Source organism: Xylocopa sonorina, chromosome 17 (genome assembly GCF_050948175.1).
Source record: "Xylocopa sonorina isolate GNS202 chromosome 17, iyXylSono1_principal, whole genome shotgun sequence".
Taxonomy (NCBI): domain Eukaryota; kingdom Metazoa; phylum Arthropoda; class Insecta; order Hymenoptera; family Apidae; genus Xylocopa; species Xylocopa sonorina.
In genome coordinates this window covers 4,559,940-4,632,028 of record NC_135209.1, presented here as the reverse complement: position 1 = coordinate 4,632,028, position 72,089 = coordinate 4,559,940, and the positions used below count along the sequence as shown (strand labels likewise).

The following is a 72,089-nucleotide window of genomic DNA, read 5'->3' as shown; positions in this document are numbered from 1 at the left end:
GGACACTGATCTAACCCAATTTCGAGCATTGGTACATCGATCTCTCGTGTGCCAAATTCCTTCGAAAAATCTGAGAAATACCATCGTATCGCATAGTAACCTCAACAACGGTACAGAACGCTTCTAATTATCGAAAATCAGCAACCACCCGTGGTCAGTAGAGGCAAAAATCCAGAAGTTAGCATTCGAACGTAGGCATTCTTTCAACCATTGGTACATCGATCTCTCGTGCGCCAAATTCCTATAAAAAATCTGAGAAATAACTTCGTATCGCATAGTAACCTTAGCAATGATACAGAACGTTTCTAATTATCGAAAACCAGCAACCACCCGTGGCATCAGAGGCAAAAATCGCCAGCAGAATCCGGAAGTCAGCATTCGAACTTAGCCATTCCTTCAACCATTGGTGCATCGATCTCTCGTGCGTCAAATTCCTTCGAAAAATCCGAGAAACACTATCGTATCGCATCCTAACCCCAGCAACGGTACGGAACGCTTCTAATTATCGAAAAGCAGCAACCACCCGTGGCCAGCAGAGGCGACTGACTCTCCAGCAGAATCCAGAAGTTAGAACCGCGCCTTTAACCCCCGCGGTTCGTTGTACGTGTGGGATTCGAACGGGGGGGCGTCCGGCGTCGGTATGCGTTATACATGTTATAATTCACCTGGAGGAGCCATAACTCACAACACGACTCTCGGCTTCTTCGGTAGACAGTCGAGCATGGGCGGAGTTGGCAATGCCCAGGCTCTTCCTCCTATTTATTGCGTTCGATGCACCGCCGCCTCTTACGTGAGCGGTCTCCTCTTCCTGCCCCGCGAATTTACCCGTGGAATTTACACGAAACGCGCGAATACAGCCACGAGGAGGCCTCGATATTTATTAAACGATACTGGAGAGGGGCTGAGGAGGAGACGCGCCCCATCTGCGATCGTGAATCAACCGGTAAGCGTTCCCGCGGGATCGCGAGCCGACCCGTGGACCGGATGCTTCTTCGTCTCGCTCTTCCGTCAGCCGCGGCTGGTGCCTCGATTAATTTCTCGCGAGATTAATTCCTGCCTGCTGCACCGATTGAGACGTAGCTGCGAGTTCGCTGGCTCCTCGTTTTTCTCGTCGAGAGAATAACGAGGAGTCGGATCGTAATTTCATGAATATCCTCTGACTTTTGTTGGACGTCCTCTATCGCAGTCCGTGAGTGGAATATGAATGGAAGTAGTAACGAAATGAGAAGCGTCGAGCAGAGTATCTGCACGGTTACTTAAGCGAGGTTAAGTACATTTATTATATTGCGAAGCATGCAGATTCCACGAAGGTTCGCGTTCAGATAGATCCTCGCATCCGTGCTGCGAGTCGCAGAAAAACACGCCAGGACGCAATTCCCACCGTTTCACATCCAATCAATCGAAATTTATACGACAGACCCGGAGAACGAGTCGAGAAAACCAACAGCGATCGCGATCGTTCAACAATTGCCCTCGATCTTGGCGAACACTCAATCGAGGGACGAGGCACCATTACCGCCATCCTCGAAATCGCCTCGCGTCGATAACGAACAGACCGCTCTCGAGGTCTTATCCGAAGGTTATTGGCTGGACGGATGATCCACGGTGGTTAACCGTCCGCTGGGAACGATAAAAAGCAGGGCAAGAAGCGATTAGCGGCAGCAGAAAAACGGAAACCGGTAGGCGGAGGGAAAAGTGTGGGTCTGAGCGGCGCGATCCTCTTCTTGGCGGTGCAGGCGAAGGGGCGCGCACCAGGGTCGGCTGGAATAGCCGGGCGTATCGATCAATTACGAGCCTCCGCCTTATAAGGCAATTATTAAATCACGCGAACACGTCGTCTTACACACGCGTGTATCGGTAACAAGCGATCTCCGTGTCACTCAGCCGCGGAGATTCGCTGGCTGGATCGCGATACGTCCCGCGCTACGCGACGTCCGGGATGTGTCGAGAAGAGTATCGGGGCCTGGCGATCTGCAGATCGAATTCTCTCGAGCCGCGAACGAGAGTGGGACCGCTTCGCGAGGCACGCCGCGCCGGTTTTGCCAGCCGAGTCGCAACGCGGAGGGACCGTCGCGTGTAACTGGTCCGACGGAAAGAAAGGAGGCACGTGGTCGGGCGGTAATGGAGGCTTTCAAGCTTGCAGATTAGGCGGAAGTTGGAAGAGCAGTCCTGTATCAGCGTCCAGCCACGATGGATTATATGGTAATTATTTGCGTGGTTCTTTTTTTTCGTTGCAGCGTGCTTGCACTGTCGATAGCATTGTCTGGCGATTTATCGCGTGGCTGCGGAAAAATGGAGCGGAACAATGTTGCGAAGTTGCCTCGCTTCAGGCTCGAGAGATTATTTGCCGTGGCGATGCCAACTCGCGTTGCTCTCGTGTCGTTACTTTCAAGTAGCGTAATTATTACTAGGATTTCGAGAGAAACAATGGCCAATCGTGGATTTATCGAGGTTCGTTAAAATGTGACGAAGGTGGCTCCCGAGCCGAATAAGCGAGTCACAAATAATGAGAATCCTGTTAAGCCAGTAGACTGGAAGGAAATATAATTGAAAAGTCTTCAGCGTTAATTTAAACCATCTCTGAGAGAGATAACAAAGGGGATACGCTCGTGCTCGCATTACTTTGGCTACCGTAAACGGTAGAAACGCGGTCCGCGGGACGTTAAACGGCACGATTTAGCGTCCACGGTCTGAAAACGGTAGCCGTTATCCCGATAAAGGATTAAAAGGCCTGGTTTCCTGAATTGATGCGGCCGGTTAATAAATAAAGTTCGCGAGCGCGGTGGTTCGAGCACGTGGTCGGCTGTAATGAATGCGTGATTCGCCGCAGATTAGCTAGATTAGCCATTATGCGGAGAAATACGACGGATTATATGGTAATTATCCGATTTTTGCCCGTGGATCGCTTAATCCCCCGCGCGAGTACCATTGTCGCTTCTGGGGGCTCGATAAATGCCATTGGGACCAGCGGCGAGAAGGGATCGATTGTACTTTCCGCGATATATATTGGAAAACGTAGCGTGCTGCCTCGAGAAACCAACTGCGGCTCGTAACGTAGCTACGAGACCAGAAACGCAGCCGATCGCAGTGGAAGGATCTGTTTTGCATAGATTCGAGGAGTCTCCGCGCGGGATATTCAGTAACCGGTCGCGGAGGATTTAAGGGGTGATTCTCAGAGCGAAGAATCGATGTTCGTCTCGTTTCACGATGGCGCGTAACGATCGAGGAAGCGGGAAAATATAAATTTCGACTTTGACGAGGAACGATCGACGATGTTGAACGAATTGGCTTCGAGTCGAGCGAGTTTCGTTAACCAAACGCGCGTGCACGATCATTTCACGGGGGTGGGTATGCGCCAAGGGGGTTACTCGTTCGAAATGCCAGTAAATTAAATTCTCTAACATATCACCGGGAACATGACGTGCGGCTACGGGCAGAGAAAGTGTATTACTTTGTTGGCACTTATCAGCGGCAACATTTCATAACGCGGCCTGGCTGTAATTAATCATTTCCATGTTAGTGTCAACTGTAAGGAAACCTGTTATATCTAAATGCATCGTTCTTCCGGCGTAATGGAGCTGTTTTAAAAAAAATCACGCCGCACCGGGCACGTCAATGTGCGGCGATGCGCAAAAACCTGTCGCGGAATCGAAAATGCGCCGCCCGGCCGTCTAATTAGCTGATGGATATCTGTGTAACGGTGGTTAAAAATCGACGGTGTTTAATGTGTGTAAATTTTCACTCAGCGTTTCGCTGACATATTACATTAGTGTATAAATGTATTTCGCGGTGGTGCTTATCTGATTGGAATAGATCGTTCTATAATTATTTAACCAATACAGAGGTGTAATTTATCGTTAACCCTTATGCGAGGCTATCCAACGGTACGTTCCAATTTCCGTAGCTACATTCTCATCTCACTCGCTGATATCTCTCTACGATTCGAAAAACCAAATACCTCGATGACCATTTCGAAATCGTTCAGACTCGAACGCAACCACTCGCGTTACACCCCGTAGACACATCCAAACCTCTCTGAACTCGTAACTAAAATTTCGATACATAGCAAGAGGCTATATTCGTCGACTCTGAGCCAGCAAGAGAAACGAGGCCTGAATAAAAACGAACGCTACATTCTCATCTCACTCGCTGATATCTCTCTACGATTCGAAAAACCAAATACCTCGATGACCATTTCGAAATCGTTCAGACTCGAACGCAACCACTTGCGTTACACCCCGTAGACATATCCAAACCTCTCTGAACTTGCAATTAAAATTTCGATACATAGCAAGAGGCATTATTCGTCGACTATGAGCGAGCAAGAGAAACGAGGCCGGAATGAGAGCGAACGCCGCGCATCAGAAGGTACTGGTTACATCCGGTGTCGCAAATAGGACTCGCAGCGACTTCTCCGTGGCAGATATACCTTACCAGGAACAGATATGCACAGGCTGCGCCGCATAATGCACAAGTGTACCGTTCCGTGCACCCACACGAGCGGTGGGCGCGCGCTCGCAAACACGCGGGGCCACGTTCGGATTTCACGCCATTAGCAACGGGGAACGCTGGCGTTGTCTCTCTTTCATGTCTATGGAGCAGCTTCTATTTGAAATTACAATTCCACCGGTGGCCTGGCCTCCTCCAGCGAGGATCGCCGCGATCGTTATGACCGTTGTGCGTGCCAGCGATCCTCCTACGGGTTTGCCATCGACGCTCTCGTCGGGGATGTTGGCCAATTATAACACGTCCTAAACTGGAGGATGAAAAATTCTGGAACATCCAGTGCGTACGAGGATCGATGCAGATCCTTCGAGTGTAATGTTTTGCGATCTTGAGTGGTGTAAGTTAAATGGAATCGAAGAATAAGCGATCGAGGATGCAGGATTGCGCACTGGTGGATGAAATATTTTTCATTCTTGCTGTTCGAAGATCACATCCTCTCGAACGCGAATGAAATGCAAGAGGTTCTTGAGAAATTGTCGAATTCTGCAGGGTAGCGGAGATTGTACAAGTGCTCGCGTATTTACGTGGCTAAATGAGCGATACAAATTTTCAAAAATGAAATACTATGTACGCAGACTCGTAAATTCAGCCAGTTTATGCTGCCACGTAGGAAACTGGCCGTAAATTCCGCGCGGTTTATGCCCGATCAAAATGTCCGACCATAAAGGTTTATTCCACTGATCCGTGGATTTATCTACTTTGCGCCTCGAGCGCTGTCCTTATTCGATCTTGTGCCTCTTTCCACGCGAGCGCAGAATTCTATGAACGCGAATCGAGGCACTCGATCAATCATAAATCGCGAGCGTAGCTCGCGAGAAATGTCTGACCGTGCAGGTTTATTCCACTTAATCCACTGATCCAGCCGTTGTGCGGCTGCATCCGCGTTGATCCTGCTCGAATCGTCGAAAGGAAGCGTTCGAGGAATTTGTTTAACCGTCGCGTTGTTTGGCAACGAACGTTCGCGCAAGGCGATCCAAAGAATGGAGCAGCGATTATGTTCTTAACGTCTCGAGGCGGTCTTGGGACAAATTCATCGGCTTCTGCGGTCGATCCAGCGATCTTTAATTCATCGACCCTCGCGATCGCCTCACGATCGGCATGCCCATCCCCGCCAACGATCTACGATCATCCAGGACGAAGATCTACATACGCTGGGAACTAGCAAACGATCAGAGCACCGTGTTAATCCGATCGTTGGATCCTGTACGCGACGTCGATCGATATTCGTCAATCGAGAGTCCACGCGTAACGTTAATCGATACGATAAAATTCTTCTTCGTGCAGACTAGCAGGGGAGAAGTAATTTTTAACGATAAACGCGATTCGTCTTGAAAGATGCATATTTCAATAGCGTTATCGTGGAAGGATAGAGAAATTCCAAAGTGATACGTCAAGGCAATGTTCTCTGGTTTTTGTTCCATCGACAAGTGCCGGAGAGTTCTCTAGAATTCGCGTTGGAAATGTATGGATCGAGGTCGAAGCTATATTGTGACTGCGCAGGCCGACAAGATTTTCTCATTACACATTTCAAAGAGTTTCGTAGCGCTTTGCCATCTTAACTGAAAATCTAGTACCACATCATTTTATGTTAATTTAATTAGTTTCCTTTCTCAACGATAATGCTAATGCGATCGCGTCCCAGTGCTGTTTCCATTAGCGAGAGAGGAAAAAGGGGAAAAATGCTGTATGCCTACTCGGAGAGGCAAGCAGAAGTATGCAAAGAGATATGAACGGCGGTTAATTGCACGCCTTTTTCAGACAGTCGCCAGTTAAGCAATTTCTAATTAATGGTACTTGGACGATCGGCCACTCAGCGTGCACGCAGAGTTGAGAATTGCCAAACGGGGCGGAATCTCGCGACAAAATGCCGCTACGAATCGATTCTCTCAACGACTGGTTTCATCATTTTCACCTCGACACCTGGACGCGTCTCGAACCGTAAGCTTTACGTACGACTTCCTATTCGCGTAAAGCTTGTGCACGCCTCTGCTCGCGAGGCGTATAATTAAGAAGCAAAGAGACACAAAGGATCCAAGGTACCTCCAGGGATTACTGACGCACGAAACTCGTGATTTCCGTTCGATAGTCCTTGATTGCGCGATTCTCTTCTAATTTAACCAACCAGCAGCGGCTGTCGGCGTCCAGAAAATAACCAGCCTGCGAATGAATGGATGTGAGAAAGTCCCGGCTGTGTCAAGCCTAATCGGACTGGAATCAATCTAAAAACTCGTTTCTCAGTTCGCCTGGCGCCAATTACGCCGTATTTTGCATAATCCCTGCCGGTCGTGACAAATAATTTTCTCCCCGCCTACTGGAGGAGAAAAAAACACGCGCGATCCCCACCGTGGACGTAGCCAGCACGTTAATTAGTCCGATCGGTTTTCACCATCGAGACACATCGGTATTCTCGACATTCCATTTGCAACGTTTTCTTCTCGCAACTTCTTCTCTCGCGATAATTTCAATTAGAGTACACCGAGTACTTCTCAAACTTCGTCTTCGTACGAGAGACGTGTGCTTCAGCAATTTTCCATGGAGAAGTAGAAAACATTGAATTTGAACACTTGAAATATTCGAAGTGAAGGGTTATTTGAGTACTCTGAAGCACTCTGAACGATTCTACACGCTCGTATGGGAATGACACAGCGTATAATATCTGAATCCTCAGCAAGGATCGACACGCGACCATCTCGAATCTCATTTGTCCATAGTCAGAGAACTGTTGGCTAACGATGGCGTCAGCGATTCGTAACGGGGGATAAATCGACGGATAATGACACCGAAACGTGCTGTCGCGCGAACTCTTGCGTCGCTCGAGGACACCCGTGCGCCTGGGTGAAGAATAAAAAATCTGACGAGACACTGCGTAGGCCATTGTGGGCCGGGGACAAGAATTCCAGCGGGCGATTCCCGCGCGTAAAAGTGCCGTTTCAATGGCAACGAAAGCGATAAGCTATTGGCGATCACACCTCCGGGAAGTGCTTTTCAGATTGTTCCCCGTCTTTCGTCGGCTGGTATGATAATCACGGTGTCGCTACGAGACGTTACTTAACGAGTTACGTCGAGGATTCCTTTATTTAACGCTGGCTCTCTATCGTTTGAATTAATCGAGGGAATCGTTCACAATGCACGCTCGCGTGTAAGTTATTTAAACGCGTCTGTACTCGAATATCCATTCTTCTGCGCCTTCGATCCATTGGCGAACCGTTGGCGATTAAGTGTTGCAACACCTTAACCGAATTCAATTCAATCTCCATCGTTCTCCACCACCGTGACACATCGTTCACTCTGTCCGAGTTTCTGTTATCGAACGTCCTGGCTCGAGTCAGACTCATTTGGAGCACGTTACAATTTCGATAATCAACGATCAGCGCTGATAACTATGTTCAAGTGGAACGATGCGGCGGACAATGCCCCGATAACATCTCTGACTCGAAGCAGAGGCAGGGCCGCGAGAGTTCAATATCGAAAGGAGCCGACTGAAACGTAAGCAAAGAACGAACGAGAGAACGTATTCCCTGATGGGAACAATACCGACGAGATAGAAGCAGCCTGTGCAACCTGGTTTATTGCGTGGACGACGCGGCCAGGGTGGATTTTAAATCGCCGCGAAATTTAAAATAGAGTGAAGCACGCGAACAATGGGTCCGCTGAGGAATTCTATAATTCCAATGGTTAAGTACTGCACAGCACACGCTTCAAAGAGAACCACAAGCAACTATAACCAGCCAAAGATCTCAAACATAAGAGTTTACCTCCATAAACGCTCTCAAAGTGAAGATAACGATCGATGAATCTAAAACCTCGCGAAACTTGCAAGCTTGCAAAGTGATTGACTGAGAAAAGGTCTCTCTGAAGCAATGATTCGACCCAAAATGGCAGCTACTAACGCATACCCTCTCCATTCACCGCTTAAATGAGATAGAATCGCCAAGTTCGTCCTTCGCGCGGACACTCGAAAATCGTGATCGACTTGCGAAAAATCTCAGCGAAGACGTGACAGGGTGGGGTGGAAACAATGCGGCCAAGAGATAGGGGCCAGGCTAGGGCAGCCTGGTTTATTGCGAGTATTTGTATTCAATATTAGCATCCACGTGGGCAGAGACACAATAGCCGTGCTCTTATCCGTTCGTGGTCCCATAGCGTGTTTCCCTTCCGCGGTCCTCGCGGCTCGCACCGCCTGTCCCAGATCGTTCGAGGCCCAGCAGCAAAGGGGTAGGAGAGCCTTGGAATGGTATCAGACGGAATTACGCACTGCACCGGCGCGTAAAGCTGACCCGCGGCTCCTTATCTATCGTTGGAACGTTCGAACGTGGGCGTTGGGCCTCCTCGAGGAGGGCGAGGACGAAGAGGACGCCGCTGGAGGGTCCAACAGGAATGCTACCGTCTTCTTCGCGATCTTCGCGCGCGTATACTGATTTGAAGGATACTTCTGTTGGCTTTTGAATGGTTCACTGCAGTTTGTTTAGCGAGGAACTGCACGATTAAAAATTAAAGCGGAACTCTGGTTGAAATTATTGTTATTTAAAAGTATATGCCACTGTTCTTAGGTTGAATACGTACTCGAAGGTAGCAGCGATTTTTATCGCCCGACTTTTTTGTGCCACGGCAGTAACAATTTACATACCCGGTTTTATGACCTGGCTCGAGAGGCCAGAAAATTTAGATCTCGAATAAAACAACGTGGATAACCGCGGTGTGACAAGCGGCAAGAATTTTGTATCGTAAAGGATCAGCCATCAACGGGGGAATTAACCGATAAAACGGAGAATTCGAAGTACATCATAACCACCGTGCGAGCGGGGTAATTGCTCGTTATCGCGTTTACGTGGGAAATCATGCGCGAACGACAAGTGTCGTTTCCTGCTGGATCGAATAATATAGCGCAGTAAAGAGCGTCTCTACATGATTACCAGCTTCCTTACGGATCGCGTTATCGCTCCCTTTATTAATTACATAAACCAGTAGCACGACGAAAGAAAGGAATCGTGATCGAGGCTAAATTATGAAATCACGTAACTCTATAAGGTGCTTGTTATCAGAGGGATACGAAAGATATCGCGATTCAACGCGAGTCAGACATACCCGTCCAAATTTAGGTTCTTCTGGTTCTTGCGTACTCGAAATTTCTTGTAGAAACATGAGGTGATCCAACTTTGGATCGTTTCTGTTCTCGTCGAGGAATACGTCAGCTGACGGGGGGTGGTCTTTTCAGAAATTAGTCAAAGCTAGCACGAAGGGATTAAGAAGCTGTTCGAGGGAAGAAAAAGCGCCACGTACGAGTAGCAGGTGGGCAAGCAGACTCAGACAAGAGCATACCATTTCTAGAACCCTAGAAAAAGTCCAGGACATGGTACATACTTTACTTAGAAAGATCTGAAGCGCTCGCGATATGAAATGCTTCGAGGTATCCTTAAATATGACAGACTGTCAGACGAGACAGTCTGAGAAGGGTAGCAACGTGCCACTGTATGCAACCACATTCCATTTAAACGGATAAGGACAAACTCTTGGAGCGTCTCCTCTTGGATCGATCTCCATTCGTTAGTGAAACTGTCCCCCAGCTAAACGTGGACTAAACAAAAAGAAAAACGCTCTTGTCACGACCAGCCATTCGATTAACGTCGCGACGCGATCTGCTAACTTGTCGAACTTAATTATCGAGGACTGCGATGGATCCAAGTCAGAAGTCGCGCTTAAGTCTCCATTAAGGGTGTAGAAGAAAGGCGGCAAGAAGACGGGAAAACGATGAGATCGGTATTGGCGTCTAATACAGAGATAACCAGCTGGTATTCGAGGCATTTCTTGCGATCCTCGTTGGCCTATCACGTAACGAGGTGCACGATATCCGCGGCCTGTAATCAAATACCGGGTGGGCTCTTAAGAAAGGGTTAACCGCACGTCGGATCGTTGAAATGTCGTGCAGCGTCTGATCGACCGCAGAAAGAAGGAGGGGGACCCGGTGAATCGCATGCCTCGCTCACGTTTCTCTCTTTCGCTCCTCGCCGTGCTCCTCCTCTCCCGTCTCTCTATTTCGCCCGACGTGACCCAGTTCGGCTTACAGGTTGCAAGCCTGACAGGTGACAAGCTCCTGCGGTCGTCGTCTTCGGTTCCAAATCGATCGGACACCCCCTCTCTCGCGAGACTTTCCAACATTGTCGCGCGTTCGCGACCAACTCGAGAGACCCTCTCGATTATTTTCACGGCGTCGAAGGTTAATAAAATACGAAAACCAGTCCGTGAAACGACTCTGCGTACGCGTACTGCCTCGACGCGAGACGAGAGTCCGCACTTTTTCCCAGAGGCGATCCCAAGAAGATCCCAGGCGGACGAAACGTAGCAGCTTTTCAAGCTCTCGCGGCAGAGTCGAACGACTTGACGTGTAATTTACTGGAAATCATGGTGGTACGGCTCGGTAGCGACCACGCAGAAACGTTCGTGACAGCCGTGAGCCGTGTCGCGGATGCATCTAACCGCGTAACACGCTTTGCCAGCTGATAATTAAAAATGGTAGCGGACGACCTTACGAAGACCGCGTACGCGAGCGCCATCTTCTTCTCTCGCGCTGTGGATCCGCCGCGGAGGAGGATTAATCCCCGCGCCATCGCGGGTTATTACATTTTACGATGTAACGCGGTTTATTTAGACGTTCGATCAGCAGATTTACCGCGCCGCGGCGCGTAGCGTACGGTTACGGCCGTGTAACAAGCTGCTATTAACGCGGACAACATCGGGGACCGTAAAACCGAGAGTTACCCGGCCACGGTGGAAGAATTCTGGTACGTGTCACGCTCGAATCGCATCAAGTCGCGATTGCTGGTTACGCGATACGCGTAGAAACATTCGCGGACCAGTGAACTTGTAATTAGAAACGTTCAGAAGTAGCTACTAATCTTCTTCTTCCTCTTTTCTCTTCTGGAGCTGGTTGAGATGTGCGATAGAAACTGGAGGGTGTGCTTTGCTTCTTTTTTGGAGCACTGAGTGTTTATAAATTACGTTTAACGCGTTACTATGTATGAGACATGTGATTAAGAATGTTTAAGAATTGAAAGTGTAAGGTTTAGCGGAGGACGAATTTTTCTAAGATCGTGAGAGCGCTCCAGGAAGCAACTTTGGTAATTGGAGCAGAAAAGTCTCATACTTTCGACGGTTTTCCCCTCCAATATTGACTTTTATGTATTTACGGTCAACGTGCAATAAATCATTCGCGGGAATATCGCGCGGCTCGATCTAGAAACGGCTCCGGTATACTGCGATCTATAAAACAAGCGAAAACAATTTGAAACGTCGTGAATCGACGCTTGACGCGACCTACAAACGTTATTATTACAGGAACTTTACTGTCACAATGAATCAACAACGAGGAAAACCGTCGAATCGCCGTTCGCTGCACCCCTGCAGCCTCGAAAACCTATTAAAAACTATCCCCGATGTTATCGATGGTAAGACAGCCATTTGTCACGTAAAACTGCGCCTAGATCTCTACAGACAGATCAATTATTCATCTTTGACAATCGAGAAAGCTCTTCGAATCAGATTTCATCGCACGCCATCGCGAATAAGGTTCGCAAGCTCTTTGCAGCGGTTTTTGCCTTATCTGACCTGATGGCCTCTGATCGAACCAAAACCAAAAGACACCACTTCACGTCCATCAATGTTCATTAATTATCATCGCGAGAAGAATGTTTCTTCGCGAATCTTTCGATCGACTCGCATCGAATTCGCCTTCTCAGTCGCGGAAGTGAATCGGATTCGTTAGCTCTCGTACCCGCGTTTCTTCTCACGCAGGCTAACACCGGTCGAACAACAGCTTCGCGTGTGTCGCATACTTTCGCGCGGCGAACAATGCTGCAGTAACTTCTAATTTAACGTGTCATCGTTCGTTACGCGCCAAGTGGTGCCCCAACAGTTTGCTCGCTCGCGTTATTTACTCGTAAACACGTGTTGCGGAATCAGCCGCTTTAAACAGCTCCAAATGGGTCTAAACAGGTAATTAAAGAGGGACAATTCCCGCGAAACTTTCTCGAGTTAAGCTTCGAATCGACCAAGAGAAGAGACGAACATTTTTATCGCGATTATTGTTCGTTTTTTTTTTTTTTTAGAGGAACTTTCATGGCTGGTTTCTTTCTTGGCTTTGATCTTGTGATCGCTCGCGCGAGAAGCAGTGGCGTTCGCAGCGAGCAATTATTTCTGCCAAGCTGGTTCGTCGGTGCTTTTAAAACTGACGTCGAAGATGCACGGCTACTTATGTCACGGTTTAAAGCGCGTGTGGTTAATGATTAAAGCGAGGCCTGTTGGGACTCGGCTGATATTCTTTTCTCGTTCGAGACTCGTATAACGATCGCGGGTCACCAAAGGAAGTCGTGGCGAAAAAGGCTGGTCGGTTTCACACTGTCGGCGGAACCCTTTCATGGGTTCCCTTGAAAAATAACTTTACTCCCAGGGGTTTGGGAAAAAAGACGTGCAAAGTGTATCGCGTGCAGTGGATACGATCCGCGCTACTTCTTTCCTTGAAATTCACCGTGTTCCGCTGGGACAACGACAGCTGGAAACGCGTTTACACTTCTGTTTTATAAACGCGACTCGTTTATTACTGTTCCCGCGAAGGTTGCTGCTTTTTCCGACGGGAAAACCACGTCGAACAAGCGTCGAGGCGCGTTTCGAGAACGAGATCTGCTCGTACGAGTCTTCGAATTTACTTGAGAAAGAAAAAATCTCTTCGTCGAATAAATATTGTAGTAGCAATCTCTAACTGAAATAAGAAAGGAAACGAACCGTTCTGAATCACTCTCGAAGGAGTATTCCATCAAATAAAGAGCCACAACACTGTTACAATCGATCTCTAAACTACCAGTCATCATCTCGAATCAAGATCGAACATCCACTCCAACAAACGCGTTTATTCGAACGCTGTTATCGAACAGCCACAAACTCTCACAAAGTCAAGAACATAGAATGCAGAAACGCACGATAAAAGCAATCAACATCATCCTCAAAGTATGCATTAACAAACGATCGCTTAATAAAATAATCGAAGACGAGCGAGGATCGTTTCGCGAGCTCGACGAGCAAACTTAAACCTCCTGATCCGATTGAAAGTGGAGTCACTCTTCGAGCGGCGGAAAAATCGGTAATGCAAGCTGGCGGTACCGTGGCAAAGGCAGCCTCGCAATCAGACTGCTGTCCTTATTAGACGGCGTACATTCATATCGGCTGCTAACACGCTCGTAACTCCATACTTCGCATGGGGCATGCAGATAGGCTTGCTTATCTGGCTTTCAACCGCTCGCATCTGCCTCGTTTCTTTCTCCAACAGGTAGCCTCAATCGAACTTAGCAACCAGCGTAATTTCGCTACGCCAATGTGCATCCACTTAGCCATCCTCCAATTATCCCTAAATTTCCAACTTACTTAAAACAAAAACAAAACAATCGACGTTGCTTCATTTTTCTAACCTCAGATTTTCTTTCAAGTGTCTCCAACTCATTCCTTCGAGTGCAAGAATAATTTTCGTCGAAGACGACCAAGGAACTTTTTGTCCAGCGCGCCTCGTTTCCAACGAAACGGCCGATCAAGAGCCAGGCAAGTAGTTGAGCAGTATAATTGCGTGGCCAGGTCGGAAATGAGAAACCCTGTGGCCGACCACTTACGTCGAGGCGCACGGCTCAACAACGGCGACAAGAAAAGTTCATTGAAAACGTCCCGAGCAACCCTATTTAAATCGTATACGGTTGATCGTTTTGCCTGGGAGTTCAATCAGCGCGGCGCGGCGAGCCCCGGGTATCGCTGTCCCGCATAATCGGAACACGGCCACGGCGCTTTCTGAATATTAATACCAAAACCGTGTACGCCTCGTCAAAATTATCGCGCGGCGATATGCATGCACGGGCAGGGCTTGTATCAGCCGAGTCGAGAGGGGCACGAAAATCTTCCTCGCGAGCGGAGCGTGTGTTGCAGGAAGAACCGGAGGTTGGTTACTCGTGGTAGCTGGCAAGGAGGAAAGATAAGGGGTAATGAATGCGATACCCTTGTGGTTCGTCTACCGTGGATGGGAAGACCAGCTTTTTTCTTTTTTCTCCTCCCTTTCTTTTTCTTCTCCCTACGGCTGGTACCGGGAGCAATCTTCTAATGCACGGCTCTTTCATCCCTCCGCGCGTAAATCACGTGTAAATGTGACTTCTGTGTTGCGATTTTACGAGCGCCGCGTCTGGCGACTGCCTTCGTAATTCTGCTCGCTGTTATGCCTCAATAGGATTCAAAGTATCGACTGTATTCGCCTTTCTCGTGTTTATCCGCTCCAGAATCTTTTTATGTATCTACGATTTCGAGATCCAGTGCAAACAGGCAGTATTCAAGAGTTAACCTCAGCATCCCTTTTCTAGCATACGTTCGCGTTCTATTAATCGCGAGATCGTCGACAGATAACGTCGTTCGCGATACGATCAGGTATGGATAGTTGGATGATCGACTCGATGTTCGAGCAGCACGCAGCATCGCGTGTCACGATCCTGCCGCGTTTATGCAGAAACGCTGGGACCACGCGCGAGGCTGCCGCGGATCCGCGAAACGCGCGTGCACGTGGCACGCATCCGCGTGTACCAAGCCACCCGCTGGTTAGATGTGTTCGTAAACATGTCCAGAAGCCGGTCGAAGCCATTGTTACCGGCTTAAGATCCATTAGGGACTTCGGTTATTTATTGCACCGCCTGGCTCAACTATCGTACCCACCAGTCGAGCGGAACCGACGCTTTTATCGGATTCTGCGAATGTTCGATATCGCTGGGACTTCCAGGGAAGCGGGAAGTTGCGCTCGACGAGAGAGCCCTCCTTCTTCGAGTCTACTTAAATTAGCGTTCTCGTTCCACGGTTCGTTACCATTGAAAAATTGAGAATCCTAATCGTGGATACAATCTCAAACTCTTCTCTGTTATTGCTCCACAACTCGAAGAATTATCACACTTTTTTGGTTTAATTTCCACGAATTTTGGTATTTAAAGTCGCACGTAAAGGATTCTAGTTCGCGAGGCTGGCAATCTCAAACGCGACTCGTGTCTCGACAATTTTTCGCGCGAGCGAGATCTACCGCGCGAGTGGTACACCCATGCTCTTCGAGTGCAACACGCTCGCGACTCCTCGAGCGAGCAAGAGGGAAGCGCGTTGCGCAATAGCCGCAATGCAAATGATAAACGCAACGAGGTACCCCGGGCCCGTGGACTTCGACACCAGCTGACTGTCGGATGAACGATCAGGGCCGAGGATCAGCACGCTCGTAAATCCTGCCCCGGACGATGGCCATCGGTATTTTAATTGACCCTCGAGGATGCTCGAGAGTTCGTCGCGATTTCGTCGCGGCCGAGAGTGAAACAACGACGGGAGGATCGGAGAAGGGCGGTGGACGCAGGACGAGGGACGAGAGGGAGGGCAGCAGAGCAGGGGCCCCTGTGGCAGGGAACACGGCTGCGTCTCTCGAGCAGCTGCAGAAACTCCTGAGGAAAATCAATTCGATGGATCACCGTTGGCCGGGGTTAGACTGGCAATTATTAGCGAACATGCGGAAGAGATAATTGGATGCTCGGGGGTTCCCTCTAAAACCTCTGACTTCGCTGGCAATCTGCATATAGCGAGGCGTTTCCGCGCGAGTCACGCTCTCTGGCTCTTGAAAATGGTCGATAGTTTCGAAAACGGACGCTGCTGAGGGATGGGACACATCTTCGAGGGTACGAATTTTAGTCGTCGACATAGGGATTACTTCTGCACTCTATCGACGATAAGACAGCTTGAGAAGTACGTAGAATTATTCAACGTGAACGATCGACGAGAAGCAGAATCTCTTTCAGCGGCTTGCGAGCGTCGACACAGAACGTATGAAAACAGCTGCACGATAAACAGTAAAAGCGATATATCTGCAGGCGGCTGAACGTGGACTTATTGTTAGCAGAATCTCTGGTCTACTTTAGAAACTCGCAATGATCGGTGCACAGGCGGAGGAGATAATTGGACGCTCGAAGGATGCCACGAAACCTCTCGCTCGCAATTTGAATAAAATAAAGAATCGATACGTCGATAGGAGAATCGCGAGCGTTCAAACATATAAACGATGATGAAACGTGTACGTTTTACAATGGTACACGGAGATGTCCAGAGTCTCCATCGAAAGATGCTCGCGTTCGATTCGATCGCAATGTAACGTCTGGATAATAAATAAAAAAAAGAAAGAAATGGAAAGGATACGAAAAATGGTGGAGGCAGCTGCAGAAATACGGCGGCAAATAAACTCTCGAATGGACCACTCGCTAACCAGGCTGGCTGTTATTAGCGAATATGCAGAAGAGATAATTGGACCCTCAGGGAACGCCTCGAGGAATTTTAACTTTCTTAGAAGGCTAGCCTCGACGAAATCTGCGTTTACGCATCAGCGACCACCGATGGCGTGTGCGGCAAACAGAAATGTTAGATAGATAAATCTCCCATATGGTATTACGGGGTCGGTATCCGAAGGAACCGAGTACACTCGGAATAAATGTTCGCTCGGTTGCGTTACTCTAAGTGGAGGATCGAGGGCCCTGAAAGAGGGTCGATAGAGCAACATTGCTCTCGAGTTTCTCGATACGTACAACTGGTCTTTAACTCGAATCATATAATTAATAAATAGTCTAATCTCGATACTGCGACAAATGTACACAAATTCTATTCACGAACGATACCAAAATGGGCACGAATTCTTACTGTTCTCTAGTAGTACAACTAAACGAATAGTCAGCCTCTAATTAAGCTTCCTCGAATTGCAGTTCTTCGCTAAAGAATCCGTCAGAAGTATTCCGATTCCACGAACGTTCGTGCAGTACTCGGATCACGGAAGCAAAGAACGCGAGTGCGAGAATCTCTCAGCTAATGTTCGACAATTGCATAACGCCTGAGGGGGAGGAGCAAGCGTATCACTGGTTCGTGCTTAATATGATTACTCGAGTCGTTACCGGTTTATCAAACAGCCTGGAAATGGGATCGCGGTGTATCGGTTCTTAAGACACGAGGCGAAACGCGCGACGAGCACACCGCGAGGATTCATTTCCCACAGTTTAGAGCCGATACCGCGCTAACGAGCGATGCGCTTCTCGTGTTTGACGATCCTCTGGCGAGAGAATCGAACGACGTACCCGCGGCTTAGCCGCTTTCACTGTTCCACGACGTTGAAATATCGCGGCGATTGAGTGACATCCGAGCAGATCGAACGAAACCGGCGCTCGGATCATCGGACGGTTTCGTAATAGGCAATATTTGTTTAAGCCGCCGGGTACGGGGGATCGTGTATGAGTATTTACGATAGCGGCGGGTGAATCGAGAAATTTATTTCGCAACGCGCCAAACGATTCCTTCCTTAAATGGTCCGCCAACTCCTTTACAGGCTTCGATGCTTCTGTCGTTTATTCCGTCCATCTAGCCTCCATACCCAATTCCTGCGTTCTAGTTTCGTTTTTATGTATTATCCAGCTAGTTTATGGCAGTCCGCGACTGCGACTCTGATACACTATAACTTGATCCTTGAAATTGGGAATAGAAAGCGGATGGAAATTAGCAGCTGTGAGATTGAGGAGTAAGATCGTACGAACGTGAGAGAATACTTTCGAGAATCAAGTGTCGAAGAAATGTGTCAGAGAGTAACAGCTGTCTTAAGATGATCAGCGTTCCTCTTCGAGAACCACCCCAATTTACCCCAACTTCATCTCACCAAGCTGAGATCGTTCCGTTTTGCTCTACCATTCGACTTCCATCTTTCGATTTACGATCTCGAACCGTGGAATCGCGAGACGACCTTGCCGCTCGCGCGATCGCGAGCCGCTGGGTATCGCGGCCAAGCGGAGCGGAAACGTTTCGAGCCGCAACAACCCCGGCGGGTGGCGCGTACGCGCGATAAACAATGTAAGGCGGTTTCTAGCGGTAAACGGCGAATCCTGGAAAGTGTATTACGGACTTTTGCAGGTGCCCACGGCCGGCAGGTGCGAGGGGCCTGACCTAGCCCAGCGGGAAGCCCCGCGAGAGAACACGGAGAGAAACGGCGGAATGGAAGGAACGAGAGAGCCTGGCCGGAGGACAGCCATTCGCGGTAAGCGATCGCATGCTTCGACATCGGGAGCTTTCACCCCCCGGCGGAGGCGAGCCCAAGACCTTCGCGCGAACCGATTCCAACACGCCGCTTTTTGCGCGACCCGTGTCCCTCTTCTGCGAATTAGGACTAATTTACAGTGAACATCGATCGCGGATAGATGCGTTGCCTCGTGGCTCCTTGGTGAGCGCTCTGAATAGTTAATTCCTTCGATTATCGAGCAGAGACGGTACACAGAGGATGAGAAAATGGAGAAGAACGAAGGGAGAATGGTATAAATTGCAGAGGATTTTTTCGTTTCTCGTTCGCCTCGAAATTTAAGTAGTATAAGAAGGTATCTAGTCGGACGTATTCCATGCGAAAGGAGAAATGAAAAGAATTCCAGGCGATGTTGGTCGTAAGGGCGTATTACATATAACAGAACAGTATAACAAGGTAGTTTTTCTAGTCGATGGTAAATTTTCCAAACGACAAAGAATGCGATTCGAGAGAGCCACCTTTCGCTCGGCTCGTTAAAATCTCTAACCTTATTTCCAAGTTATTCCCCCGTGACGCTACCGCGGCATAAATCTGTATGAGTCACTGGATATTCCGTACCATTCCTGTACGGAGTATTTCGCCGTTATAGACGTGCCGTACACGTGGTCAACGAGAATGCTGGGATTTCGTGCATCCGTGTATACACAGCCCATTCACCGACCATTAGGAGAGTACTGCGTGACCTTTACTGAACGCTCCAAGGCAAACGATAGTTAAACATTTAATGATCTACAAGGGGATTACTCGTAAATATTCCTTACGCAACGATTCGAATAAAAAGGAGTTTTAAAATCGCTGGGATACGTTACGATATTAATTCATACGATTTTTCGCCATTCTTCCACCGTCGAGGCATGTGAGACATTCGACGTATCGTTGCGAAGTTCGCGGAGGAACAAGAAATCGCCAGGCATAGAATGCCTCCGCGATTAGGCGGACGGATATTAAAAGGAGAGGCGAAGGGATTCAAAACTCGTCTGTGGAGAAGGCTCCCTTCGCGGAACCTCTCGCGGGCCTATTTCAGAGCGGCATTCCGCGACGTCGGCTATTTCTCGCGAACGGTAACAGAGGGCGAGCGGAAATCGGATCGACACGCCGTATTTCTCGCGCGGTGCACCATATTCCGATTATATTCCATTATATGCCCGGCTGTATGAAGAGGCATGTTGCTCGGGTCCTTAACATACCAACTATTTCTCGGCAACGTCACGGCCGTGCCACGGCGACCATTGTTTCGCGGCATAATAGAGCGTCCAGCGTGGCCGACGCGCGTATCCTGCAGGCCCCGGTAATGAGTCCACGCGAGAGTCCACGTCGCTCCCGACACCGACAACCTCGTAGCTCCTACGGGGACTCCTCGAGATCCTTATCGCCGCGTGTCTGACATTTGACATGCGGCGTGTCGCCTTTCCGGCTCACCCTTCTCCACCGCAGAGCCGCGTTTCCTCCGCGTTTTTACGTCGCCAGCTCTCCTCGAGGGATCAGAGTCCGCCTCGAGCGAGAATAACCCCTCTTGGCTCCTCGTGGCACGTCTTAAACTCGGACGTTTCATTGTTTTCTATTATAGCGGAGCTTCGTTTAATGCTGTGAAGTTTTAGAGATCATATCTGGTTATGCGAGGCTTCTGCAGGGCTTCTAGCGTGCTTCGAAGTATCGTAGCGACTCTCGCGAGGCTAATGGATTTATTAAGACAGCGTCGATGGTGGGAAGTCTGCGGATTGAAGTATGAAGTTCGAGATGCTTCCTTCACGCTAGATGAACCGATTTTCTGGGACCTGGGTCCGTGGTTTCGCGAGGCCCGCGGTTCTGCTGGTCGTGTCTTTCCACGCCGCGACCTGCACGGAATGCGAGTGCGGGCCTCAGCGCGTTTAGCGAGCGATTACACGCACTTCAGGCCCGAGGTTAATTTATAGCGGGCTTGTTTTACTATTAAATGCTATTTGCGCGTTTCGCGGTATCGCAGGTTGTTGGATCGGTATGAAAAAATCCGCGAGGAATGATCTATCACTGTCATGTTCCGAGGTAAAGTTCACGCTCATTACGGATAATAGAAACGTACGGGTACAAACGCGCATTCACGCGGACGCGTGAAACGGACAAGATCGGGCGAAATATAGCGGCTAGGAATATCGCAAGTTCAACTATCGGAGATGCATCAAATTTCCAGAGATTCGTATTCGCTGGCCACTGAATGGGATTCTTCGAGCGCTGCGAGATTAATTCAATCTTCTTCTTACCTCCAAGCTCGGAATTGAAACACTTTTTTCACTCTTTTCTCTTACTCCGACGTGAAGCGTGCGTACCTCCATCGCCTGCTGAGAAATCAGAGATTCGATGTCTATGTATTCTTCACCGAACTGATATTTATTTGTTCGCGTAACGACGATCGTAACAAAATGGAGGACGCTCGAGTGTGCCTCGAATCGGCAATCAAGCCTTTGTTGAGCTTGAAACATTTCGGGCACGAGAGATATTAAGCGCAGATGCGCATACCGAAATCTTTTTGTCGGGGCCGATACGTGCCGCATCGCGGTTGACCGGTAGGTCGAGTCAGCCTGGCCAACAATATTGCATTATTATTTATTAATTCGGAGCATACGAGATGTGTATCTCTTACGATGCGGTGCTGCACTACCCAGGATCACGACTTTCTTATCTCCTCGGGGCAGCCAGCGATTCTCAATCCGAGCCAAGTGGTTTCCGTCTCGCGATCGACTATTCGCACTTTGCTCGAACGAGTCGAATCGGTTGCTCGTTAACCATCGACTCTCGTGAAATTCACTGCAATACGAATAGTAGATTTAGCAGCAATTCTTTATATCTTTCTCTCATTCTCACTGAAAAATTTCATAAATGAACGAAGTTAGACCTCTCGCAACTCCTCGACAATTGATATACGACTCGACACGACGCTAGAATAAATTCCCCATTATTATCTTCCACTTGGTAGTCCAAGACGAAGTAACGGCTATGGTGCGCCTTAAATTCCCCTCGAAACTGGCGAAGCCGCTCGAATCCACCGAGCCGTCCGCTGTCACGGAACAACATTTGCTCAAAGCTTCCAGCAAGGCGTCCACAAGCGGTAGTACACGCGTTACTCCATTTCCTATGGTGGTTGCCCGCTCGTCCAGGAATAGAATCGGTACGAGCCCGTTCCGATGTAACAGCGTTACACCACGGGGCTACCACTGCGGGTACCATAGGCAGTGTCCACCTACGAGTACCTCGGGGCCACTGCAATCTAGTGGCATCGGTCTGACCTCTGAGTACCACCGGCTACCGTTCTGTGATTACCATGATAATTCGTTGGCTCGCCCATACTCACTACCCAGTGCCCCCTGGCAGGCCAGATAATATGCAATACCGTCCGATAGAGCAGATTCCGTATTCTTAACGACGACCCACGGGCATATCCGGGCCCATTGTTTCCCAGCCCCGGCCTCGCCGAAAGCGCGTTTATATCGCGTATATCGCCGGCGAAAAACCGCCGACATGTACCGCGGCGAGGGGGCATTTTAGACCCAGGCTGAATACGGTGAAAGTTGGGCCCTTTACAATGCTCGCTCTTCACCCAGGATTACCTTGCTCGTTGATACCGTTCCGAAGCGATCCGTGGCGTTCCATATGCGGCGAGGTGTGGTACACGCGTCGACTGGGAACGTGGGATTGCCGACTTGTCCGGGCGTCTACTCGGTTGCTGCTTGCTTTTCAACGTGGATCAGAGTACGTCTGACGTGGTTCTTCGGTTCTGGCTGATTAGAGCGACAACGTTTCCGCGTCGAGTCGTCGTTTCATTGTTCACACGGCGGCAAATTAATTTATCCCGATCGATCGTGGCCAGTTCGTTTCTTCCCACATCGAGCTGATCGCTCGCGGCGGACACGTCGACGCCAATCTTCTCCCGCGGTCTTTATTAAGTAACAATCCGCCAAACAGCGGAGTAACCGGGCGCGCAGCGATCCGCCCAATTACGACACCGGCGTTTCCAACATAAATAAAAGATCGCATCCAGCCCGTCGCCTTTATCAGGCGAATCAATCCCCTTGGCCTCGCGATAAATCCTGCCGCGTACGCCAGCGTGAGCTCATCTCGAACCGCCGCGCGATGTCGTGTACACTCTCCTTTCCCACCATTTCTTCGCGCTCGCGATCAACGCGCGCGTCTCTCGTTCTCTCGATGGAAATTGCGAAACTCGAGGATCGCGTTGAGAGAGAGAGAGAGAGAGAGAGAGAGAGAGAGAGAGAGGGAGAGTGGCGAAAATTCGGCGGAACAGCGGTAGCTACGAGGCGGACGACGCGACGAGCTAGAGACGGTAGCCCTGACAAGCATCACGATAATAGACGATACATATGTATGCGAGGGGCTGCGAGGATTCATAAGCTAGCAGCCGAGTCGGCGCTAGTCACGGGGCCCCCACGCCAGGGGCCCCCGGTTCACCGCGCTCGTCCTTATGCAGAGCAGGGACGATTTCCTCGTGTCTGAATGGCTTGAATAATATACGTTTGAAGTTAATGGTCTCCATTCAAGGCGCCTGCCACGGCCTCTATATACCTATATATGCACTGTGCCCAGCGACGCGACGGTCCCACGTCCTATACGGTTCTCATGTGTCACTCAGGATCGCCGCGTATGTAACTTAAACTGGGCCCCCGTGCAGCCGCGGTATGCACCCGGGGAATCGCGCCACGCAGCGATTTTAATCCGCCTGTGTTCAGCGACGATTTCCAACGACGACGACGACCACGACGACGACGACGACGACAACGTCCAGAGCAGCGTTTCCACGCCGCTAGCAGAGTCTCCGCTCGCCTTGGCATCGATGCAGCGCGCTTTTTCCTGCCTTTACGTGATCTTGCCAGCGAACGGCGAGCGAAGAAGCGAGATTTTTGCCGGTGTCTTTCGTAATGGAGAGGTTTCAGGTTTTTATCGAGGATCGTCGGGACGTGTTTGGTGGTATATATCGGCATTTATTGGCTCCTTCTTTCGACGGCCTCACTCTCTTCATTCCTCGCTGGCGCGGCTCCGCTCGATCGTCCGGTGAATCGGTGACTGTTATTCAATGACTCGAAAAACGTGTTCAATGGCTTCAGCAAAGCGCAAACGGAGCACGGCACCGGCGTACAACTTGCAGAATTATATGTACCGGCCTTACCCTCAAGGAGAGCCACGTAGAGCGGTTTTTACGCGGTCGCTTTGATTGCTGCGAGCTTTTTCGAGCTTCGAACGTACGACGCCTACCACCCTGGTCGTACGTAGCACCGAAGCGGTACCATTTCGCTGCAGCGTGATACGGATTTATGCTCGCGATTAAAAAAAGAAGAACACGACTCGCCCGCGATATCAAAGAGAGACGGTGAATTAATTTTTCCGTTACGTTCGCCTTCTGTATCCCCTTCTGTACTGGTCGACTAAAAATTGAATCCCAGCGGTACGATGTAAAATTAACAGCGGCGAAGCTACGCTCCACCTAAATTCAGGAACGCGTCCGATCCCACGGCGGCATAAATTGACCGCGTCCGTTCGGCAAACATCATAAACTTAACATCCCCGGCCGTAACGAGACCAAAAGCAAGAGGTACGCGAGGACGCGCCGTTGGCGACTCGCTCCTCGTAATCCCGGCGAACCCGTTCGCCCGCGAGAGCGCAGAGGATAACGCCAAGTTATACCAGCCTGGCGAGGGAGCTCGAACCGTTAATAAAATTCCCTTCGCACCGTCGTGTAGCCACTTTGGACTACACGCCGTGCGAGCCCACGAGGAACGTTCTTATACCGGGCACGCCGTCACAAATAGACCCGTAACTCCGCGCGGAACGCTCCGATCCCGGTGTCCCTCTTTATCCATCAATTGCTCCGCGAGGCCGTAAAAGCGGGGCCCGCGAGCCGGCTCGTTCCGCGGCTCCTCGTCGCGCGTACGACCGCGGAAACCCTTAAGCAGAACGCGCGTTTGCATAATCGTGTGGCCCCGACGCTCGCCACTCCGCGCACTCTTTATCCGGCGATTTATCCCCGGCTGGGGCCCCGCGTCTAATGCCCCGTGTCGCCGCGCGCAGAGCCTCCTCACCGTCGACGGCCACGATTCTAACTTACTTATGCACGCCCGGGGACACTTTCGCGGAGCGCGCGAACCGCCGCTTTCGCGCGTCTAGGCCCCCGCCTAGAGAGGGCCCCGACAGGCAGAGACTCTCCAGGTGCCTACCCCGGCGACTTTTACGCCCGCGACCCGGCCAGACTTCTCTCGCGACCTCGCGATCTCGACCGTGAGAAAGGGCAACGCTGCTCAACGGGAGACACACATCGCGACCTGTTACGCTCTTGTAATCGCAACCGCGAGCGTTTTCGCTGCGTTGTGGAAACTCTACCAGCGTCGACGTACTTCTGCTTTGTTGAGACGCGGATGGATGGTAGAGAGGACTCGAGAGTGTTCGCGCTGAGAGAATGGACGAAGAGTGTTTCTCCAGCTGATGTTTCTCCTCGTTGCGGAAGGGTTCGTGGATTTTTAGTTGCGAATCAGGAGGAAGTAGGAAAAATCGAAACGTCTAACGAAACGAGAGTTAGTTTTTCTAGTTTGTCAAAAAGCGGAGTTTAAATAGCGATCCGCGGTTTCTTGCGTGCGTCAACCTTCCATATATAAATGGATTTAAATGAAGGACGAGATAAAAGAGAAGAATGACTCATGTTTCAATTCATAAAGGGCGACTCCTCATAACTCCATAAAGAAGACTGCCGCGCATCGGGGGCAATAAAATGAGTATCGCTGACATGGGCGAACCATACTCGTTTCCACATCTGTCGGGACGCGCCGTCGTCGGCGGAGGCGCGCAAAAATCGAGCGGAATAAATCGAGCGGCCGCGAGCAACGTAACATTAGTCAAATTGCGGGCGCGGGGCGAAAAAACGTAACAATTCATTTGGCGAGGACGTCCGCGAACGGGTCGGGCGCTGTTGCAAGAAAGGGAAGACGGAATCGTCCGCGAAAGAACGTACGTACCCTCGCATTCCGTAAATTCTGAGGATTCATCCCGGCTCGCATCGCATCGCGTCGCGAACGCAATAATTGAGCCTCGCCCGAGCGTGCCGCGGATGGCGAGCGTAATTTCTGAGGTACCCGCGCCGACAAAGGGATATTGATTTAATAACAACGCGTCATCCGTCAAAGAGGGACTAAAAATGGCAGCGCGCGCGGTCGAACGCCGAACTCCTGCGTCGAATCCGCGGTAAAAACCGCGCGATATATACATAGCATCCGTTTTAACCTGGGAACCGTGTATTAAAGCCGTGGTAACGAGCAACCGGACAGCGAAATTGCTCTTTCCCCGAGTAACGATACGAAATTGCCTTAGTAAAATAGGCTCGCGACCAAGTGCAGGGAGTGTAACCGGGAGCGAGAAGGAGGGCCGAGGTAGGAAGGAGAGCGAAGCGTAAAAAGGTGGTTCCATTGAAGAAAAGCCAGCAGAGATTATGCGAACGGGAGGAGACTAACGGTCGGGCATCGCGGCGCGTTCGAGGCGCGTTAAATCACCGTGGACATCCCGGGGCCTCATCTGCCTCCGCGGATGGCCTACTATTTACCATTTTGCCTCGTGCATGCCGGCACGAAAACGAGGGGACTTTTCTAATTACCCGCTGTCCACGTTTCCGCAGATCACCGGGTAGATAAGTCTCCTCTGGTAGCCGGGACGATCGGTTTCCAGCTGCCGGGGCCTCCTCCTTCGCTCGGACGCAAAGAAGAAACTAAATTGCGCTTCGTTAAACCGCCTACTTACCAATTTTGATCAGGCGGTGCGTTTTTCCCGCGTGTTCCTTTTCTTATCGTCCCATTACATTGAAACATTATGTCGCCGCGGACCTTGGGCTAACCGAGCGCTCAACGTAGAGGCCCCGGGGCCGCAAAAACCGGCTCGAACCATTCGATGCTGAATCATTTCGTCACTAACGGAGCCACCTATCAAAAAGTTGCTTTCGCGACGTTCTCGACGGCGAGCGGAATGGCCGGCGAGAGGGAGCATCCCAGAGACCCGCCAGGGTAACGCTTGTACAGAGGTATGGCCGGCTTGGTGTTACTCGAACGCGCTTCTTGCGACTGCTGGCGATCGATTTTTGCAAAAATTTCGCTGTCTTGAGTAATTGGGAAGGAACGATCCGAGTATCTCAGCCAGAGATCGAAAGAGAGAAGTGAGATTCTACAGAGAGTATCGGTAGGCGTTCTGAACGCAACAAAGTCCTTTTTAACGTTGACAGTACGCTCTCGATGAGAATTGAAAATCGTCCGCATAAAATTATACTTCGCATACGAAGTCGACAATAGCAGGAAACAATGCTACCCTCAAATGCTTCTGATATTTACAATAAAAGTATACATGGTCGTAAGCTATAAATCTTCGACGAAAAAGTTTCGTTTCCCGCGTAGATACACCATGATGCTGCGACATATTGCAAAAGCGTACAATTAAAATTCTGACACGCGAAACGGCCCGGAGCATAAATCATTAAAAGGAGCAGAGGCCGCTGGAACCGATTCTTTGCTCCCCCCCACCGTTCTCACCGGCGAACGAGAACGAAAGCCAGAGAGGGTAACGTCTGATCGTGGCGAACGAACAATTTCGCAGCCGATAAATAGACCAAACGGTCCCCCACGAAGATTCTTCGGCTAATATTTTCCCAAAGCGAACTAAAAAGGGGGTTAAAGAGGATCGTGCGTGACACCTGGACGTTGAACGGCCGGGATCCGGTCGGTCCAGTTTCGAAGCGTGCAAAGATAACACAGCCCTGTGCGTCGACGCGACTCGTGCAGCATAGATTTTCGCCCGTGGAACAAAAATAAAGACACCTTCGTCGATCCTCGATTCGCCTGCCTCCCCTGCCATCCTGGCTGGTAACGTGGCAACGGGAGAAACAGGGGCAGGGAATCAAAGAAGTCCGCCATGATGGAACCCGTGACTCACTCTCGAACCCAAGGGAGGGATTCGAGCGGTGGCGGCGGTGACGACGACGGGGAAGAAAAGAAGAGAAGAGGAAAAAAAAAAGAAAAAAAGAACGGGGGAAAGAAAAAAAACACGGGGTGGAAAAAGGATCAGGGGCGAAGGAAGGAGGAAGGCATGACATCGTCGAAAGAGAAACCACCCTTGCCGGTATTCGCACGGAATCCATGCGAAATTTCGCAACCCCACTCCGTAGGGGGGGAGGGAGGGAGAATAAACTCGGCGAAGGGTGGCTTTTCTGCCCGCCTCTCTTCAAGCTCCGACCCTTCCTCGTTACCCGGGGGTAGGTGAAAGACGATGCTGACTGGCCATCGAGCCAGGGACCCTGAGCACCCATCCACTCCCGGATAGGTGGAAACCGGCCGGGGTATTCGGTAAAGGGTGTGGTCGAAGGTAGCGAAATTTATGCTAATCACCGTGGCCTTTAAAGCCCTCGAAAAGCGCGGTGGTTAAAAAGAAGAAGGGTTCCCGTTGCGTAGCCTCTCCCCTGCCCAGCTCCATCGATTTTTCTCCCTTCTATGAACATCGCCCGCCGCGTATCGGCCCTGATGTGTGAGTTTCCAACGGCGGCGGTGGTGTGGGTCGGCAAACCGAGAGAGGAGCGGAGAGGAGGCCGTCGAGGCGCGGAGAGGAGAGGAGAGGCGACCCCGTGGGTACGTACGCGCCAATACAGACCCGTAAACCCCGAGAGTCCCGTACACACAAGCAAACCGACGGGCACCGTTCGTACACGGGGTGGCGGCGTCCACATAGCCGGCGCGTCGCGTGAAAGCGAGAGGGATGTGCGTGCGGGGCAAAAATATTGCGTGCGTGGTCCGGTAGTGTCGGACTGGCGAAAAACTCGGCCGGGCGGGCGACGAAAAACGCGACGCGGCGGCCGCGCGTCTTCCGCGGGCGGCTCCGACGACTATCCGGGCAGAAACTGGCCCCGCTCGTCGTGTCCTCGCGGTGTTTCTCGCGGTGTGTCTCGACCCTCTGTGCGGCTCGTCCACGCGGTTCGGTGTTGGTGCATTCCGCGGAGGTGGACACCGGTGCACAGGCCACGTCGATGTCGCTCCTCGTCGAACAGAGACGGACAAGGTATCTGGATACGCTGCGCATTCGCACCTGCGTCTTCGCCGCGGCCAACGCGAACGCATGTGTCGATACGCCGGATGCACGTGCTGCACTGACGCTGATGAGGAGTGAGTAACTACGCACGGGCACGAAACTGGTGTTGCTCCGATAATTCTTCGGACGGTTTATCACCCGGATGGCCGATGTTCGACTGTCGCGGACGACATCGTGATTGCATGCGATCTCGAGCCAACGATATACGCCTCGTTCCGCTTTTTGTCGTTCCTGTCTTTGTTTGTTTTTCGTTTGGTTCTTCTCCTACGTTGCCACACGCGGTACTGTGAATCGTTTTATGGATTCTAGAAGGGATTGCCCAGTGGTGATTGCCCAGTGGTGAACGGGTCTCGAGATATTTCCAGAAATGTCTGCCGCGTGGTGCCGCGTTTGCTTCGTTGATTCACGTTGATCAACGTCGCTTTCGTTCCGTTTTATGCGCGTAAATTCGTGAATCGATCGATCCGTTGGTTTTCTGTTCGCTTTTGTCGTTCGAGTGTTCGTTGGGAATATTCGAGACGCTTTGAGGTGCTACTGAGAACACTCGAAATCGTAGTGTACCCTATCGATACTCGTTTCTTTGGAATGCCAAGTAAATTAGTGCAAGTTATGTAGCGAAAGTGTAGATTCTCGCATAATTATCATCGATTATGGTTACTTATATAACCATTTACAAGCGTCAAAGGCAGATCGTTCGTGTTCGCGTCGAGTATCGCACAGATTCGTTACGATTCTAAAAAAAAAAAGAAAATACGCGTACATGCAAAGCGTGCTTCGCCGCGCTCTCATTGATCATCGGAATCGTTCACTTTATTCAAAATGGCGTGCACCCCCACCTATATTCCCGCAGTGACACATTCTACCGTGCACGGTGACACACTTCAAAGGGTAATTTCAATCAAAGCCAAATTAGAAGCGAGCCTTTCTACACGGACGGATATATAAAAGGCCTCTAACACCCCTTCCTCTCGTTCAGCAGCAACAATCGTTGGAACCGCTCGAATAAATTACCATCCCGGTGCCGCGTTACGTGGTGACATAATCAGAAAACCAATTAAGCGCACGGGGCGAAACGTGACAAAGGAGATCGCATAAGAAACCTCGGGACTAGCCGATAAAAACGCGAAACAATACATTGGTCCGGCGTGTCGCGCGGTTCGAGGAGAGAAAAAAGGGGGATGAATTTTCGCCAACGACAATAACGAACCGTAAAATGAACGGGCATCGCGCACGAAGCACGGGACAAGGACTCGCTGGGGAACGATAAAAAGGAGAACGAAGGCGAGGACGAAGAGGAAGAAGCACACGCCCGTGCACCGTCTACGCGTACGCGTAGGCGCATAGCACGCGTGCAAATAGTCGCACGCATAATGCACGCGCGCGGCCTGTGTGGGCCAGCCGACCTGGCGTGCCTCGCATTTACAATTCAATTTATATATCGCCGGCAAGATGGTGGCCTGCGAATAAATCCTCGCGCCAGGCGAAGGATCGCGACGCGTTTTCCCTGGGCATGGCGTCGCGCGACCCGTTCCGGCTTTTCTAAAATGGCAGACGCCGTTGAAAGCGGTGGGTCCCGCTTCGCGCGTAGAAAAAGCTGAGGCTCGCGGGGACACGCGATAGAAAGCTGTGAGTCGGCGTGTTTGCGCGCGGTTGTTGTTTAGACGTTCGTTCTCCATTTTATTTCATTCTAATACGAACCGACCGGAGTTAATGGACGTTAATGGAGCCGAGTGATTCGATAGTAATGAAATTCGTTCCACGAGGCTTCTACCTCCGGTTTCGCAGTTGTGAAATTGGGTTTGGTTGATTATATAGAGAGGCTGGTACGTCCCGCGGATCTCATTTTTCCGCGTCTTAATGCACCTCGCACCGGCGTGTGTAATTATACTATTTCCACGATCTTTTTCCCCGGCCAAAGTATACAGCGCGTTTTCGCATGAAAAAGTTGAAAAAATTTTAATTAATAGTCGTTGCTCGATTTTTTGAACGTGCCGCGCGAAAAAGCGTTCGCAGGATTCTTATTAATGGCCGCGGACTATTTATGCAATCTTGAACGCTGCGTGAGGTTTTCATTATTCCGTGATGTGTTCTATGGAGTTGATTAACGTTTTTTCTTTGTCTTTTCACTAATTTAGCTTTTCACGTAATCGCGATCGCTTTTTGCCGCGAATAATCAAGTTTAACCTGGAGTAAAACGTTATGTGACCAGTGTTGACTAACTTGCAAGCTTGGTATTAGCAAACGTTTAATGCAGGGGTGCGAATTAATACCACGGTAGGAGCAATTAATATATCGGATCGCAAAAACCCGAGTGAAAGGTGCATAATATCGTCGTAAGGTGCTTATTTACACGGAATCGCGGAAAGTGTCTTAAAACGTAGGCGACGTTAACATAAGTTATGGTTACGGCCTTAAAATGGGGCCCATTTCCTTGCTCCACGGCTATGATTTATAATTTTCTAACTATCATTCTCTGTTCTTCAACGATCGCTGTAAATTGCGCCTCCTCGTTACCTGGCCTGCACTTTTTACCCCACCGTGGCTTCAGTTTTAATGTGCAAAACCACGCTCGGATAAGCTACGAATGCGTTCGACTAGAATAACACTGTTCAAAGAAGAATATTACGAATTGAGATATCTGTGAGATCGGCTCGAGAACGAACGAGAATTGAATAATTATATTTGCCAGAAAAATCTGAAATAAAGCATTCTGAGGTCGATCGAGGTTGGACTATGCCGTACAAATACGCTACGATTGCATCTTCCTTGAAATTTTCAACTCTTCCCAAAACTAAAGAATGCATTAAAGAGAGGAAGATCTTACTAACGTAAAACATAGAGCAATAAAAGATCTTAACAGCATTCGAGGACAGTTTTCAGAAATGGAAGCATCATCTGAACTCACCACATAGAGAACAGTAAAGTTGACCATTTGTAATACGACGATAGTCGTTAACGAGTTCTGAAAATCTATTTCCCTCGGAAAAATAGACACGCACCACGAACAAGGAACATTCAACGATCTTTACGGCGATATAAAATCCTCCAACCTCACAGCACCGCGGCGAGTAGCTTAAACAGAAAACCACCAACGTTCTAACTGATATTAATAATCGAAAACTGCGATTACTCCGCAGTAAGTGGCCATTACCATCCGGAGGAAGGGTATACTCGTTAATAATGTATCAGGATTTCTTCGGGAACTCCATTCTCCCGATTCCGCTCGACGGGAACTCATACCACCGCGTAATAAATATTAATCACGCTATTAAAAGTCCGATCGATCGACGGGGGAAAATCGAACCACCGCTCGGGACGATCCGGTGGATCCTCGAGAGGCGATTCGACGAGGAACGATCGCGTCTCACCTTTCGTTTGGCGAGTATATTACTGCGGGGAACGATCAGTCGGATCGTAGAAACGTTCCTCGGATCCGTTTTCTCACGCAGATAAAATCTGGTGGCGCGATCCTCTCGGCGCGAGAAGACGGAGGATGGGCAACGGGGCGCGCACGTACGCGGCGCATTCGCAATTATTGGTTGGAATAAGTCAATTAATAATTGATTCGTAGCCGTGCCCTCGGCTCGCCGGGCACCAATGATCCAAAGTTAATAACAGGCTACCTAGACGAAAGGCGGTAGCAGCGAAACCCACCACGTGGAATTTTAATCGTGCCAATTGCTTCGAGAAAAACGCGCAACACGATCGTTGCGATCTTGGCTTCTATTGCCTCTACTCGTTAGGCTACGCTCGTACCATCATTGTCTGTATACCCACTGACGCGAGTCACGTATCACGACGATACTTTAATGATTTCCAATTTTTCGTTCAATAATTTCAGATAAAATTTTGCTCTTCGTTCCTGTGTGCAACGGTGCGAAAAGAATATTGGTCACCAAGTAAACTCCCACGAGTATTCGATGGAACTTTAACTTCAAATTTTCTCAAGAACAAAGCCTACGATCATGCATAGTCGTTCGATACTTTCGCCTACATTTTTCACGTTAATCCTGAGCAACTGCTTGGTCTGTAATCATCGTTATTTCGCGACGTATGCGAAAAAGAACGACAGTTCGTGAGGAACAGGGAATTTGATAGATACGTGGAGAAAAAAACAAACGAGGGGAATGCAACGAGAGTTGACGCAAGAATTAAAAGCACTTCGATTTTCCACCGCATATTACCGGCGAAAGAATGCGATAATATCGGGGATAATCGACCGTAAGGTTGCGCCCAGTATTTCGGGTACAGTTAAGCGACGTTTAATCTCTTGATTCGCCAATTTAGCCGGACTATTCGCAACATTCGAACGCGCCGAACGCGGTAATAGTCCGGAGGCTGGTCTTTGTAATGCGCGCACCAACGTGAAACGATAATGGCGTCGTATATACGGAATTACAACTCGTTTACCGGGTGGAATGAAGCGTAATATACGATCTCTAACAAACATGTTTTAATATCTAATATACGAAACTCCCGTAGCAACGTAAATTATTTGCCCAGAGTAATTCTTTATCCTGGCCACGGCTATTCCGGCTGGTAAGATAAGAAATTACACGGGGCAACATATTAATTTTCCCGAGACTTTACGAAATCTTCATCGATCCATCGATACTCCGCAGCCGTTCATTTTTTTACCCATTCCGTATTTTAGATTCCCGCTTCGTAGCTGCATTGTCGATGCTCTTTAAGATTAACCTTTCACAATTATTTTCTCTCTCGAAAGATTAGATATTTTACCCTCGACTGTGGAAGCTAATCTTCCTTTTTGCTCTTGGACAACTCGCTGAATTAACGCAGAGATTGGAAAAATCAACTTTCAGCCATCCGACGACTTAACCAACTCCAATCGTTGTCGCAAACGAGAACAGCGAACACCCGACGCGCGAATGCATTGCATACGTCGGTTCACTGAAACTACGATAATTACGCACGTGTTAACGCGCAATGTACGCGTAAATGGCAACGCGAGAGAGGACATTACGTATTGAAAACGCGAGTCGAAGGGCGGTGCGCGAAACGAGCGAAACAAATTTGGAGAACGCACTCGAGGCCACGCTCTCCGTGCACCTGGCACGATAAATTTCCCCGTCTAACTAAATAAATGCACGACACTTGGTATCAACGTGGTGCACGTCCCGAAACGCGAATGCGAAACAATAAAAGCGCGCATGATCAAACACGTCCCACGAAATAATCGCGATGTCTACCGGGGCTGACCGATCGAAGCGAGCGGCTCTTTCTCGCTGTGTCCCCGCTCCCTTTCCCTCTCGAAGGGCCAGTGGTTACCGACATTCAGATCTGTCGGAAGCATTTAACGACTGTCCGTTCAAGTTACTCACTAAGCTCGACGCCAGAAGTGTTTCAACGGTGGTATACCCGTTCATCCGCCACGATTTTATGCGCGCCACGATCTAACGAGTGTGCCGGAAGCCCGCGAGAACCACCAGCCACGCCAGATCCGCCAAGGTGAAACGCCGGTGCACACGTGCACGCGCACGCATAATTATTGCGCGTACCGTGGTATTGGAGGTATCTGGTCGATCGTGATACGATTGATCGGACGATTACGGTATCGACGGTTGCTTCGGCTCAGATAGCGTCACTCGTCTCTGATTCGAATCAAAATCGTGCGATACCTACGCGAGGCATCTCGAAGAGGCATGTCGTGAAGTAGTTAGAAATGCGAGATTGAAATATTCTGAGGAACGATGAATCGATGAGACGCGAAATTTATATATCTTTTGCTTCTCCATTTGGAGAGCAAGCGTTAAGAGTAATAAGAAAAGCAGAAATTCGAGCGATACACGATACGTATCTTCCAGTACCACGGAAACACATGCCTGCAAGCGTGTACGTACAGGATGTCTCCGGGTGAATCGCACAACCGGATCCAGAAGGTGGGTCTTTATTAAAAATCGAAAGTGTAATTGTCGTCTGAAGTTTCAGAAACGAAACGTTACACGACGAAAATAGTCCTCGACGGTTTCGAGTTATGCGTGTGTGCCTCGCGGTACAAGATGACCCGAGACATCCCGTGTACCATCGAGAGAGGACGCTCGAGAGGAAAAGAGGGCGAGATATCGACTGGCGCAGCGTTAATTATAAGAGGATCCAAAAATGATAACTCCCCATTAACGTAATATATTAATTACTGCGCGTATACATTGCAGCGTGCACGGAGCTGCCTCGCATCCCTCGTCCTTCCGCTGAGGACGCTCCTCGAGTTTTTCCCGATGCCATATGGCGTCGTTAACTTTTAGAGGCCGCGTCCACGATATTTAACGCGTAATGATAGTAACCAGCATCGTAATTGTTAATTTCCGGAATGTCTGGGAGAGCGCCGCGGGCTGTCGATAAACCATATCTCCCTCTCTTTCTTCCATTTTCTGTTCCGTTCGTCCGAGGGTTGGCGAGCCGAGTCGAACGAAGCTCGCCAGATAAAACTCGGCTGGGAGGAATAAGCGAGTTCCTCGCGTTGCCTCGAGATTTGATTCTGATAACGGCTGGGTTTATGCGAGAGCTTGAAGGACTGTCGTTCGCGACATTTTTCACGTTCCTCGAAGGCTGTCTCATCTCTTCGTCCTTCCCTTTTGCTTCAATTTGTACTGATTACGTCTTTCGAGGGATGATTTGAAAGAATCGAAACGTATCCAGGAGCAGGATGCGTTTCCGCGATTGCAATCTCTCTCTTTTACGATCGAACGAATATTCGAATAATAAGAAGATCGTAAATAACGGGTATATTACTGGGGAGGATTATAGAATGTTCCGAAGGAGATCTGAGCGGCCTTCGTCTCGCGAAATCTGCGATAATTTTACGTCTTACTCGCGTGCGCGCAACTTCTGGAGGGAAGAGATGCCGGGGTAAAGTTAAGCCAATTCCCGGATGAAAGATCCGAGACAGGGGCAGATGAAACGGCGAAATGAATTTGCCCGGAGGCCTGAGTCGTTTGCCAAAGAGTAATTTCCGGTACATGCGCCGCGGTATGAGCGCCGTACGATTTTTACGATTCGCAATTAGTCTCGTTGCTTCGCAACTAATTACGAATAAGCCGCGGCTCGACACAGTAAATGTGAATCTATTGGTCGACAAACGTGGCATGCCTGGTAGCATTCGCGATCGTACAAAGCATAAAACGTCTAAGCCTGATTCATGGTTCTAGTCCGTGGCGGAGGCCGCATAAGTCTTTTTCTCCGTCCTCTTCTTCGTCTTCTTCTTTTCGATCTGTATCTTCACGCATACACACATATGCGAGCCGTGTACGCGTTTAATTCACGACAGTCACGTTTCGCGATTAAACCAATCACGATCGGAGATCTCGGTGCCGTGAAATTGAACATCGTCCGTGGATTCGATTAAGAGGTTCTTTTAAAAGAAATTGAAAACTGCCTTCCTTCGGCTTTCGAAAAAACTACACTTTTTACACGCTCGCCTCTTCCTCCACGTACGTCAGCGGGATCACGTGTAAACTAGTCGATGAACCATCGCTACGGATTCCAACGCGCCATTAATTTTCAGAAAAATATCACTCGAAGGATGAGAAAAATGGCGAAAAGCGAAATACTTCAAGAAGAATATTTGAAAATTACCATAAAATCAGTTCCACCAGACGAAGAATCGTGAATCAGATCTCGTCTGCGTCGAAGGAGGGTGATTCAGAAGAATCGACCAACGAAAAAGGCCTACCAAACGCCTCAGCTAGCACGGAGGTGTCGAGGTAGTCGTTCCCACATAAGAAACCGAATGGTTTTTTACTAATGTACCGTGTGCACGTCGAAATATTACTATCTACGATTTCAGTTACCCACGCTGTCTCTTCGACCATGTTGCAACAAAGAAAGCAGCGGAGGCTCGCTCAAATATACCAAGGGTTACACACGTTGAGAAACTCGATTAGAATTCAGCTGGTGGTGGGGGCAACTACTTGTTTGAATCTCGTTAATAAGCCAGTCAGGATGTTCCCCCTTCGTGCAAAGGAGCCTGGCTTGCCTCTGTAGATCTCGTTTTCAACTATGGCGTCTGGCACGGCACCTTAGCTCGCACCGTGCTCATTCGCTCTGCGCTTACTGTCCCACCCGATCGTTTAAATCACCCCGTATTCCTGCTCGCCTCTTAGGCCGCGCCGCGTAGGGGAAGGGTGCAAGAAAAGGTAGCCGATCTGAAGGAATGTCTCGGACAACGGACGTGCTTAATGCGATATCTAGCAGCAACCCTTTCTTCTACCTGAATCGATCCTATTCTGCACGGATAATACGAGACTTTCGCGTAAAACCCTATTATTCCTACGACGTATCGAAGTTGCTCCGTGTGTCTGACTCGAACGTTCGCGTCTGCATTTCAATTTGAAATTTAGAACGAAGCAAATCCTCGATCGAGGATAACGCGAGATCCTCTCGAAACATCGAAACGAACGAACGAACGAACGAACGAACGAAGGGGCTGGCGGTATAATGGTTTATGTTTACCGGAATACGAGTACCAGAGTTGGGTGAAACTTTTATTCTCGTTCGAGCGCGATCGATCGATAGAGAGGTGGTAGACCACGATCCATGACGAAAGCCGAGGTAACGAAGCAGCGGCAGCAATGGAATCCAAGCAATCGCGAGAGATCTAATTAACCAGGCCCGATAATAGTCGCGAGATATGCGCGGATGAAGTGCACGGGTGCACAGGCTCGAGACGCTCTTATCGGAGCCACGAGTAACAATAAATAACAGTTACCAGGCGGCGAGATTAAACCGAGCTCTCGGATTAATTGCCCGACGAAGTGGCAATGCACGATCCAGCCAGCCGGTTGCAACAGCCAGAGAGGAGAGTGTCAATGACAGGGCACCGCGTTACTGCCACAGCTCTGAAAACATGCCCGGGAGGCTGGCTTGGCACGGCTGGCTTAACGAAAACGCTCGATTATTAATTCGACGGTCGTCGATCGATCGATCGATCGGCCCGCGTGTCTACGTGCCACGAATCCCGCAAAGTGTTAAATGGTTCGCGGATACCGATTGCGCAAACGATAAACACCACACGTTTCCCAGCGTGACGAAGAAAACGCCCCGTCTAAAATCTACGGCTCGCCTATCTCCCGGGGCGCCGCGTGGAATTGGTTATCCGCCATTAACGAATCAAGGTCTATCGCTGGGTGCCATCCGCGCGATCGATCTAATAACATACCCGCGGATTCGCGACTCGAGTTCCCTTTGGAACGTTCGCGTGCGACGTACACCGGTTTCCGTGCCCACATTCAGGCGAGTTGTCGAATCGTTGCATCCGTAAATCGCCTGGCCAGTGACAGAGGTCTATGAATAACGCTTCGCCGTGTTACGAGGCGGACACGCGGCTGGTCAGTCAGTTATTACTTACAGGGTATAATGTAATAAATAAGCGCGGTGGCAGCTAACTGGTGACATTATAATTACGCGGCGATTCGATGATATATATACATATATGTGTGTGTATATATGTGCGAGGAGCGGCGGAAAGGAGTCGCCCGCGAAATTGCTTCGACGTTGATTTATATCTGTCCGGATCCTAGACTCGCGTTCGTACCTTGGGCGAGAGCCGCAGTGCATCGGGGTTAAATCGGTGGGCTGCATTATCGTGCCTGCTAACGCTGACAATGAGACGGAGACGCTAACGGCGGAGCAACTTCGATCGTTTCGTAAAGATTCGGTCGGCAGACAATCTGCAGAGCGCTTGGAAACGATCGTGGACCGATCCTTTCTCTTTCGACGATGCGCGCCAATGAAATATCAATGAATACTGTCTGCGAATAATCTGGTGCGTCAAGGATCTTAGTCATTAACAGAAATCTCGATCAAAAAAAGTACGTAACCCTCGAAATTCCATAATTTCAATCGAATGTTATTTCAAGTGTTCCAAGAATGGAACGATGCGTAAAAAATGAGAAAATCGTGCAGCACAATCGTTCGAGGGGTCTTAACGCACATCTACGCTCGCGTTGCCACCGATCCAACCCGCCTCGAAGGTATTATTCACCGCTAAACTGCTTAATACTTTTGGTTCCAGTGGCACGCTGACAACTAGACGGAGGGTAACAATACAAATACCAGCAGGGAGGACGACGAGCCCCGAGAGAGAGGCTCCAGTCCAGTTTTGGGCGTTGCGCGGTGCAAACGGACCAGTAAAAAGCTGAGGACGATTTGGGCCTTAGTGGTCCTGTGGTGGCTGCGTACGAATCCTACTGGCCTGCTAAGTCCCAAGTGATCCTCAGCGCGCGCTTCGTTTACACGGGTTGCATATACGGACGCGTGCAGCCTGGAGAGGATGGATCGTCGGCTTATGTTTACCGTGGAGGGCCAACGTGGCGCCATGTCGAACAGGGAGTCGCGGGATCGTTAAACTAATTGCACGCGGACTCGCGCCGCGGGTAACTTTTACAACCATATCGCGAAGAAGAGGACGAAGAAGAACAAGAGGAGGCAGGAGAAAAAAGGGACCAAGTTTCGTGGCCAGCGTGTACTCGTTCGGTTAGTCCTTCTCTCCATTTTTTTTTCTTCATCCGCGCGCTGCTTTGACTCGCATTGGGTTAAACGAGCCAAACTGCAACCGTTTAAGAACGCATCTCATTAAGTTCGGTGATTTACGTCCTCTAAATCGAGCCGTCCGCGTTTTAATGGCTAACCGGGAGAGGAGGACTCGCGGCGGTTCGTGTATCGATTAACGACAGGACTTTCGTCGTCGTTAATGAAAATCGATTCAAGAAAACGGTGACCAGACGAGCAAGCAGAGGATGGTGTGCAACGCCCTTGGTTTATCGCGGCTTCGCTGTCAGGACTGATATAGTATACGATAGAAAAAGGTAATCGATTTAATCGGCGTGATCCAGCGGACGGGATGCCTAACGCGCCTCGTCGATGCGTGCTACAGAAGCTCGCAAGTTTTAAATGGCCCCAGGGGGCGTTACAACGCTACGAACGCCGTGAGTACGTTAATTATAAGTCTGTCATATTCCTCTCGTTCATCGTCCGTCTGATAACATTAATATCGTACCCGCTGCTACGCTGCTGGATTAGTCGAGATCGCTATCAATTTGCGGACATTTGGTCGGTGACGTTCGCTGAAAAAAGGACCGCGATCCAGCGAGAAAAATCGCTGAAATTATTACCGTCTACTAAATACGAAATGAAGACACGTACTACTTATACACAGCGAATTGACAGTGTTTAAAAAGTTTAAATATCAAGAGTTCCGATATAGAAACACCACGAACTGTGTGCGCCTCGCATCGAACCAGCAGCAACGTGTCTATACGTCCGATAAGCGAATTGCCTGTTCGAAAATCGACTTCACGACGGTGTATACGTATACCTGGGCATCGTGTACATACCAGAGGATCGAAGCAAGGATTTTTAACTGCTCTAGTTACCCAACAACCACCCGCTATGCGACCCGTGTTCGAGCATATGCAGCGTCGCTCGAACCACGCTGCCCTCCGCGAACGGTTACCATTCCTGTTCCCGTTCCGAACAATGCTGCGCGAGAGGGTGGTTTTTTAGGTCGCTGTGACGACCGCGAAACAAGCATTGCGCTTTAACGGACGTACAAATTTAATCGTTCGCTCGCAGCATCGGTATTCGAAATCGGGATAGCTCGACTGGACGCGAAACCGAGCGACGGGGTATTCGTGTTCGACAAATTGTTGCTGAAAGCGGCTCGAACGGGATGATCGTGGAAACATTCGCGCAGATATAGCGGAGATTGGAGAGATCGAGTGGAAATGAATGCAAACGAACGTGGGATAGAGCGGCGGCGAAAAGAGGCGTCGGAGCTTGTTTGCATGAAACGAACGAGGAGTGGACGTGGGAAAGAAGGACTGATATCGATGGAAAAAGTGAATTCCTGCGCTGGATGTTTCGAGGACACTTCCATACGCTAATCTCGCGATATACGAAGCTCGTTTTATCGTGGCAATTTTTTTTACCCAGAGATCGTATATCGGTTCACTGTGTTTCTAAAGTTCGCAAATATTTTTAATTTATTCTATGCGAAGGATACCCACGACGAAGTGAATCATGAGAAGGAAGGGAACGCGTTGCATACGTAAACGTTCTTTAAATTGTTGGAAACATTCGACAAATGATGCTGGAAAATAATCCTAGCTTTACCAACTCTCTAATGACGCATTAAGCGCATAACAAAAGACGATTAGCAGACTTAATCATTCGATAAAAATGACACTCGTTCTCCATGGAATTCAAACGATCGTCGTCTGTAATCGTATGCAGAAATGGCAGGATTTTCATTCGCTTACGGAGAGCCGACTAAAATTCCACTTCTGTTTTATTGCGTGTAACACATATCCCGTAGGTATCAGCGACTTATGAAATCGCGCTGTAATAATTGTAATTACCAAGCTGTTCCAACCGTTCGCCACTCCGTTTATAGGAACACATAGTTTAGAATGCTGTGCAATCGTGGCTGCAAACATCGAAAACCAAAAAAAAGATCTCTCCTCGAGCCTTTCCCTGCTTTCGCCCTTCTTATTCTCGAACCGTCCCTTATCGCGCACGTGTGCAAAGTTGCTCTCGGTAGAGCTTCCGAGAAGTACAACTATTAAACAAGACACGAACGCACCTTCGATTTGTAATTGAATAGTCGAACAATCATTCGAGAGGATTGAAATACGATCGAGAATACAGTTTTATTAGGCCCGATGCGAGAGAGGAGGGCTCGCAAAAAGGATCGCGCGTAAGGACGAAACGGCTTCTCTTAAACATCAAAACAGAAGTAAAACGGACGATTTACACGCGCGGAGGTTAACCAAAAAACGGTAATCATCATGCGAGAAACGTGGCTGCGGTATAAGAGACTCGTCAGCGGTTAAACGTGCCATGATACGCCTCTGGGGGATGGTACTAAGCCAACAGATAATTCAAGTACCACTTCATTTCCCTAACGACGAATCGTCAGCCCGCTTACCCCGTTCGCGTACCTACACGTAACGCAATAAAAGTCGACTGTTACCTCTCGCGGCCGGCCCTAAAAAGAAGGTTCGTGTAACATGCCTATTATAGCGAGTACCTTAATGGAAGTCCACCGGTAATTCCATAAAGGTACCGGCCTCGTAAAACTGTTAAAAATCCGGAGCTGTTAATACGGAATCATCGCGGGGTCTGTAATCACGCGTACCAGGATGCGAATTTAAAAAACGAATCGGCAAGAACTTCATCTGTATGCAAGGATGCGCGCGAGGATAGAGACTCGTCCTCCGCTAACCGAGATATACGGCGGAATCATAACGCCTTTTGCAAATTACCCGCGAGACGGTTTCTCGAGTGGTTTCTCCGTGGAAACGGCGGGCAAATGAGAATGCTCCACCGATGTTGCACGGCGGAAGACGCCGTGGAAGATGATGTCATCCGCGATGTACCGAAATATCGCGCGGAGTCCACGCGCGTGTCGCCCAAGAATTATTGGACGCCCCTGTGCTTTTAACTGCTATTATACGTCCTCCGAGATAAGGGCTTAATTCTGCGGGTTGACAATGCGAGAAGGTATCACGATATCGTGCCACTGGCCACGCTATTCTCTACGACGAGGCCCTATTGTTTTGCGGAAGCGTATATCTATCTTGTCACCGGCGAGGCTTCGAAAGAATAACTCTTCCACGGTTCCTGGGATGCAGAAATACGGAAAGGGATGTGCAAATAAATGTCTGGCTGAAGAAATTACTTGATAACTTTTGAATAAACAATGAGAAGCCTGATGGCTTTCGAAAAGTTTCAAGAAGGGAATTGAACCTTCCACTGCAATTGCAAATCTTCAAGCTCCTTTAGCTACTTGTAGTACGTTTCAACGTTTCTGTAATAGTCGAATAAGTCGACTCACCTATCCACCAAGCAATTCGTTACGCGTCAGTCTGATCGACAGAGCATAAAGTGACGAGGCGAAACGTGTCCCACGCCACGCGTGCAATTTCTACCCCCGATTCGAAAGGGAGAAAGGAAAGAGGAACGCTAGTCCTGGATAGAAGCGGGTATTACCAAGGGGAACCAAGTCGTATCATTGTACGGTGCCGTGCTGCCGGGCACTGTAAATCTCGCGGTCCATAGAACCCGAAGAAATCATTACACTAGGACGTAGTATATCGCTGCTAATATAGCGCAGCACGCCCTTCTAAGCTACGTAAGAACGGATATAGGTACATACAGGGTGTGTATCTCGGATTAGTCGATGATCTCGCAGGAAGCTTCGAGCTTCGTGAGTTAAAGTCGAGAGGTTTCTACGCCGCGGGCTACCAGGAACGGAAATGGAGAGTGATTCGATAAAACTGTTGCCTTTGAATTATACATCCCACTTGTCTAACGTATTTTTTATCAAAGCTGAAGTGTAATGATTTCTGCGAGATTTATGTTCGCATTTTGATACCTTGATGTATCATGCAAGAGAAATAGAAAAATAAACGCTTCCTCTCGAATGCTTAAACATACTCTTTGAGCATGTAAATAGATGATTAAATATTCGATGGTAATTCAGTGGCGTTTATTATCACCAGGATTCACCGAATAGCTGCGCTTCGTGTGCAAAGTTATGGACGGCCCAGTCCATTTTCGAAAGTTGGGAACAATCGAAGAAAATGGCGATCGATTCGCGATACACCCAGTACCCAAGGCACAGAGGCAAAGAGACGCGTGAAAGATTCCGAAGTGCAAAGTTTCTCGTATACGCCCGAGGTGTCTACCGGGAGAAAAGCGTAGAATCGCAGTAAATCAACGCTAATGGCGCCAGGGCTGAATCCTGCGGATAACGCGGCGGGTAAAACGCTATAACCGAAGATCATGCGCGTTCTCGATGTATCGATAATATTTAATGCCGGAAGTAGGTGTTGCGCATGATATTGCAGCATGCCTACCGCCTTTTTTCGTCTAACTTTGCGCTTTTAATAGCAGCAAATTCTTTTTCAATTGCATCGTCTAGCTAAGAATACGAATAACGTGTGCGCAATATTCTGCATCAATACTTAATATCTACTTAAGATCTACTTAGATACTAAATTGTCTTATGTTAAATACATATTAATAAATATTGTATAACCATTGTATAACTGTACACACATGAAATAAAAATGTATATAATTTGTTTTCAGGGATAAGAAAGGTAGGAGCTTTATTTCGGGATTCGTTGCGGCAGGGTTGGGGTTTCTATGCGGCATGTGCATTGGTTTCTAGAAATGCAATGCCCTTCGAAATCCTAAAAATGTCCAACGCTTATCAACGCTACCAGAAAACGCTTTTCTAGGCTCGGAGTAATTCGTTTAAATTCTCCTTCAACGTTTAATGCACGATAATTATGCACTGCTATGTTGTGGTGTAGCTCCTTGATGGTTTATTTTACGATGCTTAACGTTTTATTAATTAATTACTTTATACGCTAAACTTTGTACGCAAAAAGATCTCAAATAAAATCGATTTCAAATCTGCTGCGTTTTTATTGAAATAGCAGATTGTTTCCAAATTGCCCCAGTGGTAAATCGAGATAAAACTTAATAAATGTTATCAATAATAGTAGAAAATTGCAATTGTAAGCTATTTTCTTGTTTATTCTAAGCTATTTAATTGTCAATCAAGTACTTCGTGTACTAAATCGCAATTTGAATCTGACGAAAGAAGACAACAACGCCATCCTGCGTGATAAAGGCGAACATACGTATGTCGCTGATGGTTCTATATATCTATGGGTTCACCTTGTCCAAATTCAAATTCAGTCGCAGTAAAACAAAACACAAAACAATGCACAATAAAGAGTATCTCGATCTACACTGAATAACCTTGTTTCTAAATCCCATTTCACCTCCAACAACGTCAGAATCGATATTAAATTAATCTGTTTTAACAGACAGCCATATTCGCTTTGGCAAGACTTTCGATCGATCATCGAGACTATTTTGAACGATATTCAAGCAGAGAATATTTTGCAGTGCTCGATCAAATTGAAGCAAGCAACCGCGAAAAGATGTACTTACCGATTTCGAGATCTTGTCCAGCAAGCGCAATCGGGGACATCGAACAGAGTTCCAGCGTGATGGCGTCGTATCGATGCCTTCGTTGTCTTGATCCTCGTAGTTTCGAGAATTCAACAGAAGTCGTCGCATGCTGGGCAGTTTTTCATCCATGCGCTAGAATCGACGCATACGATGTATTAAAAACAATTGAACACAAAATAACGAGAAATTTACGTGATTACACGTATACGAATACGAACAGAAATAGGGGATGAAATAATATCATTTCGTATTTGATACATATATTTAAGAACAGACTATTAAGGATTATTAATCTATTACGTACAATAATTGTATTTCTATAGTGTATGACGTGTTAATACTTCGATAAACCTCGTATTATTTCATAAAATATCAGAATAACGCTCTGCGACAATCGAATCAACGCAACCGCAGCGAACTGAAGTTGGCTTGCGCGAATACGAAATGTCTTTTGCGTACTTACCCAGTTCATAAGTTTTCAAGCACTTGTTTCACTGTTCGATCACAAATCGATGGTCCAGCGTGGAGCAGAGATGTGATTAAAGAAGTAGATTATTGGAAATTGAACGCGAAACGTTTTCAAATCGATAATTCGGTCGAAATTAAGACGCGACGCGCCGCGTGCCGAGCCACTCGAAGGACCACGTCCGACTGAAGATATGACGAACGTCAGAGCGCGCGAGGTCGCGCTATTATTTGAAACGTCAACAATGCTCGCGGTTCGCTCTAGTGGAAATAACTGTTCCTGGAATTTTGTATTCCCGGAATTCTGTTTACAGTTCGACTGGTATTATTGAGAACAGTCGACGACGAAGTCGCGTGTACCTTCCAGGTGTGTTTCAAATCCTTTTCAGTATAAAAACATTCGTCAACGAAACTTCGAATGTTCTCCATGATTTTGTTTACGTTTTAAACGGTGTTATTCTATTTTCTCTTCTACAAACTACAAAATGTTTAGACTCTGTATGAATTGGGTATAAATCTTAAGGTTTATGAAACATAAACTTCTAATTTTTTTTATGAGATGTAAAAGCGTTGGCATATCTCGATAAATCTGCGCCTCGAAAGTATTTATTCGGTACAGTTGAGTTTTCAGTTCAGAAAGAGTTATCTATAAAAGTTACATTACAACACGGTGGTGTCTCAATAAATTATGAATAATATTTCCAAAAAAAAGAGTTACTGGACAGAAACTAATCGCCAGCGTTTCTTGCTAACAAGCATTTGGAAGCAGTACATAAAATTGTTATTATACTTATAGGAGGAAATGCGTTTTATGTACTGGTCAGAGTGTTGGTCGTTGAATCACTTTATGGCATAATATGCGTATAAACATGCGAATTTTTTTATAGTCTAACACGGTATAAATAAAATGTAATGTACTTCTTCCGCTTTCAATGAAAGACACATAAATTCCTTTTCTCCCAGTTTCTTTAGATGAAAACCAACTGGAAATGACACATTTATATATCAAAGTAGTTAGAACGTATGGAATTAAATTCCAATAAAAAAAATTTTTAAATGGATACTTACCGATATTAAGTAGCCGTTTAAGAGGAAAATATTGTGCATAAATGCTGTAATATTCCGAATGGATTTAATAAAATTAAAAAAGTGATACTTCGTACTTTATTTGCCAGTCTTATGCATAATAAATTAATCCTAGAATAAAACGTAGGATCTGAGGATCTTCGAAAAATGAATAACCCGACAGTTTTTCAAATTATTTGAGAAGCAAGGTATTTTATTATCAATTGGATCATTCTTATGTTTAATAGCGGATGGAGGGTCTGCTATATAGGAAAAATATTTCGTGGACCTGTACTCCTATTCAAAGGTACCTATTTAACAATATAAAGTAGTTTCGATATGAAACATAGCGCGTACTTACTTCTTTAATTTACTATGTTCGTATAGTAAGTACGCGTGAAATTTACAGACCATAATCAACTATGTATCTCTATATTATACTCGATAGAAAAGAGTTTGATTCCACATAGACACTAGCAAAATCTAAGCGAGGATGTTAGTCAGCAGAAAACATCGAAACTTCAACAATTGGTTAACGCAACGTTAAATCCACCATAAATCTCCTTCAATTGCGAGATTCTAAACGAAACAAAGTACATCGCCTATCTAGATAATCAGTTACCTTTCTGTGTATTTCTGAATACATAAAAATAATAGGACTCCGTGCAACTTTCGATTCGCTGTCGACATTACAAAACAAGAAATGATATAATAAAATGTAGTCGTTTTATTTCAATAGTTTTCAATTAAATCACCGTCACTCCAAAGGAGGATATGTTGTAGTCTCAGTTTAGACGTTCGAGGATGGAATTAGTCCCAAGAGCCAGCTTCTGCGAACGCCTTTTGCTTGGGCTTTCGTGCACCATCTACGTCCGTGTGATCCTTCCGTTTCCGACGCCGTTTCACTGTGCACATAACAAAAAGTCGGTTTATGCGCGATGACATAACCCTTTTAGTTTATTAGTCAAACTGGCGCTACGCTGACGCTTTTATTTTCCATCTAACACCTCAATGATGCACGCGAATAGCAACGAGCGAAGATCTTGCAACCTATGAAATTTGTTTAAAAAAAATGAATCACAGTTTGCCAGTTTTTCCTCATGCCCGTTTATTGTTCTGTTTGTAATAATAATAAGATGAGTAATTATAAAAATTGGTACGCGTAAAATTGCTGGAATATAAAATAATTCTATAAAACTCGGCAATATAGAAGAATGTTGTATTACAAAAAGTTGGTGTTGTATTTTTGTGGTTTGTAGCAGTCATGGAAGTCACTTTGTCGAAAAAAATAAGCGCATCGCCGTCACATAGTCCGTAACAATTAAAAAACCATCACCATGACAACCAGAAATTTGTCTATCACAAGTACACCAATAACTGACCATAATATCATCAACTTTTCAACAGAAAAGTATAATAAAAAGTTCTTAATTTATAAAAGTTTCTCTAAAAATCACCCTCTCTCTTAACGAATAGCATTCCTAAGGAATACTTTAGTGAAAATTGGGTATGTCTACAGCTATTCAGCTTTAACTCCATTTCTCATTAAATCGGAGACTGGACCTAATACAACCATGACATAAAACATTCCATAGAAAGTAAACGTATAAAAAAAAATGCGAAATAAAACGTAATCTCTAGATAATAAAATGCTTCAAGTAACGACGTAAATATAAAACGATTGTAAGAGTACGATACTTTTTAAAAACCAAATTTCCGTCAATACATTTTCCCTCGAGTGAAAAGAAATTAAGCAGATCTGGAGAAAGGAGAGACGAGTCGACAAATGAGTAGCCAGATAAGATCGTCCCTTAATTTCCAACCACCCTCATCGAGACTCGAACAAAAGCCAAGTGTCACCCTCAGAACAGAAAACATTTCCTTATGAAGTATACGAAGCATATAAAAATAATTAGAGTTAAGATATTTGTCAATCTACTAGAGACATTTTTTTCATCAGTCGATCTAGGAGAACGCGTGGCAGCGTTTTCTTTCCAATCAGTACTTCTCGAGTTAAACGATTCCTCATCCGCCGTCGATTTTGTTCTCGATTTCTCTCTGCCATCTCGACGTTCCGATTGCTTTTCAACGTGATCTGTCAAATTTTGATCGGTCGAGGGCCAGTGGATCAGTCGACGGCGGGACGAAGACTCTCTGTTAGTTTCTCTCGAAGAAACCGAGGACGCGACTAGAGATTCATCCTCCTGAACCGATTTACTGTCACACGACTTGGCTCTCGATCGTTCATGGGGATAGGGGTTAGGGATGATGGGCTCTGACGATAATTCCTGGTCATTACCTGTGGCTACTTCCCAGCCATCGTCATTCTGGGCAGTCTTCTTGACGTTCGTTGCCACGGAATAATCACCCTTTCGCACAGCGTTCGACCTGAAATAGAGAAAAAGAAGAAAATGAACTATGTCCTCTTTCGCATACAGCACCATACGAAAGCCTCGATAAATTAAATCGTCTAGCATAGAACAGTGGATAATATCGTTAAGTTAATTGAAAACTAGCTCGATAACGTCTTCGATAAAAATTCTAGTCGCGTAGAAACTGAACTATCCAATATCTCTTGCTTCAAGTTTAACCGCACAGTCAACTTTCAACTCTCCGTTGCAAGTGCCGCGGTAAGTCTTGCAAACGAAACGTTTACAATTGTATAATATCGTATATACCATGTACTTATTAGATTTAAGCGTTCAGAATAGACATTCACAGACATAACTCATGTGTGCACCTATGTCGTAGATACGGACGCAGGCATTTCGCGATCGTGCATAAAAAGAACCGCCTTGATATATCTCTCGTATGATACGTCCGTACGGTAACGGTACCAACAATCGGGACACGCGTGCGATTTTTCCCATTGATCGAAGCTCGTGGCTTGAAAAACCCCGGAGAAACCCTACGGACGCGGGTATTACGGGAAGGAGAGGTGAAAAAAAAGGGGATCAATTGCATCTAGTCGTACACTATCGAGCGCAAGGGAGTGGGAAGAATTTATTCGGTGCACGTGTTGAAGCTTGCTGCGGAAATGTTGCCCGGCCGTAGTCACAACTTATGAATATGCAGCATCACGTGCGTGCATGCTGAATGCACGTGTGTACATCGTCGTTAAGTATGGCTGATCGGTGCAAGAATGCCAGGATACCCTGTCAACGAGGAATTTTCTTTCGATGCGTGCGCCTCGGCTGGCGAACATCAACCACGCCACACCGTCTCGGGTCTACCGACTTAACGAGCCTCCGAATCGTTCGTCTTGCCCGTGTTAACGAACCCTTACCCTCGAATCACGTTTCGGCTCTGGGCCACTCCGACCACGACGACGGACGCCATGAATCGCATACTTCTTATCGCGTCGCCGTATAAATCGCGCGAGAGAGCACTTTCTCTTTAATCGAACTTTCATTCAGATTCAAACAGGTTTTCTGTAAAACCGTACAGTCAATTATGTAGTACAAGTCCTACATGTGTAGCCGTCGTCATTATTCATAATAAAATTAAAAAAAAAGCTAAAATACCATTTATTCCAAGTATAAATTTATGTCTTATCTGAATTCGTCCTACAGAAAGTAGCTTATTCGTTAAAATACTCCAGTGTGAAGTAATATGGGTGCTCGTATCCTCGCATCCCTTCCAATAGTACACAAGTCTGCGTCCGTCTTATTAAAATCGACCCTTCCGATAATTTTCGTTCTGCAACAAAATGTTGCAAATATGTAAATCCGTGTACAAGCGTCCAAGTACGGTAACACATTTCGTTAAGTAAAAAAGCGATTTAGCGAAACGACAAACGTCACAGCTGTTAATATCGATTCTAAATAGCGAAGCGACTAATTGGACGAGTCTGATAATTAAGAGGTAAACGCACCGTCAGCGTGGTATCTATTATTCCAGAAATTGCGAACGACTTAGTCGCGTCAGTGGCGATGGACAAGTATCCTTATCCACCGCACGAGGTTCGACGTTTTTTCTTGGAGCCACCGCAAATTCATCGCCTTGACAGAGACAGGAACCCTATAAGACACATGGGTCAGACTCGCTGGTAACACGGTATTAATGAGGCGCCCACGTGCTCCAACAATTACTATCCCTCGTAACCCTCCTCATTCCACGGAATGGTAACCGCATTATAACTAGAGAGGACGATCCACGGTGTTTCGTTGCGTACCATACCAGAAACCTCCGACTCGGTTGTAGCGGATACGTATCTCGTGCTCGAGAGTGAACTTCCGCAAAAGCGTCGGTTAAACAAGGAACTCGGTTACGAGCGAGGCACGCGAATTATTTCAGAGCGGTCCGATTGTTATTCCGAAACTAGATTTGCATCCCATCGGTGTACGTTAATGCATGCAAACCGAGTCGAATCGAGCGAACGTGTCGCGTTTAAATGGAGGCACGTTGGCTAACAATTTCTAAGCTCCCTTGCCCTGGTCGTGCGATAAAGAAATGGAGTCACTCTAAATTTTGCGGACAGCGCTGCGCTGTGTACGCTTTGTCGCGTTTAAGGTAATTACAGTGATCCGCGAGAGACGGATATCTCCTCGTAATCTGAAGAACGTTGCATAATTTGAAGCATGTAAACAGATTGACGGAGGAAATGATTTTCACAACGTGTAAAATTAATTTGAAAATAACGCGTGCAAGATAGCGCGGCCGGTGAACGCATGCTCGAAGTGGGGAAAAAAAGGTAGGCAGTGAAAGGAAAAAAGAAACTGCGAGAAGAAAAAGAGGTACCCGAAGCATGTTAAACTCATTACAGCCGCGATCCCGAAGGCATAATCCAGATACAGGGGCTGGTGCACGGCTATACTGCCGGCTGCTCGAAAGTATTTGCATTATGCATGGAAATCTACTACCTCCTGCCAGGTTTACCTTTTTCGAGCCGCGGACATTATCCAGGCGGTATGAAAATATCATCAGATATCCTTGTAAAACTAACCCATTAGATGTCGGTACTGTTTTCTAATGGATATCGCGCATTTTTCCTTTTTTCTCTTCTATTCCCACCGTCAGTTTCATTTAGCGCGATAACGTGATACTTAAAACACAATTAGAGTCTCCATTCTAAGTGAAAAAAGTTGACGTCTCAGTTGAGGAATGCCTGCGGTTCGTGGTAACTTCATTCAAGCGATCTAGAATACACATTCTACTTGCTCGATTCACTTTTTTTACCCATCTACTCTATATTAACTTTCACGCATTACCTTATTACCCCATCCATTATGATTCAGTGCCTTTTAGCGCAGCATTTAAATGCAATCGTGTTCTAAAAAGCACTAGGAACGATAGACGGCGACTTAAAAAACGAATTTGTTTTCTATTTACACCGAGTGCACGGTGCGAAACGTTGCAGTGGTACTTCTAACAAGATTACGAGCCATTCGGTTCTATCTACGAAAGGGGGTGCAATAATGGTGGAAGAAAAAACAATGAAAATGTATGGTATTTCCTGTATACCAAAATAACACTCGATCCACGCGAAAATTGCTTGCGTCGGATCGCGCAGGCGAAGGCTCACGGCGATCTACAGCGTTATTACCGGCTTTTTCCGCAATAAGCCACCCCGATTTACCGCGTTTCGATCTTAATCTTTTTCCAATTTGCGGCGCTAGAGGTGGCTGTTGCCTAGATCACTCCTCGAGCCCGCCGTTTCGAGGCGGGTAATTACGCGAATGGTCGAACGTGGTAACCCGTTTCACGGCAATTAATATACACGCGTGCACGAACGATGGCGGAGGGGGTGGCTTTTTTCCACGATCGCTCTAGCGGCGCGACGGCAAGAGGCAGATCTCGAAATTTATTGGACAGTCGCGGGAATATACGGCGCGTAATTAATATCCGTTTCATTGCCGCGAGAAAAATTACAGAGTGTCGATGGAACAATAAACGTCATCGTTACGGTTGTCGCCGTTTTAAAACGCCCTTAAACCGCCTCATCCCGGGCATAACTTTACCCCCTGCGAACGGCTTGCATATAAAATCGTGCTTCGTGGCTCGATAACCCGTGTCCACGAGGTTCGTTCCGCCTAAGACCACGATCACACGTGCGTTCAACTCGTGGACAGATTCCAGCTGGTTGGAGTGGATCACGAGATGGATCTCCAGCTGGATATTCAAACTAGAGTCCTAAGAAAGTCTAGCTTCGTTTGAGGACGCGCAAACCGTGCGACTCGCGTTACCTGGAAAATGAAATGATCGTCGAGCAGAGCGTTCGTTGTGACCATTGCTTAATGGTCGAACGGTGCAATAAAAATGTCCAAGTTTACTACAATGTTCGTGGTGTTCGTTTCAGTTGCTCCGTGGCGACGAACGGAAATTTACTGCGTTCGGACCCGTAGCAGCCGTAGTAGATGTCCGCGCACACATAATAATCTCTTTAATAAACGAATCGCCGCGGCGATAAATAACATTTAATAAGCGCGCTAGGTGCTATTTTCTTTCGAAGGTGGCAAATAATCTAAGCCTAGCCGCGGGTTAATGTACCGGCGGCTGATATTAATAGCTTAATGCACAGCCGTGAACGGTGATCCGCGTCGTAAATCGTCATTACTTGCCGCGAATTACTTCGATTCGCAGTCTGTCCGTTGGAATCGGCTAGGTTAGTTACCTACGCCAGATATGCAAAGCGGAGCCGGGGCTCTTCGTCAGCCGCTTGTTCCGTCCATCGCGCGAAGATAGCGAAACCCGGTGGAAAAGTTTCAATTACGACGCTGAGTAATGAGATACCGGCGTCTTCTTTCATTTGCCGAGCTAATTGTAACTTCCACCCGGCGATACGTTGAACGGGTAATATCATTATCGAGCCGCGCGCAGGATGCTCGGCAATTAGTAACGCCGTTCAGAGGAATTATAATAAACGATAATCAAATTTTTCTATAACCCTTAACTAATTCCACCGTATCTCCAGCGATTCTATTTCTGATTACACGCGTACGCGTAATTACAATTAGAGACGTACCGCGTACCGACTGGAACGGAAATTGGAACTTGTCGGGAGGCATACCTGCTCGTACGTGACGATAACGATTTCACGGGTAATACGCGCGTTAACACAGATTTCGCGCCACATTTGTCAACCGCAAACCCGGCTTAAGCCTGAGAAAATTCCTGCCAGCTGTTCACCGTGATCTAAATTCCATCGTACAGCTTCATCAACCGCGCGAATTAGAAGAACGAAGAAGAGAAACGAAAAAAACCGTCTCTTGGAACGTATTAAAAGCCACGTAGCCGAGCGTCGTTTCCGTGAAACGAGGATGAACGGAGCTAGCCGATAGTAAGAAACAGAAATGTTCAAAATTAATAAAGCATCTTGCGGGTATCGGGGCTGGAGGCGCGCGCGGTCGTGGCACGCGAGCCATCGTCGCCGATAAATTACCGCAGCGGTGTTTCCGCGTGACACGAAAGCTCCGCTCGAAGGAAAGAAGCTTGGTGCACGCGCAAAGAGGGCTGTGGGGAACAGGCTCGCGGACGCGGGACCAGATAAAAGTCGCATGCGACACAGAAGCAGTCCGCGATGGTGTTGGCGCGCGTTCGCGGAGTGATGCATTGGTACCGCCAAGTGATATATGCTTATGGGGCATGCCGGAGTGGCTGGACACGCACACGCTAGGCCACGTAAGGGATACACGTGTGTCCAGCCGCGGCGTGTTCATTATGTACTCCGGCGAATCATAAAGCAGACGGTAAGGGAAGGGTTAAAATCGCGGAAGAATTTTCCGGACCAAGGCCTAGGCGGACGCGTTCGAGAACCTGGGTAGAACCCACACACGCGTGTGCGTCGGCCCGCGACTTTTCCGATCGATATGATTTAAGCGGCGTTTTAAGAAGGCGCGATCCACCGCGATGGTAGGAAAAAAAAGGGTACCCCGTTGCATCGGTGTTCAACACAAATTGTAATTTATACGGCTATTACCAAGCCGTAGGTTGACCATTATAAATTGTCGCTGTATCCAGCCGGCGCGGGGTTCTTATTTATAGTTAGCAAATAAATACCGCGATAATGCGTCCCGCACGGTCGGCGTATCTGCGATTTTAATAGGCGCGCGTTTAGCGCGTCGCGGCGTGTATTCGGGTAAACGCGAATGACGTATGGCGTGGGTAATTAAGCAATTACGGGGGTAAAGTGTTCTTGTCGCCGAGGGAAGAAATAACGTCCGCGAGCAGTCCTGGAATTGTAACGACCGTGGCTCGTTTTAATGGAATAAAGGTGATGTTACTTGCGCGAACACGCGTGGTAGTGCAAATACTGAATCCAGATGGAACGATTGTTCCATTTCGTATACCGTCTTTCGTCCTGTGAATTGCGAAGATACGTGCCTTGACTGGTTTCGTATGGGGCATATTAACGTTGACGATCCAACAATGTAATAATTAAATAGCAAAACAAACGCGGGGAACGAAACAAGCTGGTACAGAATACTTAACCATTGGACGATTTCCATTGGCGTGTGCAGCAATTTTTTCCGAGTAAAGGAGGTGTACCCTCTCATTCCAATTTGAGAATCCTCCGCGGTGGCTGTCCACGTGTCCGCTCTAACTGATTCATACGCGCGCATTTGCATTGCGGACGCGTCCCCGTCGAGCGACACGACACGTTATTCGAAGCGTGTTGCATTATTCTAATCAAGACCCTAATACCGCCACGGTTTTGCTTTTATTCGCACGTGGGCAATGCGGCTCGTTTGTACCCGTAATGAACGCGATTGGACGCGCCTCTATGTCGCTGCTACGCCGATTCTACGGATGGTTTCGAGCCATCCTCCCATTCAAACAAACCGTTTCCTCTCCTCTTCTATCTCTTCGCTAGTTTCATCGTTATGACAAATTATTTTGGATCTTGTACAAAATGGTTTCGCTAATGGTGAACTTATTGAGTCAGACCATTTACAATGCGCACACAGGAGAATATATAATTAAGAATGTTAAAGTTACTACTTGTTAAAGTGCTTCTGTCTAACGTCATACGAAACAACATCAATTCCCACCTTTAACCAGTCCTCCAGTCTCGCACGTCCATTAATCAACGCTTAGAAATCATTTTTCAATACGCATCGATCAATTTATTGATATCCGCCAGATAGATTCGCGATCGGTGTACTCGATAAGCTTCACGAACGGAGCTCTGAGGAACTCTGATTTACTAGCGATCCTAGCCGCGTAGCAGTCGAGGCGGATTGAAATTGGAAAGGAGTTGCCGAAGGAAGAAAGAAAGGAAGAGCATAGAACGAACGGGCCGTAAGAAGAAGAGAGATATAAGTGGCAGGAACAGGAGGTGAAGGAAGTCGGGACACGCGTGTAACAAGCGTCTCTGGCATTAACGTAGAGTAAGCTCTACGACCCTATGCAAATCTCTCGTGTACAGGAAATCCTAAGAAGCCAGTCGGAGTATGAAACGTCGCCCCTCTTTGCTCTTATCCACGCCGCACGCTTTCCGCTTTGCAGTGTGACACACATGAAATTATTATCATTCCTCTTCCTTTTTTCACGCTGTCCCTATATGAATCGCTACCACTTGCCTACTTTTAATTCTTAGACGGTGGACACTTGGTAGCGACCAATCTTTTTCTATATTCTTTTCAGTCAGGATTGTTACCCTTTTTCCATTGGAATACGACATGACTTAAATATATTGATATTCTATAGCATCTTAAGATAGAAGAATTGTGTCTTTTTGCACAACATAAATCGATAGTAACGAATATTTTAATGTAAAACCCACTTTATGATATCAGTTATGAAACTGGAAAATATCGTTTTTTTATAAAGATGAAATGCAAGCGGTTCCACTTACAACTATGATGGGATATGAGATCAATTAAAGATAATTTCTGGTTTCTGCTCGTGATATGAATAATATATAGGTTTACTTACTCAGATGATATAGCTAGTTGATGCTTGTAATATGGTTGCATTTTGTAATCTTTGCCTCCATTGCTGAGAACCTCCATAACTTTGTCAGCTTGATCTCGACGATTTAAGGCTACGTATGCGGATGTATCATTTAACCATGATACTTGCACACTTCCTGTAATGCAAATAATTGTACTTATTATCTGCACAAATGGAGAAAAACATATCGAATAAAGAAGAGAAATGAGGTTTTCAATAGCATACTCACCAAATGGACTAAACAAGTGAGATATATTATTAAATCTCCACTCTTTTGGGAATGTTAAGTGAAATACATGATTCCTGCATGGGTCAGCTGAAAAATAAAATAATATTCTGTTATTAATTTCTTCAGAGACGCTGTTGCGTACGTATACACTCATAATTTTCAATAAAAAGAAACTGACAGTAAAAATTACACTTTTGAATGAATACGATTATTAAAACTATCGTTTACGGAGTACAGTGTTCATAAAAGCACTGGTTATCGAGTAGAATAAAATATTGCCAGTGCTGCCACACACTTTTTGTTCTTACTGTTGAAACATTCTGTAGTGAACAGTTCTCTGACAGATTTGAACATTTTTTCCACTTAAAATAATTTTAATTGATAAAAATTATACGCATTCGTCTGTTTCTGCGACCACGAAGAAGCTAACGTTGAATTCCAACTACTTTTCTATCGATAAACGTACGAATCGATGAATACAAACGAAGGTTACTTACGAAAGCATACTTACGATCTTGTCCGTCAAGCTTAATGTACGGTATATCTTTCAATACTCCTATAACAAGCCTAAAACAAAGTTAAAAATTTGTTATTACTTAACAGACATCATTTACAATAATAAATTAACCTAACCATGTCCAACAACATAACGGAAACTTACTTGTTTACGAACGGCTCAAGCAGAGGTGAATCTGGTAAAACTATCGGGACTTTAGGGTCTTGTAAGGAACCTGGAACAAAAAGGTAAACTTATTATAACTAAAGAAGTTTCCAGGTAATGTTTCTGTAGTGAAACAACTTCACATACTAACCAAGGTAATTGGACAATGCAATGAAACATATTCCAGTAATGTATGCATCGTAACCAGCCTCGTGGCATTTTTTGGTGAATGTAGAATAACTTCTACCATCGATAGGTTCCACTTCCGGAATTTCAAATGGTGGTTTACTAACAGTTTCTAACAATAAATTTAAATTCGATGACGGTACACTTTCCTTAAACTGTTGCGAATGGCAAATTAGTTTTGTATCTAAAACTCTATAAAAAAAGAAATAAACAATAACTGTGATTAACAGGATACCATACATATATTTTTGAGAACAAAATTAAATAGAATAACATTTGAATTTACCTTGGAAACAACTGATTAACCAAAGATTTAAAATCTTCATATTGTTTAGGCAATTCATCAAAAAATTGATGAAATATATGACAGATATCTAACAGCATATTATGACCAACTATTAGTTTACGCTAAAATGAAAATATAATTTGTTATACACAAATTATATTCTATTTAATTAAGCAGCAATATGCAATTAATGTCACTTACAGCTTTAACAATTTTTTGCATAAGGGTACTTAATCCATTGGCTTGTTCTACTTCCATCAGATCTCTTTCTACTTTTTCAGCTTCCTTTTGTTTTTCTTCTTCCTTAGTTCCTAATCTTTGTACTGCGAGAACACATCCAAAATTGCCTATTCTATTTTCAACTTTTAATTTATTTGGCCACCTTCGTTTTACTTCCTGATACACAAGTCGTCTAATGAAAGCATTACACTTGTCTATCAACACTTCTTCTGCCTCAGAATCGACGAATTCATTTATCCTTTTGCTGAAGTAGTTTTCAATTAGCATTCATGTTTGATTAATAGATAAGAGAAACTATTGCTAATTATATTACCAAATATCTTCAATTTGAGGTTTATCAGTCTCTGAAATAGGCAATATCTCTTCATCGTCTCTAGCTTTACGCCTTTCACTTAATCGTTTGGCCATAAGACGTTCTTCCTCTGCAGTTAAATAGGGGATGCCCAATTTAAAGAGTTTGTTAAAATCAAATCCTTGGTTAGCCAAAAATGATATAGAAGATGACTGACACATGAATCTGCAATCTGGAGCTGCACGACTCACGGGTCGTGGAAATACATAGAAGTTATACGATCGCTGATTATACCTACGAAAAGAAAAGAAAGATATAATCATGCTAACACAACTCTGTTCATATGTATGCGTCGAAAATTTATTTACTAGATTGTTAGACAAAATTTACTTTAATTAAAACTACAAAATACTTACTTTTCTGTTTCTGTATTGAATGTAAAGACAGAAAGGCCAAATTGTATAAGAAGAAAATCCATAGATTTTTCTCTCAGTTTTGAATACATCTGCGGAGGTGTGTCATAGATACCAATATCAGGTCCAATATTAAGTCCTGTGAATTCTCCATCAATCGCAAGGAACGTCGCATTTTTCAAGACGTCGTCTAGCTCTGCTAGAACTTCTTGAAAATCTGTAAACAACAATAGTTTATAAAATATATATGTATATAATTTTTTCGCAATATTAACTTCGAACATGTATTTAAATTTCGCGGTACGCATTTACGCGAACCATCTGTTCAGTAATCACAAGTTGGTAGTAGTGACCGCAGAATTTTTGAACGTAAAGGACGCTCCGATAAGACGCGCAAATTATTAACAAATTAATACAACAAACAAGCGTAATTAGTTTCGAAAAGTGTGTTTTGTGATATTACCTGCAACTGTGAATGTAAACATGTCAATTGGCATTGAAAGCACAGTGTTATATGCGAATTTGACATCGCAGCAAACAAAGACTGAGAAGCTTGGTAAGTTTTCGTCGTATTATGTTAAATTCGAATATTGCGTATGTAAAGATTGTGTTGTATATAATTTAACAAAGTGTTTAATAAAACTAAAGAATAATGTCTAATTTTGATATTATTCGTAGATCGAAATATTTCGAAATTTTCCAATTTTAAACAATTTTGGAGCATTGAAATGGCTATTACACAGGGTGTAAAGTGAAATAAACCCATACTAATATAAGAAATGAAACATATATTGTATAGTTTGTACAGGAGAATGTAGGAATTAAACGTGAGAATACATTGCACGTCATACATTAATTACATTTCAACGACATAATGTTGTTACAGTAATTATGCATAAATCACTTTAAATCTATCATTATATAATACTAACATGCACTATATAATGGTAATGAAAAATTTCATTGCTACTATGTCCGCAGATAAAATATAATGTTATTTTTAAACACATTTATTATATAACAAACTACTCGTTCAATCTCTACTTCCATTACTGACATATAAATGTGTACCTTTTAGTATTATTTCTGTGGTAACATAACATTGTGAAGTTATTTTAATATTATATACGTTTAGCAGACACTTTTAGTTATACTATCGCATATAAGAAAGAAACTATTGGCCTAAATCAGTTTGAAGAATAATATATGGAATTTCTTGTAAATAGTGAAGTTGTCGCAAGTTCCTAGGATGTTTAAAGCTATAATAGCTTTTCTTTGACTCGTTCTTCATGTAGAAAGAATAAGTCATTTCATTGACTTAAAAAATAACTTGGGTAGTTAGTACTTAGTACGTTGCAGTCATAATGATTACAAATATCTATAAGACATAGTTCCAATTGAGAAACATTACTCGTAACACTAATTATATTTACTCCAGAATACTAAAATATAACCTCAGAGGTTGTATACTTTATGTGAATTGATTTTTATGAAATAACATTAGCTGCTAAAGGATGTAGAAGAAAGATAGTGTTATATGAAGTAATATATAGCTGCAATTATAAAATAATTTTGAACAAATAAATAGTAATATGTAGATGGTGTAAGGAAAAGATTGTTGTGCTTTATGCCCATTTTTCTACTGTGTTTTCTATTATGTTTAATATTTAGAAAACAATAATGAGAGACACAAAAGTAGTAGTATTACACATTACTGGTGCCGACAACAGAATATTATAAACATATAATCCCGCTTTCAATCACCATGATAACCAAAAGTTTAAGTTGTGTATTTATCTACTCCAATTACTCACTGGCGGAAGTTACTTCCATTTTTTCTTTTTTAAACCTTGCACTTGTTTATCCACACTCAATCTGTAATGAAGATCTGTAACTTTCTTCCAAGAACTACAATTAATCGCGAAAAACCACGAGATTTATCGACCCCACGCGATCTTTTCATACCCTTGACCACATTAAAGATAGGTAGATTAGAACAGGAACTGCGTCGACAAAAATCATAGGATAAACAATGCGCCATCTATATTACAACAACCGTAACATTCATCAAATAATTTATATAATAATTACATAAAATAATTTATACATATTCATGAAAAAGCAGAAATATTTACATCTATAACAAAGCTTTTTATGAACTTATAGAAATTAGAGCTTCAGTATGACTGATTGTATATTTACTGGTATCCTTAATATTATAGATAGTTTTAGTAATATGTTAGTGCAAATAATATTCTAATACACGTTTATAAATTTGTATCTCTGTTCGCAGTTTTTTAACAAAAACATTGTTATATTGTTATATAAATAAAAAATGTAAAAATATTGTAATTAAAGATAGGATCAGAATTACATCCACTGCACTTCACGTAATAATGATAATCATTCCGAAGTCATCATTACAGAATCCTCATTTCCTATTGAAAGGAGTTACTCAAATTGCCTTTATATAGAAATAGTAGAGTTTAGCGAGTACTAACGAGAAAATACTAAGTTTGTGGTAGCCTAGTGTTAGAATTAGGAACTATAAGCATACATATACAAAGCTATAACGAATATATAAAGGAGTACATACTCATATACATACATTTGATGTATCTCAAAGAAACTTATCTTTACGTTACAGATAAGTCAACCAACAAATCAGTGATGAAACCGATGTGGAATACAGGACAGACTTCTGTTAAATATTCTTCAAGGATGAAAAATGTAAGTTACTTTTAATTTATAAAAATTGTTATTATATTTAATTCTTTTCGTTTGAATATTCTGAATATGTAGGCTCAGTTATGTAAATGCGACTATGATGATTGCAAATTCCTAAAAATGTTATATTGCAAAATGATTTAAAGAGTGGTTACCTCTTTTAGCGAACGTAGAACTCGTAGGTCTCGTATTTACCGATACTTATGTAGGTTTCACATTATGGTAACAGAAATACGTATCTTCTGTAATGAATTTACAAGTTTTTAAAATCTGTTCATAGATTGCATAACTTTGCTTAACTATAGCGATGATTTGTCCATTTAAATTCTTGAAAAGGCCGGTTTTTTTCGTTGGATAACACATTCATATCTAGATTAGTGTTTACATAATACTCATTCCACTACATTCCTTATACTTATCTTTTATAGAAAATATAATATAAATCGAAAAAATGAAATTATTAAAATAACTAGATAATTTTCATTTCCAATGAAATTTACTATTCTTCTATTTTGAGAAGTTCAGTTTAAATTAAAGTAACTTTCCGAATGGTACGATAATAGGCAATCGCAGTATCATGAATGTTTCATGAAACCATATAGCACGTTTCGCGCGTAACGTAGCAAGAAAATCCCTCCGAATAAAATTTAAGATAAATTGTATCCGATCAATTCCACGGCGAAATAACCAGATAGATTGTTCCAATGGGGCTGGAATCTTGGCACGGTACTTGTACACGTGTAGCACGTTGTTCACCTTAAGCCTGAGAAATTTCACTTTTTCGATGCCTCAAACGGAATATCGTTCGACTTGTATTTCACTGAGATAAAAAAAACTTTTAACAGCCTTTCGAAGCGATTTGAACAAATTGCAAGATTCCTTCCTGAAACGCATTTATTTCAGATGTATCTGTGTCTTTCCTTCCTCCTTTCTAAATGATAAAATTGTTTATTTGGTATTTATTGATTGAGATTGAGGAAATTTAGGGGAACCTTCGAGGAATATTTTTAACGAACTAAATACACATCTAGAAATGAAATTCAATCATATCGACGAACGATTTGCAGTAATAACAAGCGGACGCTTCCCAACCCGTTACTTCCCCACTAGAACTAATTAAAGCGAATTGAAAGGTAATTGAATTAAGCTTTCAATCGTTATCTCCTCGATGTGTCTCCGGCTCGTGGACTGCGAATCGTTTCCTTCAAATGGTTGGCCGGATGGGAAGATTGGAAGAACAATACTCCGAAATAAAAGCGGAGGACAAGATTCGAAGGATCCAATTTAGAACGGAATACGCCTATTCGAGGTTCCGCACAATGCCAATTTCTTTCCTTCCCAGAGGGTCGGACCGTTTTTGGGGCGGCTAATAGTTTCTGATCAAGTTTCCGCCTGCGTTTGTCATTCATTATTAATTATTGAGCTGGCGTCGCAAAGCGTATTGTATTTCGCTTTGGAAATTAGCGTGACAATCGAAGTATCGACACGATCGCTTTCTAACAACAACACTTCGATGCGGGAATAGAAGTAGACGCATGCACAATTCACAACACGTTACATTAGAGATGGTTCTACGCTTGCAATCTCGACAGCTTCCGAATTGTTTGACCGTCGAATATTTATTTCCGTGGCGAAATGCGATTACAATCAGCGGTAGGTTTAATGCCTTGTAAGGAGCTCTCGATACCTTCGAGCATCCCACAGCGCATTATTTTCGTCCGAGCTGTTTGAAGATATCGGGGGTTCCCTACAGCCCCGGCGTCGTTACTTGAGTTTCTATCGGGTGTCTGTAATTTATATAACCACTCGAAAAAAAAAAGAAGTTACGCAGGGTCCCGTGGTCGATAAGAAGCCATTTTTCATTTTGCCTACACGAGTCGGATGAAAGCCAGTCGGTTGGAGGCGCAGCAATAAAGAGAAGAAGGAGGAAAAAAGAAAAGGGCCGCCCTTCGAGATTTCGCACCTTCGTCAGAGGGTTCAACCATTTTCCGGGGCTTAATTTCATTGTGCACCCCCCGTCGACAGTTATTCTTATTATTTTTCTCCTTCGGCCCCTAAATCATCAATTTCCCTTATTAGCCGTATTCCTGATTAGGAAAAACACCCTTCAGATGAACCATTCCTCCGGAGATATTTTCGTGGCCTCGTAATGGCGTTGTGGTATCCACGAAAATCTCCACCGAGCAATTTCTGGCAGAAATGATCTGGAAAAAATAAATGGGTTAATAAAATCACGGGAAATCATGAGGGACAATCGTACGATTCTGTTTCGCTCCACTGATTCATGTTCCTTCAGCAATATTAATTACAATTTTTTAAAGTTTCGACCCTCGAGTCACGTATTCTTTGCCTACAAGAAACGATGGCTTTCACAGCTGTGCGTTATCATTTTTCATTCGCAAAGTTGCTGGCAACATTCTTTCAGTATATCAAACGTCTCGAACTCTAATAACATCGTGGCGGATCAAATATCGGACTTTGGCAAATTCACGTGTAAATTATGATCGCATATTCCAACTAGATTCGTAAGAATTTTAATAAAAGAGGGTCAGTGGTACGACAGACGAAGTGATATACGATGTCGTACGAAAAACTTTTTTCAAAATCCGGTCGACGCGATCAGTTTCTTCTCGCGACGACATTCGAGTCGAAGGCCAACTGCTTCGATTCGATATTTCGAGCCTGGTGATTTATCGAGCCTATTAAGAAACTGCGAAATTGTTTTGACCGATAGGAAATGGCCTAGGGTGGAGCGAATGAAAGTTCGTAAATGTTGAGGGTGGCGCAGCGCCTCGTGTTTCACTCGATTGGTAGGGCGGAAATCTACGAAAGCGTCAGGAGTATCCTCCACTTCCGTTACGGTACTGTAAAGCAGCGCAGCTACAAATTAGTCATAGCTATTTGGTTTCGCAGATATTAATCGTTTCTTAAATCACCGGAATATTCGTTCTCTGATACTTGAACGATAAGATAACGCAGGTTGGAACATGTACAAATATTTGCACGTGTAAATTTACATTTTCCTTTGATTAATGTCATTCGATCTAATTCTAAGAAAGAAGATACACTGAAACTGTTTTTCGTTCTATTCATATGCATAATTGTAACATTTTATTGGTACAGAATTCCAATTAAGGGCACGTTTTATTTTACGAACGATTTCACGACCCTCTGGGTTCATTAAAACGTTAGCAGCAAGCGTTCGATTATTTCCGCAAATTACCAGAGAGTTTCGGAGTACTTTTAACGGTGGGCGTACATACTTGCGAGTAACCATCAATATTTGACGGAAAAACACTGCTCGAAATCACGGGAATCTATTATTCCTCCGGTTCGATTTCGAAAGGGAAGCTGGTTTCACTACTCTCGAAATCAGATTACGGGAATTTATAGGGTCACTCACGAACCCCGAACCCGGGGTCGTTCCCGCGAGATCCGCCGAAAACGTACACAATTAAACCGCCTTAGGGCCTTCCGCTGGTACATCGTATCAGCTTTAATTATGCTACGATCGTTTTCACGTTCATACAGAATTTAAACGGCAAATTTACTCGCGATCATTGCGACGCGATCCACTTCGAATTCGGTTAAACAACGCCGACAGCCTTTTCCGTGGCCAAATACCAGATTCGTCCTCGTGTTTGTTCAACACACACCACGCTTTACAATGGCACTCTCCGCGAGAGTCTCGTTCGTAAGAGACGCACGGTATTCGACGACCAAAAGCAGAGTCGAGATTGGTCAAACATCGCGACGGATACATTTGTTTTTTCAAACGATCAATAGAAACAATTTCGAACGACCCAAAACTCTAACTAGATTTCGAAACAGAACCAACTTCCATTCGAGCCACCCGAGTGCGCACTCCGTCTCTCGAGTGTACTCGAACGGTATGATGCATGGAAAAAATCGCGCGCCCGTTTCTCGAGAGGCCGATAACCAAGAACGAGGGAACATCCGGCAAAATCGTCCGTCAGAAGCCGTTCGATTGATAGACCCGATGGGCACGAAACATTTAAACCGCTTAGCGAGGCCTCCGCGTCCGTTTTTCGGCCGACTCGGCTTAAAAGCGTATTCGCCACCCTCGCGGAGGCGGAGGAAATAATTACAAAGTTACCACCAGACGAAGTTTTCCCGATACACGCGGCGTAGGCTTGAATATCGTTTCCATCAGACGGATTGCTATCGTCCGTGTCGGAAGGGTCTTTCGAGTCGTAAAGCGGGTCCAAGTGCTCTTTACATGCATATTGCCTTTCCTCGAGGAGAGCTCGCCGTTTGCTACTCCGCGAGGCCGTCCGTTTGTTGAAGCGGCCTTCCAGAATCACGATGCCCGATGGTGTACGCGACGAGCCGGCCGAGACGAACGAGGACTCTTCAAATTTCATGCCACATTTAACCCCCGATCGATTTACCTCGGCCGCGATCGTAACAAGAAGAAACCGCGAGGGGCTCGACCGGAGGGGCGAGAAAAAAAAGGACCTCGTTACCGACGCGACGCTCCACGCCAGCCCACGAAAATCGAGTCCCGGTTTTTTGCGCGAGAGAAGCTACTCTGTCGATCGTTCTTCCTTCGTCTTTCGTCCCGTCTTGTCTTCTTGGCTGAATATTCAGGAGGCAGGATAGCCATTATCGCTCGGCCCTCGAAGTTTCACGGTGGCGTAAACGAAGTCCTCAATGACGGTCAACGGGGAATTACCGTCCGCTGATGAGGAAATTAAGAGTGAGAAAGTTGGAAAACGAGGGATCCATGAGTTGCCTCCCAAGTTGAATCGACGAATGATGATTCGTTGGACGTTGGAAAGTTCTGTTAGTCCCGAGTTTGTTTCAGTTCCGAGTGTTTTATCGTTTCAAATGATATCGCGTCTAACCTGAGATAGCGTAGTTTGTTGAACGAAGATAATGGCGATGGAATAAATTCGTTAGGAATGCAACGAATCACGGTATTTTTCGTGACCAAACTCGTGATATAGCTGTGACGCGAGAAGGGATAACAAGTTGGTCGTGATTAATGTTTTTGCAGGAGGTCGTTCATGGGGACGAGCCCATGGGGAGCTCTCACTGTTTTGTGCTAGCTATTTGCCACTCGGCTCTATACCGTACATTACGACAGGTAGGGTGTCCACGTCGAGATCCGTCGTTCTGGATATCAACTCGATTTAACTGAAGTGACTTGAGCCCTGTGTACCTTTTAAATTTGTAGCAGGAAAAATCGTGTCGCGTCGAAAGAGTGCGAGTCGTATCGAGCCAGAATTTTATATCCATTTTTCGATACCATTTGCTTCGAGGTGTTATTATCAGGCTGATTTTGCGAACAGTGTGCAGAATATTTGTTATGAATAATCCCAATAATTAAATGGATAGACACATTCTCTGTATAACAGGTGATGTTTTGATTTGATGAGCATGGAAATTCTCTGCGCTCGTAATAGAGATTCAAATTCTCCGACAATTTTCATAAAGTGCATATTCCTTCAGGGATACTATCGCGAGTAAAACGTGTACAGAATGTACGTTATTGTACGCTGCTCGCTTTTTGCATAGGCAGGAGCCAGCCTCGCGATGTATTCTGCAAACTTTCGCGAGCGAATAATCGCGGCGCGGGCTTGGCGAACGGAACAGTTTTATTCGTTCGGATGTACGAGTATGAAACGTAACGTCGAAGCTTGTGTTTATTCGTAATCGTAAAAGTTCCACGGGCCCACGGTGCCGAAAGTTGTCGGCGATGCTAATTGGAAGTGGTTAACTCGCGGGCCAACCCTATTTCGCACCGTGCCACCCCCAAGTTTTCTGAGATTTATGGGTTCACGGTGGAGCGACGCGAGTATGCTTAAGTCGAGGCCAGAGACAGAAGACACACAAGATTCTGAATTAAACGTCAACCACACGACAAGACACCAAACTAACGTCGTGTTCACAAACACCGTTATACTTGACTTTCCTGATGATTTGCATCGCTTATCTGCATAACAATTCACGGATAAATATTCCGCGCGTAAACTTCGCCGTACGACTTGCACCGTTTCACGAAACATTGCTCTTTTCTCGACTCGATTTCTATGTATTTCTGGATCCTGTAATCAGAAAAATAGTAGAGTAGGTAGTTAGAGAAAGTGGGACCTTGTATTGGCCCTAATGACGTTGACTTCACTGCGATAATGCTTGTATTATACCTAACCCATAGGGGTTGCCAGGGGTAAATTATGGTTACTCCAAGAACGACCACTTTTCTCGTTTAAGCCGTCGTAATAGAGAGACATAGCCTTTCACTACGTGTCGACTTTAGCTTTATCAAAATACTAATGAATTATAGAATCCACGTGTGAAAGAATAAGCCGTGCAATTCGATCAGGACAGACACGAAATGATCGGTTGGTTACCTGTACGGAATACAATGTCAACGTTAGCCACCATCGACAATGGTAACGGAATTACGATCCTCAGGAGTTCCCTGCCGCCAGTCTCGAATTCACCCTCCATTACGTTCATTTAAATGACGAGAAATCAAACACACGTACGTACAGACGGGATGGTCCCCAAATAATCTCGGCACGAATCGCAGAAAAGAATTCGTTAGCCGTTGGACCCGGTGTTGGACCATAGCCGAGCAGAAATTCACGTTTCACCGGGTCGAATCCCCGGCTGGTAGGAGACAAAACCACTCACGTCCACCGTTGGACGTCAAGACGACGACGAGCTGCGGGGGTTGGTGCGGGGTGGTCGATAATTTCCGAATAAAAAGACCGCGGAGCGCAGTTTTCACGTTTCCGTGGGCTCGCGACGGGCCCGTTTTACAAATTCACGGGAGCGGATCGCATTTTTCGCCGCGGAGCAGCTTTCACGCTCGAACGCGCTTCTGGTCCACGGGGAGAGGCGGACGCGTGTCGAGCCCTCCCGAGCGTTGTCCCCGGGTTAAGCCAGGCGTCGGGTAAATATTTCGTGGTGGTACGCGCGAGGACGCGGAAGAGGGATGCTGGACGGTCGGTGTATGGCCACGGACGAGAGCCCCTGTTAGGTTGTAACTGGTCTATTACTGGCTTTATTGAGATTGGGAATCAGCCGACGATTACCCGGGAGCAGAGAGGCGGCAGTCGGAAACGGAATCCGGGAACGGTGAACCGAAAATACACACCGGGATATCGGGCACGATTCCCGTGCCCGGAAAAAACAGCCGCGAAAGAGTCGTTATTACTCTGACACGAGGGCAATGTGTACCCATTAGAGGAGCCGGGGCGCGATGCGTTCACCTGGTCGTTAACGTAATAGCTGGTAGCGCCGAATTTTCCCATCTCCGCGGGTAAATACCGCCGCGTGTCCGGCTGCTGTCTGGAGGGGTTCAACTGAAATACAGGTGCGAACTCCGAGATTACGGATATCGATCATCGGCTTGCGTGGCTGAATCTCATGATGGACGTCCGGCCCATCTATCCCAGCCGCCCTCTCCAGTGCGGCCTCGCAAACATTGGGGCTGGCGAAAAAATATGCGTAATAGCTTTGGCCGTCTCCCTTCGCGCTTTCCGCGCCCCGCCACGGACACCCCCACGGATCTTTATCAATCGTGAAATACGAGCATCGGTATTGTCTTCGAAACGAATTTTCGTACGCGAACCGTCGCCGTGATAGTTACGGTGTAACTGTCGACTATATCGAACCGGAAGGGAATAGAATAGCTTCCGTTCCGTCCCCTGCTCACCCTCTACTGGACTCTAGCCAATTGCAAAATACTGTCCACGGTATTATTTTTCTTTATGACTTTGCTTCCCTTCGATTCCGGACTAGACGCCACACGTTCTCTCTCCTCTCTTTCTCCCTGTACAAGCGAAGATATTTCAATATTTCGCCGTTAAACGGCCGCGCGCGTTGTTTCGCCCTGCGAACGAACCATGATCGCGTTAAAACTGATCGTTCCGTACGGATACTGTATTACGCGGGCAGATAAATGTGCTCGCCGTAGTGGTACGCGAGATTTACCGTTCACTGTTACCGTTGCTGTTAAAACGATAACAATCCTACACGGTGTACACAGCGCGTCCTCACTAATGCAATGGTACTTAGCAACGGTACATTACACCAGCAACCGCTATTGCCCTGGTAATTTACCATCAACGGCCCCCGCGTTAACAAACGAAAAGACACTTCCGCAACCGCGCGTACCAAGCAACAGCCCTCCCGGCAACGACGTCCGCGCGTAAAATCCATCCGACCGTTGCGCTCAATTTTTTACCGCCCGCCTCGTTCCTCCTCCCCCATCCGGTTCTCCTTTCGTTTTTTCGACACGAAATAAGAACCGCGCGTGAATATTCATGGTAGCCGAAGTGAAAATCGTTTTTAGCTGCGGCCAGGCTGGAGCTGGTTCCGCGGGAAACGTATGGATCGCGTAACACGCGACATGTTTCTCGGTTATTCGGAATATAGGAAATTTATGATGCACTTGACCGTACTTTTAAGTAAAAATGCTCGCATACGGTTCAGCTTGACCAGCAATCGAGGTGGCCAACGTTTATTTATCTACAATTTCAGCGTATCGATACTGCGCTGCCACTTTTGTCTGACTGAAAATGCAGATTTCCAATAATTAGTTGCCTCTATAGGGGTATCTTTGCCGACCGCTTCGCTCTTTACTCCGACTGTTTGTCCAAGCTGACACACGAGAAGTCTACGTCGCTCGATAAACAATTTTGTATGCCAATTTTTGTCAGAGTAATTATTTAGATTCCCATTTGAATTCCGAGTTTGTCAAATTTGACCTGGGTATATTTCATATATTTTTCAATTACCACCATTTCCTATGCGGAGATTAATATTCGCAACAGCGTTGAAGAAATATTTTCGTTTCTCTTGTTCATCTTCCCGTGACAGTCGTAATTCATACTTAAACGTTAAGTAAGTGGTGATGGTAGATATATCCGTTCATCCCCTCGTATAGCTAACTTATGGTGTAAGATATATTCGCCCCTCTAGTACCATTTCCTGTTTCGTGAAGTGTTCTCCAATATTCGATCGTACAAAATTGCGTATCCTGTTTCTGTTTCATAATATCCCGTCTTTGATTTCTTTTTATTTATATCGAAGCGTGCCATTTCGACGCGTTCAAATAATTATTATTCGTAGAAAAATGCGATCTTCATTTTACTGATACTTCAATAAAAATTTAAAGAGCCAAAAAAGTGAAGATATTGCCCAACAATTGTACGTAAAAATCCAATTGTTGGAGTTTCAAGTAAGCAGATATCATCGATTTAAGTTAAAAAGATGTGGAGCTACGTTTGGTCCTTCAAATACGGGCGCAAATTTCCCAATTGACGATCGCTTCCTGGGCAAACCTTCTCATTCCCGTAAAGCTCGTTCCCTCGAAGTCAATCGGAATCGGAATTTCCCACGTGTCGAGCGTGCAGAAGGTTTCACGCGTTAAATGATATATTTTTATCTGGCTCCGATACCATCAGGGCCGAGGGTCTTTCCGGTGTAATCCCGCGGTGTAACTTTTCACCCCTGACTGTTCAAACGACTGACACGCGCGAGGCACACTCTACGTGGAATACTTAATACAACCGGCTGCAGAGAGATGTTTTTCCAGTAGAACTGTGCACCATAAACCGAACAGCACACGGATAAAATTCCCCGGATACATATCGCGCGGCACATATTAATACGGCAACAAGCGTCCCTTCCAATTCGCATTCACGCGTTACCTTCGATCTCACGAACGCGATTATCTTCCAGCAGATGATAAATCATCCTTGGGTATACAGGATGTTCGTTCCTGCCGTTCTTCTCCGCCTCTTCGCTCCGCAGAATTCCATCTCGGTGTTTTATGCGGGATCGACTTTTTAAACGAGTCCAATTTTTCGTGGCACCGTCGTCTAAAAAGTTATCTTGTAATTTCGAAAGCGAACAGCTGTATTTTGCGAACCGTCGCGTGGCGTTGATTATTTCGTTTCTCGTTGGCTCTCGAAGGAACAGGTCGCGATAGGGCAATTTCACGAATTTCTCCTCGACGCGTTCATAAAATATTCACCCTAAGACGCGTAGCTGATGGCCGCGCATATTTCACAAACTTAATACACCGTATTTATTTTATCAGAGGCGTCAACTCAACAGATGGCACAATCTCATAAAATACGCGGCCCAGAATGACATTCTAAAGTGCATCCTGATCAAATGTTGCGACACATTATTCCCTGGGGACGACGCCTTTACAATGCATAGGAAAGTAACCACCGTGGGCTGGCTTCTTCGTTGTCAACGGTTTTGCACGAGCAAGCAACTCTTGCTTTGTTTGGCGCATCGTTTATTTGCAGCTGGCTTCAAGAAATTTTAGCTATTTTATATATCTTTTAGTACACGCATTTGTTTATTAACTCGCTGAAGAAATATTCATCGAACGAAGCGAACAATTTTTAGCATCCAGGAAGTGCTAAATAAAATTCGTTGCGTTATCCCTCTTGTTACACACAATGTTTTTCTCTCTGGACTACAATTTCCCGAATGCAACGATCTGCTCGAATTAAAAAATATTTTGCCAGCAGAATGGTACGCACCACGAAACAAAGGATAGAGAAACAAAATATTTGACTGATTCTAAAAAAAAAAAGCGCGCAACAAATAAAATGTTCTCAAAAGAAGAGGATCGTTTCCCAAAAACAGCGAGCTGTGAAGTTAAACGAGTGCGCGCGAAATTTTCCAGGTAAAGTTCCCAGAGAGATCGCTTTTCCAAAGTAACGGATTATCGACAGAGGATATTAAATGATCAATCAAAGAGCAAACGTACGGCAGTTAAGTGGCCGATCGAACGGAAGCGAACGTTTAATAGCGACGGCCGTTGACGTTCTAAAACGCGGCGGGGCGACGCGGCATTAATCTCGGCTGGATGGAGGTAAAGGAATCGTGAA

The 72,089-nt window shown here is 46.1% G+C and overlaps 1 protein-coding gene across 1 annotated transcript; it reads right to left on the bottom strand.

Annotated features, from left to right (window-relative positions):
* Positions 1-46,981: 46,981 nt before the first annotated feature.
* LOC143431321 (poly(A)-specific ribonuclease PARN) lies at positions 46,982-60,410 on the bottom strand. The gene is made up of 14 exons (XM_076907957.1): positions 60,288-60,410; positions 58,477-58,690; positions 58,082-58,354; positions 57,730-58,012; positions 57,529-57,650; positions 57,208-57,434; positions 57,057-57,126; positions 56,907-56,962; positions 56,396-56,482; positions 56,149-56,302; positions 53,005-53,028; positions 51,362-51,379; positions 48,572-48,660; positions 46,982-47,177 (listed from the first exon to the last, which is right to left on the bottom strand). Exons 1-14 carry the CDS (start codon positions 60,304-60,306, stop codon positions 47,083-47,085), a joined length of 1,731 nt encoding a protein of 576 aa, XP_076764072.1. The 5' UTR covers positions 60,307-60,410; the 3' UTR covers positions 46,982-47,082.
* Positions 60,411-72,089: the final 11,679 nt, after the last annotated feature.

What these genes read in the sequence shown, in the direction of transcription:
- LOC143431321 (XM_076907957.1), bottom strand. An exon ending in CAACTAGCTATATCATCTGA is followed by an intron (nt 53,029 to 56,148) that starts GTAAGTAAACCT and finishes AGTTACAATTAG; the next exon opens with CTCGGCAAATGAAAGAAGAC. An exon ending in TGGCTGGGAAGTAGCCACAG is followed by an intron (nt 47,178 to 48,571) that starts GTAATGACCAGG and finishes TTATGTGCACAG; the next exon opens with TGAAACGGCGTCGGAAACGG.